Source organism: Lithobates pipiens, unplaced genomic scaffold, assembly GCF_037356315.1.
Source record: "Lithobates pipiens isolate NorthernLeopardFrog02 unplaced genomic scaffold, aLitPip1_a1.2 Scaffold_23, whole genome shotgun sequence".
NCBI lineage: Eukaryota > Metazoa > Chordata > Amphibia > Anura > Ranidae > Lithobates > Lithobates pipiens.
This window is the reverse complement of record NW_027507785.1, coordinates 289390533-289462621: the sequence shown is the minus strand read 5'-3', so window position 1 is coordinate 289462621 and position 72089 is coordinate 289390533. Positions and strand designations below refer to the sequence as shown.

The 72089-nt window shown below is 43.2% G+C and overlaps 1 protein-coding gene across 1 annotated transcript; it reads left to right on the top strand.

Moving 5' to 3' along the window:
* The first annotated feature begins 33902 nt into the window (after nt 1-33902).
* Nucleotides 33903-37553, top strand: LOC143926501 (forkhead box protein E4-like). Its single transcript, XM_077450289.1, has one exon. The coding sequence runs from the start codon at nt 33996-33998 to the stop codon at nt 35220-35222; it is 1227 nt and encodes a 408-aa protein (XP_077306415.1). The 5' UTR covers nt 33903-33995; the 3' UTR covers nt 35223-37553.
* The last annotated feature ends 34536 nt before the right edge of the window (nt 37554-72089 follow it).

The window sequence follows — 72089 nt, the reverse complement described above, 5'->3', positions numbered from 1 at the left end:
AAATAACTCAGAACCCTCAAACATTATATATTGTTTTAGCAGAGACCCTATGGAATAAAATGGTGGTATTTGTAACTTTTTATGTTGGAAAGAAACTGTTTCATTCATAAAAAAAAACACTAAAGTTAGGACGATTTTTTGTTGTGTACTAAGCGATGCTTTACATTTTTTTACAGTTTACATGTTTAGAGTTACAGAGGAGGTCTAGTGCTAGAATTATTGCTCTCGCTCTAATGATCCTGGCGTATGTAACCTGTGTGTATCTGGCTCTGATACTAACCGGTGCCTACCCAGGGACTGACTAGTATCTCTCCCAGCCTGTCCCCACACACCCTCTCACCTGCTGCCCTGTGAATGGGGCAATCACTCCCGCAGTGTTATTCAATCACTCCCGCAGTGTTATTGTGTTCTGCCAGTGAATACAATGATTAGTGTTGCTAACTATAGGTGGCAGCACTGATTATTTTGGGGAAAACCTGACAGGCTGGTTGCACTCAAGTCGGTTAATAGGTTGACTTGTGTAAAACCAGCTAGCCCATACATAGATCGACTATGGCTGGTCTCTGCCTAATTGGTGTAATTTCAATCCATGTCTGGCCCGCTTAACCACTACACAGCCCCTAAACATCCTTCCACAAACCTTTACATTTTTCCTTCCTAGATTACTTCATCCTCCTCTCCTATACATAGTGCCCACTGTCATACTCTCCACACTTCTCTCCTATACATAGTGCCCACTGTCATACCCTCCACACTTCTCTCCTATACATAGTGCCCACTGTCATACTCTCCACACTTCTCTCCTATACATAGTGCCCACTGTCATACTCTCCACACTTCTCTCCTATACATAGTGCCCACTGTCATACTCTCCACACTTCTCTCCTATACATAGTGCCCACTGTCATACTCTCCACACTTCTCTCCTATACATAGTGCCCACTGTCATACTCTCCACACTTCTCTCCTATACATAGTGTCCACTGTCATACTCTCCACACTTCTCTCCTGTACATACTGCTCAGTCACTGTCATACCCTCCACACTTCTCTCTTATACATAACGCCCGCTGTCATATCCTACACTCTCCTCACCTGTACATAGTGCCCACTGTCATACACTTCTCTCCTGTACATAGTGTCCACTGTCGTACCCTTCACACTCCTCTCCTATACAGTGCCCACCGACATACCCTCCATACTCCTCTCCTATACATAGTGCCCACCGCCATACCCTCCATACTCCTCTCTTATACATAGTACCCACCGCTATACCCTCCATACTCCTCTCCTGTACATACTACTCACTGTCATACCCTTCACACTCCTCTCCTATACATAGTGCCCACTGTCATACCTCCAACACCTCTCTCCTATACATAGTGCCCACTGCCATACCTCCAACACTTCTCTCCTATACATAGTGCCCACTGTCATACCCTCCACACTCCTCTCCTGTACATACTACTCACTATCATACCCTCCATACTCCTCTCATATACATAGTGCCCGCTGTCATACACTTCTCTCCTGTACATAGTGTCCACTGTCGTACCCTTCACACTCCTCTCCTATACAGTGCCCACCGACATACCCTCCATACTCCTCTCCTATACATAGTGCCCACCGCCATACCCTCCATACTCCTCTCCTATACATAGTGCCCACCGCTATACCCTCCATACTCCTCTCCTGTACATACTACTCACTGTCATACCCTCCACACTCCTCTCCTATACATAGTGCCCACTGTCATACCTCCAACACTTCTCTCCTATACATAGTGCCCACTGCCATACCTCCAACACTTCTCTCCTATACATAGTGCCCACTATCATACCCTCCACTCCTGTACATACTACTAACTTTCATACCCTCCATACTCCTCTCCTATACATAGTGCCCACCGTCATATCCTCCCTCCACACTCCTCTCCTGTAATTACTGCTTACTGTCCTACTCTCCTGTACATAGTGCCCACTGTCATACCCTCCACACTCTTCTCTTATACATAGTGCCCAATTTCATACCCTCTACACTCCTCTGCTGTGCATACTGTCCACTGTCTTACCCTTCACACTCCTCTCCTGTACATAGTGCCTTCTGCGATACCCTCTGCACTCCTCTCATGTACATAGTGCCCACTGTTAGAACTTCCACATTCCTCTCCCTCACCTGCACATACTTCCCACTTTTATACCATCCACACTCCTCCCTTATGCCTCTTACCCACAAAAAACTGTTCTTTAAAATTATATGTTAAAATTATATGTTCCTCAATGTTACCAGCTCTAGAATGGGCACTTTTGTCAGTTCAACTAAAGGAAATCTCACAGTCCTCATATTTGTTCTGCCCCATTATTAGTACTTATTTTATTTTGTAATGACTATTGTGATGTATAGAGGAACACGGGGGATGTCAGCTACTCTAAATATAGCACTTGTAAAAAAAGCAACCCTAAAATATATTTGAAATGTTGACAACCATGTACTTAGGCACTGCCCAAGGGCCACAGGGTCAGTAGGGCCCCATGAGAGGCTCCGGTGATAGTAAAGCGGTAGTAAACTTTTCTAACATTACTACTTTTTAGAGGCCCTTGGGGAGGTTATGCCATAATGTACAAGTGTGCCCAGCATATTAGCACATTAGGGTACACTTACCTGTCAGACCTCCAGTGCTGTGCTGTGATCAGTCCGGCGGGGCCCGGGCACTTCCATCTTCACCCGGTCTTCGTTCTGGGTTCTGTGCCTTCCGTCATTTGCCTTGGCCAGGCTGCGTTGATGTCATTCCCTCTTTCTCCCATCCCCCCCTTTCTCTCTCATCCTCCCTCCCTTACCCCTCACACCTCTTTCATCCCCTCTCTCTCTTTCATTTAATTTGTTATAACAAAAAATAGTTTGCATTTTTATTTATTTATTGTTTATAAAAGGCCCCATCAAAATCCTCAGCACCAGGCCCACAATGTTCTTAATCTGGCCCTGTCCATACCTACTTCAGGAGGCCTCTTTCTGTAGGTCAACGGGCATGGGCTTCTAGCTACTGTTCACTCACTTTCTTGTTGTTTCAATGCGATGATGAAATGCATGACGTGTATTGCATTGTATTAACCGAATAAAAAGTTATTTGCAAAATAAAAGAAAATGGGTCATGGATGGATCTTCCAGCATGACAATGACCCAAAACACATGGCCAAGGCAACAAAGGAGTGGCTCAAGAAGAAGCATATTAAGGTACTGGAGTGGCCTAGCCAGTTTCCAGGCCTTAATCCCATAGAAAATATGTGGAGGGAACTACAGGTTCAAGTTACCAAACTTCCGCCTAGAAATGTTAATGACGTGGAGAGGATTTGCAAAGAGGAGTGGGACAAAATCCCTCCAGAGATGTGTGCAAACCTAGTGGCCAACTACAAGAAACGTCTGACCACAAGGGTTTTGCCACAAAGTACGAAGTCATGTTTTGTGAAGGGGTCAAATACTTATTTCACTCATTAAAATGGAAATCAATTTATAACTTTTTTTTCCAGAATTTTTATTTTTGTTGTGTTTTGTTGTATTTGTTATTCTCACTGTTAAAATAAACCAACCATTAAAATTATAGACTGATCATTTCTTTCTCAGTGGGCAAACGTACAAAATCAGCAGGGGATCAAATACTTTTTTCCCTCACTGTACAAGGAGGCACTTCTACACCGACCACCAATACAAGGGGCAGCTCAACACTCACCACAAACACAAGGGGGCACCACTACGATGACCACCAACACAAGGGGGCACCTCTACGATGGCCACCAACACAAGAGGGCACCTCTACAATGACCCCCAACACAAGGGGGCACCTCTACGATGACCCCCAACACAAGGGGGCACCTCTACAATGACCACCAACACAAGAGGGCACCTCTACATTGACAACCAACACAAGGGGACACCTCTACAATGACCCCCAACACAAGGGGGCACCTCTACGATGACCCCCAACGCAAGGGGGCACCTCTACAATGACCACCAACACAAGAGGGCACCTCTACATTGACCACCAACACAAGGGGGCACCTCTACGATGACCCCCAACACAAGGGGGCACCTCTACGATGACCACCAACACAAGGGGGCACCTCTACGATGACCCCCAACACAAGGGGGCACCTCTACAATGACCACCAACACAAGAGGGCACCTCTACATTGACCACCAACACAAGGGGGCACCTCTACAATGACCACCAACACAAGGGGGCACCTCTACAATGACCACCAACACAAGGGGGCACCTCTACAATGACCACCAACACAAGGGGGCACCTCTATAATGACCACCAACACAAGGAGGTATTTCTACACTGACTCTACAATGATATTTAAAGTCTTCATTTGTTTTCTGTTATTATCCATTTATTTTCAAGATTATCACTAAAAAATCTTATTACAGAAGAGAGTAAAAAATCTTCTCAGGTTGTCAAATATGCTAGGTATGCCTATTTTTTTCTTATATTTAAGTCATTATAAATTTTAGTGATCATGCTATTGTGCCAAAAACTGTAGGTACAGTATAATAAATTTTTGGCAGGTGTTTCCCCCGAGTCCGGAAAATATTTTACCCTGTGGGGTACAAATGTACCCCCTTCTACCTATCCTTCCTAGCCTGTATAAAAAAGATCTGTGTACTTTTTAATCTTCTCTGGTCTCGCAATTCTGCAGCTATATTTAAGGAAGTACTCAACAATGACTGTGGATTTTGGAAGCCATGACATCACTCATAGGTTCCCATGGCCCAGCCATTGTTGGTGCTCCCTCCTCTCCCCTGCAGCAGCGGCTCACTGACAGGAAAGCCAGAACTGCAGCATCACGTAACCGGACCAGAGTGGATTAAAAATAGGTAAGTAGACAGATCTTTCTTAAACAGTTTAGGCAGGATAGGTAGGAGGAGGGTAGGGAACATTTTTATCAGTTATAGTTAGGCTTTCATTCCACTTTTATAGTAGGTTGCTGAGAATTGATCATCCGAAATCATCCTCTCTAGAGCTTCATAAGGTTTTGGCTAGAAAGACACTACAGTAACTTTAGCATCCCTATTCTCTTTTCCAGAATATTGTAATTATCAGTTGCAGTGACACTGACTCTTCAGTCCAGGTTTTCTCTACTTTACATAAAGATAATCTTTATTTCTGTCTTTGTTGCTGTTGGAGCGTTCCCCTCATCTCTTATCTGGTAACAGGTTGTCAGCCAGACAGGAAGTGAAGGTAAATCTCTGTAAAGTCCTGTACACACGGGCCGAATGTCAGTTTCTATTGAACTGGCCGACATTCGGCCCCTTAGTACTACAGCTTGTTCAACAGAAGCCAGCCAGTTGCATGACCGAAAAAGGTCTGCCGATCAGAGTTCCTAAGTCGCTGTACTAACATCAGTTTGTTAGTACAGCGACACTGACCTGAGCTGTCAGTTTTTTTTTTCCTTTAGCCTGCGGGATTGAATGAAAAACCCAGCAGTAAACATTTGACAGGGGTTCTAATCATAATCTAAAAAAAAAAAAAAAAACAAGAAAAATAACACTAAAAACACTTTAAACCATGTGTATACTGTTGCAGTAAAATTTGAGAAAACCTCATTATATGTTTGTGTTCGCATTCACATAGCATGTCTAAAAAAGATCTTTTGAAAAATATTTCTTACCTTTCAGATGTCTGTCCCAAGTCTGTCCTCATTAAAGCGGAGTTTCACCCGTTTTTATAGTTTATTAAAAGTCAGCAGCTACAAAAAGCATAGCTGCTGACTTTTAATAAACTGACACTTACCTGCCCCATGGTCCGGCGATGTGGCCACCTGGAAGCTAGCTCCTCTCATCTCCTCAGCGCCGTCATGGTAACTGTGGGCACCCGGCCGTGACAGCTTACGGCTTCACAGCTGGGCACACACTGCGCATGCGTGAGTCAGGCTCCTATTGGCCAGCCGATCTTCTGGGACCTGAGTTGTGTCCCAGAAAATTGCTGGCAGAGAGGGGCCAACTAGGGCGAGAGGAGGAGTCACCCAGGCGGCTGAAGATAGGAAGCAGGAAGTGGGACTGGAACTCCCATGAAAAAAAGGGTACACACCCCCCCAAAAAAATTTGACATGTCAGGGGTCAGGAGTGCTTAAAGCGGAACTTCCACTTTTTGGTGGAACTCTGCTTTAACATACAATGAAGCCCAGCCTCTTAACCTTTCTATCTTGGCTTTAAAAGCAGTGGTGGCTAGTGGTATATTATTTTGAGTGGGGCAGTAAACAATCCATCCACCAGAACCCCCCCGTTGGTCACTAGCCCAGCAGCACTTCCTCTGGGCGGTGGGTAGCGGCTTCATCCTGCGCCTCCTTCTCCTTGGCTTCGGTGGCTTCCCCTGCATCTCCTCCCTCTTCCTCCTCAGAGGCCAGTAGGATAACTTATCCTCTTGGCCAATTGGGTGGCAGGTCTCAGGATCCACTTACCGATTGTCCAGGTGGAGAATCAGGAAGACAAAAGCAAATATTAATTCGCCATTGTCACACAACTGGGTGTCACAGCACTGCGCCCCGAGCCCACCCTTTTTTTAAGCCAATTAGAGCCTTAGGCCGCATACACACGGGCGGATTGTCTGTCCAACTTAGTCCGCTGAACCGTGTTTCAGTGGACAATCCGCTCGTGTGTGGGCTTCAGTGGACTTTTTCAGCGGACTGTCTGACGAACAAAGTCTTACGGAATTTCCGAAATTTTGTCCGTTCAAACTTGGTTTTGTCCGTCCAAACTTGGTTTCAGCGGACAGTCCGCTCGTGTGTAGGCAAGTTGGACGAACTCAGTATGGCGCATGCTCAGAAAGGATTTACACGGCCGAAGATTGCATTGCAGTGTATAGGACGTCGTTTTTCTAGTCCCGTCGTACGTGCTGTACACATCATCGCGCACGCTTTCAGCGGACTGTCTGCTCATCGTGTGTGGTCAAGTCCGTTCATGCAAATTTTGAACGGACTGTCTGTCGGATTGTCTGACGAACTTAGTTGGCCAGACAATCCGCCCGTGTGTACGCAGCCTCAGGCTCTAATCATGTGCTTCTAAAAAAAATTTAAAACCCCATTGGAATCCATGTGTCTGGCATCCTGCATGGCAAAAAGGAGGGTTTCACCATGTCAGATCAAAGTGTGGTTGCCACATCCCTGGTATTCAATTGAGAAAAAGAGAAATCCCACTTCATTGGGACTTTATAGGCAACAAACACATGTGTATAACCAAAAAATTTTATTTTATTAAATATACATAAAAACTTACGATCATATAGGGACCAAAGTTAAAAAAGACATGAGAATATTACAAAAATATACAAACATCAAAAACAGAACAATATGCGACAAATTACATAGTAAGTATGACAACAAGATTGTTACTCTTACTAATCCCTGGTAACTGACGCGTTTCTGGTTAAAGCACCTTCGTCAGGGGTATAAAGTAGGAGTATATATGGTCATAATTTTGTCTTTACTATAAAAGATAAAAAGGACATGTCATAATGGTACAGAAAAACAGGGATATCCATATCAACCATATAGAGTGGATGAACAGCAACATTATCTGGAAAGTACCTACCATGTAACGTCCTGCATGGAGATTATGGTCCGGGCGCATGGATTAGGGGAGTGGTGCCCCTGCATCTGTATGGACGGGCAGCCTCTGTTTAAAAGTTTAAGTTTCTGTGGGGAATACATATCAATTGTGACAATTTACAAATATCAGTCTCCTAAATTTCATATGCTGCAGAACATTGCACCAATGCTCTTATGTCTTATACTGTCATTCCAACTTTCAGAATTTAATAATCCCAGCATTGGGGTGAATCTGCAGGTACAATAAAATCCCCTTTAATAGTAAGACTAGACACAGGGGGTTTCCACGTGGAACAATAGAGACCGCAGTCCCATTCCCGCTGGATGATTACTGTCTTTCTCCATTCTAACTTTATTCATAAAGTAACGCTGAAAAAACAGAGTTGGGAAGTGGCCTTGTGTCCTGCATGCTCAGCATGGGAACCGCACTGACTAAGCAGTCCTTACTCCAGTCACCTCCGTCTGGGAAGGCATCAGTAGGTGATGGGTTGGAAGCTGTCAGGCATTCCACAGAGTCAGTCACATGGACTAAACGTGGATCTTGGGAATCCGGACTTACAGAAATTGCCTGCAGCTAGACATAGATAAGAGTTACAGTAGTTTATTATTACCGGCAGGCACTCAGGGTCTGATCCTTTCTCTATTACTTGTCCCGTCCCATCTGTCAGTGGCCACAGTGCTGGGCCTACGCTATCCAATCTTCAGCAGCAACACTTGCCATGAAACTGGATGTTTTTTCTTGTTTAAAGAATTCATTGGGTTTAACTGCTTCAGCCCTGGAAGATTTTACCCCCTTCCTGACCAGAGCACTTTTTGCGATTCAGCACTGCGCCACTTTAACTGACAATTGCGGCATTGCACCTAAACAAAATTTATGTCCTTTTTTTCCCACAAATAGAGCTTTCTTTTGGTGGTATTTGATCACCTCTACAGTTTTTATTGTTTGCGCTATAAACAAAAAATTGCGACAATTTTGAGAAAAACGCAATACTTTTTACTTTTTGCTATAATAAATATCCCCCAAAAATATATAAAAAATAATTTTTTCTCCATTTAGGCTGATATATATTCTTCTACATATTTTTGGTAAAAAAAAATTGCAATAAGCGTATATTGATTGGTTTGCGAAAAAATTATAGTGTCTACAAAATAGGGGATAGTTTTATGGCGATTTTTATTATAAATTATTTTTTTGTAGTAATGATGGCGATCTGCGATTTTTATTGGGACTGCAACATTATGGCGGACAAATTGGACACTTTTGACACTATTTTGGGACCTTTGTCATTTATACAGCGATCAGTGCTATAAAAATGCACTGATTACTGTGTAAATGACACTGGCAGTGAAGGGATTAACCACTAGGGGGCGATCAAGGGGTTAAGTGTGTTCTAGGGAGTGATTCTAACTGTGGGGGGGGTAGTCTTCAACTCACATGATAGCGATCACCACGTCCGATGACAGGGAGCAGTGATCTCTGTTATGTCACAAGGTAGAACGGGGAAATGCCTTGTTTACATAGGCACTTCCCCGTTCTGCGGCTCCGTGACACGATCGCCGGGAGACCAGCGGACATCGAGCCCGTCGGTCCCGCAGGCATGGTCACGCTGTACGCGGCACGTGCGCCTGCTAGATTTTACAGAAACAAACTAAAATGTTGATCTATGAGCAGCAGGATTCTGGGATTCCTGCTTTTCACTTCCAATGATAATACTACAAAGAATTGCAGAGCTAAAGCATAAAAAGAAAAAAAAATATGGGAAATAAATACCGACAAATAAAATAAACTGTATGGTCCCTTTAAGGGACAAACCAATCCAAGTGTAATAAGAATGACTCATGCATTACTAAAATAAACTCAAGACATGTAATTTAAAGTATAGAAAATACAGTGTAGCACTAAAAGCAAAGATTAAAGCTGCGGTATACTAAAACCATAACAAATGTGTGAATTATGCAACAATATTCACTGTGGTAAACTAGTGAAAAAAAGAAAATGTGAAAATCAACATAAATGTCCATGAGATGATTCTCCAATCAAGAGTGACAGTGAACAACATGCGATTAGCAATAAAGCTATGGAAATGAAACAAATGATCCTCTGTCACAGGGAAGTGGATGGATACTCTTACCGGATGTGGTGGACCCACTTACCTGCGGTAGTGGGTCAATCAACCTTATGTGGTCCGGATGCCTCAAGATGTAGATCCAGGTGGAAAAGGGATCACCCCCAGCAGGATACACCCGGGCTTCGGTGATGACAATCCTGGCACTATACCTGGATCCTTGTGATTCTCCGTTAATGACAACGAATCTCCACTCGATGTACTGACCCTCAGAATGTCAGAATGTGTATAAAAGGCTAAATTATGGATTCCCTTATCTTTACAATTTTGACCTCTTGGTCTTCTTGCAATTTGATTGTGGTGTGATGGTGGGAATAGTGCCCAAAGGGCCGGATAATTTCAAGCAATGAGTCATGCAAATCATTCTCTTATGGCCTTGTGGCCAACTGTGATCATTTGTTTTAAAGCACAGATACAGCCAGAGTCACTTTTCCAGTTACTTTTTCAGGCATATTATGTTACCCTTACGTGACATGATGGTTACCCAATCAGGCCAATTTCAGATGGATTAGGCTACTCATGTGTGAGGTTGTTACCCAACTTCATAAGACATTTCTGGCCAAATGATCTCAAGAAGAATAGCGAAAGGTTTTGTGAGATATTTTCAGTCAAGTGCTATTTGTAAGCCTCAATAAACCAGCACTAGAAGTGTCTAGCTTCACTTACCCCTTCATGTCAGTACTGACCTAAACATTCACAGTTGGGAAATCCAACCTGGTCTTCATCTAGTTAAAATATATAATTTGGAGGTTTTATAATGCTGTTTGGCCAAATGATCTCTAATGTTTTTTGCCATGTTTGGTCTTCACCAATACAAGATAATGACACATGGCTTCTAGATAATAGAGCTTTTTTTCACTAATGAGAGCCAAAAAGAGCAGGAAAGCCCTTCAATAAAATACCAGGAACCGGGTACAACCATCTTAAAGACAAAGGGTTACATGTTTGTAGGAATAGACATAGATGGCTGACAGGTCATCAGAGACATGTCAACCATAATGTCTCCATTTCTGAAGGTAATGTCACCTCTTATAGCACAGTTACTCCAATGAATGGCAACCTTTTAATAGAGCATTAGAGGATTAAGATACATTTGTTTACAAAGGAATTCACCTAGCAGACATGTAGATTGTGAATGCATACACTAAGGATTCTCATACACCTGTAGATAATCTACTGAGTAAGCTTTTTCTCCAATACTTGGAGAGTGTAAAGGTCGCTGCAGACTTTCCCGTACTCACATATTTTTGGGCAGGGTGGAATATTTTGAAAGACAAACACCCGTGGCCTTATATTTGGGAAGTAGTAGCAGCCAACAAAGAAAACAGCAAATTGAACTAATCTATCCCTAGCAGACAAATCAGCATGAATGTTTGTGATGTATTTTAAAATTCAGCCCAAACTGTACAAGAATAAGGTAAAGAAACCACTGAAAAAAAATCCCTTTGTCTTGTATTAGCCACATATCCACATTTCTACACCATTGCCTTGGCATTGGATATATGGGCATTGCCTAAGTAGATGATCTTATAAGCGAAGGGTTAGATCTAGGGGGAATTCTATACACACACACAGATGTTCTGCCTAAAGTTTGCTGGAGTCGGAGCTAAACTCCAAATATGGACTCAACCAATGCTGGACTTTTGTTTGAACAGTTTTTCTGTGGCAGCCAAAAACCTGTAGTTAGGGACTAGAGAATTTGAGGGAATGTTTGCACTTTATCTTGGAATGTCGATTGGGTGCACTATCTAACGAGGTGCACTGTAAGTAACCAGTGCATATAGTCTCCACGTTGGGTCACTAAGTGCATTGGGGTAAGAAAATAACAGAACAAAAGTTCATACGGTGTGAAGATGGGTAACAAAGGTCTCTCTAGCAGCCTGTCATAAACATGTACACGTGGCAAGTGTGATAGCTTCTTGCAGCGGGAGATGTTGTTGGTACTCCTTCGGGCCACAATCCAGTCTCTCAACACAACAGGAGCAGAACTACACCACTGGGGCACTCATCCTGTACACAGGTACGGAAGAGAAAGAGTTTAGTGAAGTGCACACATGGATTTAGTGCTGGGTGCACAGCGGTACCCCATACCATTACTGGGAGTGAGGTAGCGGTGATATGCTGGATAGGTGGAGAGAGCGTTGGCTCCGCATGTCCCTCCTAAATGCACAAGTGACCGTAGTGATGGAGAGTACATCAAGAGAATTTACTAGCGTTTGTTCATGTTTAGTCATGACGCTGTTTAGCTGTAACATCGTGTTTCACAATGTTTAGCCATGGCGTGAGCGTGGTACCCCATGTCTATGGTAGTGACCCTGTACAAAGTGCAAAACATAGCCCAGAAGAACCCACCCTAGTGTCGGCCTCCCATGTGACCCTTGCTTGGCACCCAACGAGGAGGGAGACATGGACAATGTGAACGTGCTCAAAAGGAACCACTGGCATGTGTTGTGCAAATTTTATTCAGTTCATCAGGAACTTGTGAAATGGATGGTTCTATTGCTACTCTCCCACCAGATATTCTTCTATTTCTATGTTCTGCTACACATTACATACTCACAGCAAGCCAAAATGGTAAGGGCAAAGGGCGGGACATGCGGTAGGAGGAGTCTTTTTTTGGGCTGTCCTTTGGAGGAATTTGTTTATAGGGCCCTGCTTCTTGGGCCAGTCTGTCCCCTTCACTGAGGTCTCTGTATATGCAAAATAATGTCATTGGTATCAGTATACTGGGTGTTTGATGTCATGGTGCCATGCGGGAGCATGGCCTATTGTCATTACACACACCATGACATCTTGTACGGAATTTAAAAAACGGAAGCCTGCACTGAACTTCCACATGATGACCAATGGTACAGAGGATGACTGATAAGCTTCCTGATTTGCAGGCTATGTTATCATAGTAAGTTGACATTTTTATTTCTGGGGAAGTATATGGCCACTTTAAATTTGGTCCTATTAGAAGAATCTTCAAAGCTATTGTTATTACTTTTATCCATAGACATGACCATCATGAGGAGGGGTCAGTTTTTTATTGTCCCGCGCCTTCATGGTGTTCAGTCTCATCTATATATGGGGTTTTTATACTAAGATTTTATTTGGGTCGTTATAATCCCCTTTGGTTGAACTATACTAGCTTGCATGAATGCTTTATAATATTAATTTACAGATAGAATTGTGAAAAAATAATACATTCCTCCACAATCCTCTTTCCTTTTTCTGTGAAATCTTGGTCACCGCACCTGTGAATGCTGTTTGTAAAATACTGTTTTAGTAAGTTATCCTGCTGGATGAATTATAGTATATTGAAAATTATCTAAATATACCAGTTTTAATGGTGGATTTTTATTGATCTAGATGTTTACCACCAAAGCTTCGCTTGAGGAAGTGAGCCGTTGGTCTAAGAAACGTGTAGACAATTCTGTATTTTCCCATAAGCTCCCCTCAGATCAATACTGTGATAACTGTTATTAATATGAATAACTGTTTGACAAATATAATGAATGGGTATATATGGAGGTAGTATAATAAATATTGCACTATATGAATGGCATGTATATGTTTTTTTTCTTTGCTCTTTTTATGAACATCATGGGAGGTCGGTACATTATGATGGCATTTTAAGACAACACACAAATTGTGGTGCTCTTGTTGACTAAAAAAAAATCATATTTTGCAATTGTTCATTAGGAATGTTGACTGTATTGTCTCTTATACAGAAATTAGAGAATGAATCTACAAGTCTGTTATATATATATATTAAAGCAGATGTAGACCTAACTACCGTATATACTCGAGTATAGGTCGACTCGAATATAAGCCGAGGCCCCTAATTTACCACAAAAAAACTGGGAAAACTTATTGACTTGTGTATAAGCCGAGGGTGAGACATGCAGCAGCTACTGTTACAGCTTAAAAGAGTGGAAAAGAGGGTCAACAATGCCCATCTGCAGCTGTATACCTCCCTGTGTCCATCCCTGTGTCCATCCCTGTGTCCATCACTGTGTCCATCCCTGTGTCCATCACTGTGTCCATCACTGTGTCCATCCCTGTGTCCATCCCTGTGACCATCCCTGTGTCCATTGCAGCCTACCTGTGTCCTGTGCATGCCTCCGTGTCCCAATCTGCAGCCTCTTTGTCCTTCTGCAGCCTCTGTGTCCTTCTGCAGCCTCTGTGTGCCATTTTGCACCGATCTGCATGTATAAAAAACATACGGCGGCCATGCCATTCAAAAGCCGCACCTCTCCTCCTCGTCTGTGACAGACGGCAGCCATTCCACTGTTTAAAAGCCGCGCCTCCGTCTGTGATAGGCGTAACACTCAATTTCCCAGCAGTCAGTGTTCCGCCTATCACGGACATCCTCTCATCCTCATCCGTAGTATGAGGATGAGCGGATGTCCGTGATAGGCGGACCACTGACTGCTGGGAAATTGAGTGTTCCGCCTATCACAGACAGGGAGGCGCGGCTTTTGAATAGTGGAATGGCCGCCGTCTGTCTGCACGACACGCTGATCGGGTAGGCAGACGGCGGTGACTCGAGTATAAGCCGAGGGGGGCACTTTCAGCCTAAAAAAAGGGGCTGAAAATCTCGGCTTATACTCAAGTATATACGGTAGCTAAAATCTCATACAAGCATGAATATCCTCAAGTGACTTTAAAATTGGTTTTCAAAAAATGGAAAAAATGTTTTTAAAAATGTGCCAGTTGCTCATGATACACCATGTTCTCGCAAACTTGGCTTTATATCTACTGAACTGAAAATATGGAATAACATGAATGCAAAACAATGTAAAAGTCACATAAAAAAGAAAATAATAAGGACTTTCTGAAAACATTCTTTTATTTCCTGTTAATAGAGCTTGATGTATGATAAATCCTCATGATAACAAAAAACTTGCCACCACCCTCCTCTATAGCTGGCTATTGCAGTAAAAGGCATTGCAAGGCTAAAACAGGTAACAACAAAGTCTGGGGAATGCCCAGGAAAAAACGAAGCTCTGTGGCTTACGCATGCGTTTGCAAATGTGTGCGGACTAAACCCTTGGTTTTTAACGCATACTGTTAGACAGGTTAATTTGGTTGTATGCGAGCTGGTTGGTAAGTAGGCTTGGGTTTTTTCCTGGGCATTCCCCAGGCTTTGTTGTTACATGATAAATCCTCACCATCTAATGGTAAAGGATCAGATAAATCAGGGGAATTGTTCTCCTAGTCAGCGAGGTCTTTCCATTGTCCAGAGCAGAGGGCAAATGCCAGTAATAACTGTGTTTTTCCCAGTAGAAGAAGGTCATCTGTAAAATTTCAGGAACAATTGCCATGTTCCCGGTTTTTGTAATTGCGTGTCAGACCAAGTGCACTCCAAATGGACGTAGTTGTTTGATACAAGGAGAGTGAAATGAGATAATCCATGTTTTCATCATTGGTAGGCTCCTCTTTCACGGGACATGGGGCGTACTTTAATGGGCTGAGCAGTTCTGGGCCTGTAAGAAAGGCTCAGGCCTTTCTCATCGCTGGGAGAATGGGCCAGTGAATTCTTTCCAAGTGTTTACTCAGCATTTGTCTCCTGCCCATCAGAAGAATGAGGAGGGGTGCCGACAGGTCTTTTGTCCTAGCAAACAGCCTGATGTGTTATGACAATGTTCCATGAATATGCAGAATGGCAGAAAGGATTAGGCCCAGAACATTTCCCCTCAGGCTTCTCTCTCTCTCTTTCTCTCTTTGCCTCTCTCTCCCTTTTTTTTTTTTTATCAGGCTGGGATGTTCAAAGCATTAAGGATGACCTGCTTATAGCTGGGACATCCAGAGTGAGATCTTACTACAGATAGGGATCAGGGATCCCACGCATGTCCAAATTGGTTAATGTTTGACATGAAGACTGCTCATTGGAAGTAAAGATACCCCTACATTTTGGAGGCACCGGGCCAATTGGAATGAAGTACAATAGGAAAATACAAATTTCATATATATATATATATATATATATATATATATATATATATATATATATATATATATATATATATATATATAAAAAAAATATCTATAGCTATAGATATATAGATATATATCTATATCTATAGATATAAATATATATAGATATACACTGTATACAAATTTACACTGTTATACAAGCTGTACACTCACTACTTTACATTGTAGCAAAGTGTAATTTCTTCAGTGTTGTCGCATGAAAAGATATAATAAAATATTTACAAAAATGTGAGGGGTGTACTCACTTTTGTGAGATACTGTATATATATCTATATAAATCTATAGATATATAGCTATATCTACAGATATCTATATAGATATAGATATCTATATATATATATATATATATATATATATATATATATATAGATATATATATATATATATAGATATATATATATATATATAGATAGATAGATATATATACAGTATCTCACAAAAGTGAGTACACCCCTCACATTTTTGTTAATAGTTTATTCTATCTTTTCATGCGACAACACTGAAGAAATTACACTTTGCTACAATGTAAAGTAGTGAGTGTACAGCTTGTATAACAGTGTCAATTTGCTGTCCCCTCAAAATAACTTAACACACAGCCATTAATGTCTAAGCCGCTGGCAACAAAAGTGAGTACACCCCTGAGTGAAAATGTCCAAATTGGGCAAAGTTTCAATACTTTGTGTGGCCACCATTATTTTCCACCACTGCCTTAACTCTCTTGGGCATGGAGTTCACCAGAGCTTCACAGGTTGCCACCGGAGTCCTCTTCCACTCCTCCATGATGTCATCACAGAGTTGGTGGATGTTAGAGACCTTGCGCTCCTCCACTTTCCCTTTGAGGATGCTCCACAGATGCTCAATAGGGTTCAGGTATGGAGACGTGCTTGGCCAGTCCATCACCTTTACCCTCAACTTCTTTAGCAAGGCATTGGTCGTCTTAGAGGTGTGTTTGGGGTTTTTTATCATGTTGGAAAACTGCCCTGTGGCCCAGTCTCTGAAGGGAGGGGATCATGCTCTGCTTCAGTATGTCACAGTACATGTTGGCATTCATGGTTCCCTCAATGATATGTAGCTCCCCAGTTGCCGCCACACACGCTTGACACCATCTGAACCAAATAAGTTTATCTTGGTCTCATCAGACCACAGGACATGGTTCCTCTAATCCACATCCTTAGTCTGCTTGTCTTTCTTGTGAATCATCTTTAGAAGAGGCTTCCTTCTGGGACGACAGCCATGCAGACCAATTTGATGCAGAGTGCGGTGTATGGTCTGAGCACTGACAGGCTGACCCCCCCACCCCTTCAACCTCTGCAGCAATGCTGACAGCACTCATACATCTATTTCCCAAAGACAACCTGTGGATATGACCCTGAGCACGTGTACTCAACCTCTTTGGTCGACCATGATGAGGCCTGTTCTGAGTGGGACCTGTCCTGTTAAACCGATGTATGGTCTTGGCCACCATGCTGCAGCTCGGTTTCAGGGTCTTGGCATTCTAATAGCCTAGGCCATCTTTATGTAGAGCAACAATTATTTTTTTTCAGATCCTCAGAGAGTTATTTGCCATGAGGTGCCATGTTGAACTTCCAGTGACTAGTATGAGAGAGTGAGAGCGATAACACCAAATTTTACACACCTGCTTCTCATTCACACCTGAGACATTGTAACACTAACAAATCACATGACATTGGGGAGGGAATCTGACTAATTGAGCCCAATTTGGACATTTTCACTTAGGGGTGTACTCACTTTTGTTGCCAGTAGTTTAGACATTAATGGCTGTGTGTTGAGTTATTTTGAGTGGACAGCAAACTGAAACTGTTATACAAGCTGTACACTCACTACTTTACGTTGTGGCAAAGTGTCATTTCTTCAGTGTTGTCACATGAAAAGATATTATAAAATGTTTACAAAAATGTGAGGGGTGTACTCACTTTTGTGAGATTCTGTATATTAATTCAATGCTGTTTATAGTTTGGATGATCCTATTTGTCAATTTTGCACTAGAGTACTTTTAATGGGACGTTTCTGCAATATTTAACAACATGATTTTGATGAGTTTATATTGAATGATTTTTTTACATTGAATGATTTATACTTTTGTGACAGCGGACACATGTCTGCTGAGATCCGCCGCTCTATAGAGAACGATGGGTGGTCTGATTGGGTCCACCTGAAAGATGGATAGGCAGACCCGATTGGCCCGCTGGTGTGAAAGGGGCCTAATCTTTCTTTTTATTGATCATTTAATTGCTGACTACAGTATTGGTGTGGCACTTCTTTCCTATCCTGTAGATCTGTCTAGCCTTGGGCAGCTATGAGATATGTGGAGGGTCTGTCCTGCAGCATGATGGAAAGGAGCTGGGCAGGGTTTGGTGAAGGTGTCAGTTGGCTCCTTAATGAGTCCTTCACAGCTCATGACATTGTGTCCAGGGGTGATGTGCTAATAGGGAGAGATTAGTGTCCATCTGATGGCAGGCTGTGGAAATGGACAGAGACAGGGTGCTAAAGCCTTGGGCAACACTTATCCTCTTACAGGTAATTAGCACTAACATGCCAACAACGTGCACATTACCAAAGAAAAGACATCTGAACACAAACAATGGAACACAAACAGAGCTAACAAGTTACAAACTGGAGCACTGATATGGTAAGTGTATGGAGTGTGATAATCACAACAGCAACTGTCTGTTTAAATACTGGCTGATGGATGGCTGTGTCACCCTCAGCAATGAAGGCTCATCTTATATATAATCTTCTCTGCTCTGTGAAAGTAAGAGCTCCTTCACCCCAGTGCATTTTTGGAGCGGCAAAAAAAAAAAATTAACTATGCTTGCAGACAGTATCCTTACAAGCTATTTAGGTCTATATGTGAGCGCAGAGGTGCGTTTTTCTTTAGTGTTAGACAGGTGTGTTGTCATGTGTCAACATGCATTTCCTTTGTGCATTGAAATGCATGCTGATGGGTGCTTTCAATGAATTTTGGAATTTGGAAAGGGGTAACAGCCATTTACATATATATATATATATATATATATATATATATATATATATATATATATATATATATATATATATATATATATATAATTTTTATTATTATTATTATTATTATTTATTTATTTATTTTATTTTTTTTATTCTTTATTTTGAACTTTTTTTCATCTTTACATATAAAATAGCATAAACATACGAGACATTATCAAGTCTGTCAGATTGTACATCAACAACAAAAAAAAAAAAAAAGACTTGACACTTATAGGACCATAGCAGGGACTTTTTATCCATACTCCATAAGTCTTAACTCATCCAATCGTGATCTTGATCTGTCTCTCTGTAGTTTAAATCTTGATTTCTCCACCCTAACCCCCCCCCCCCCCACCACCATTTTTTCTCCCATCATATGCAGCCACTGTGCCCATCAAATGCAGCCACACATTCCCATCAAATGCAGCCACTTGTGTCCATCAAATGCAACCACTTGTGCCCCAGCAAATGCCGCCACTTGTGCCCATCAAATGCAGACACTTGTGCCCATCATATGCAGCCACGGTGACCATCAAATACAGCCACTTGTGTCCATCATATGCAGCCACTTGTGCCCATCAAATGCAGCCACTTGTGCCCATCATATGCAGCCACTTGCCCATCAAATGCAGACACTTGTGCCCATCATATGCAGCCACTGTGACCATCAAATACAGCCACTTGTGCCCATCATATGCAGCCACTTGCCCACCAAATGCAGCCACTTATATCGCAGCTCTGGCACCCCCCCCCCCCCCTGCGTTCGTGGCTCTGACAGAGCCGAAAGGACTTACCGCAGCACTGCAGCAGCTCCCCTCAGAGCGGCGGCGACCTCCGCTTCAGCACGTGTCTCCTCGCTCCTCTTCCTAAGCGCCAGGCATCCAATAGTGTGGCCTGACGCTTTGGCCAAACGTTTTTTTTTTCTGTATTTTAGGACATTTGGAGGTTCATAGAAGTCAATGGAAATGCATCAAAATGCATATTACATGTTCATACCTTCCAACTTTTTGAGTAAAAAATGTTTGGTTACACCCACACGTGCTTTTTTTTTACCACTACTATTCCTTTATACTGGTATTTGAAATTTGATGAAAGGTTTAGCGCTGGGAAACATTTTATGAAAGATAAATAGTGAATTTTATATACAACAATATAGATCAGACCAAAATGAGGAGGACAGAGGGACATTATTCCAAATCAGGGACAGTCCCTCTAAATCAGAGACAGTTGGGAGCTATGGATATATGTTGATCCTTTCTGATGCATTGGCAACAGGTACTAACAAGCCTTGGTATTGGTAATGGGTGTTAACTCTATCCACTCCAAGCTGGTCAATACCCAATCACATGTGAGGCAAATGTAAAAGTCAGCACATGATTGGTTACTTAACTGCTTGCCGACCGCCCCACATACATTTACTGTGGGGCGGTGGCTCCTGTGCACAGCATCACGTACAGGTACGCGCTTCTGTACTTCAGGATCTGAGGAGACCCGCTTCCGCTGTGAGTGGACACAGCAGGAGCCAATCAGTGAGTCCGGCACACCAGATATCTGCTGGGACCCACAGATCATTCCCGATCGAGGAAGAACGGCGAAACAAGGCAGATCAACTTTCTGTGTCAAGGGAAGATAGGGATCCTGTGTTTCTGCTAAGCAGGAACACAGATCTCTGCCTTCTCACAGTAAAAGCACATCCCTCACAGTTAGCAAGCACTCCCTAGGAACACATTAAACCCTTTGATTACCCCTGATGTTAACCCCATCCCTGCCGGTGTTATTAGTACAGTGACAGTGCATATTTTTTAGCACTGATCACTGTATTGGTGTCACTGGCCCCCACAAAAGTGTCAAAAGTGGCTCCTAGTGTCCAGTTTTTCTGGCGCAATGTCGCAGTCCTGCTATAAGTCACTGATCGCCGCCATTTCTAGAAAAAAAAAAAGTCCATAAAAATATCCCATACTTTGTAGATGCTATAACTTTTGTGGAAACCAATCAATATACGCTTGGGATTGGGATTTTTTTCTTACCCAAAAAATATGTAGCAGAATACATATTTGCCTAAATTGATGAAGAAATTACATTTTTTTTTAAAAATTTTATTGGATGTGTTTTATAGCAAAAAGTAAAAAACATATATATTTTTTTCAAAATTGTCGGTCTTTTTTTTTGTTTATAGCGCAAAACCAAAAAAAAAAAAAACTGCAGAGGTGATAAAATACCATCCAAAGAACGCTCTATTTGTAAGAAAAAAAATTACATCAATTTTATTTGGGTATAATGTTGCACGAATGTGCAATTGTCAGTTAAAGTAATGCAGTTCAGTATCGCAAAACAAATGGCCTGGTCAGGAAGTGGGGGGTAATCCTTCCGGAGCCAAAGTGGTTAAAGTGAACACTGGTTCACCTTATTCACTAACATTCATTGCAAAGTAAAACTTACATTCTTCGAGTAAATTCGCCCATAAGCCAGGGCTTCTTTCATAAGGGAAAGTAATACTAGGAGCTTGAACCACAGTCTTACCCCCCTCCCTCTTGAACCTGGGCATGCATCTGCTCTGGGCTGAACACATGCCATGGCCACGATACTGTGCTTTACAGCAGCTGCATAAATTAAACAGAATGAGGCATTCAGTGGGTGTTACTGTTACCAAATCCTACTAATGCAAGTCTATGGGGCCATGCCACAACCACTGGCAACGTACGTAAATGTGGCACGGTAATTGGCATTTACAGGCTTAAATCAGGCAGGTAAGAGAGAGAGGCGCCTCTGAGTGTAGACTATAAAATCCTTATTTAATGCACAGGTGGTTAAAAACACTCACATTAAGTAGTACATTAACAGGCAATGTAAAGATTCCAAACCGGAGGGAGACCCTCGATGTGTCATCTCTATCCCTTGCGCTGGGGGAGTCCTGTTGGCGTGTGTCCGCTCCTGGGGGCTGTATTAGATGTGCAGAGCCGGCCGATGTAGAGCCGTGAGCGTTAGTCCGAGACACATCGAGGGTCTCCCTCCGGTTTGGAATCTTTACATTGCCTGTTAATGTACTACTTAATGTGAGTGTTTTTAACCACCTGTGCATTAAATAAGGATTTTATAGTCTACACTCAGAGGCGCCTCTCTCTCTTATCTTTACAGTACTAATTGGGAACCTGTTTCAGTTTCCACTGGATGGCTGCCGTGTTTGGACCGTACTTTTACCCCCCTGAGAGTTTTTACCCCCCCGAGAGTGATTAACCCCTTCCCTGTCGGATTTTAGAGCTAGTTAAGGAAGGGGTCCTCTCTTTACTTCCGCCCCTTTCATTCCCATCCCTTTCTATTCCCCCTCTTGTGCTGATTGCACCTATAGCATTATTACTTGCAGCATTATCATTATGCCTTTTAAATATGTTTTTTAAATATTGTGTTTATTAAGTGTTTTTCACTTCTTGAAAAATAGTGATAGGGGGGTGGGTGTTTTTATGAGCACCATAATACTTGTATATATTTAAATCAGGCAGGGAATAGGCACCATAATGCCTGTACATTGCTTGTTACATTGCCTCTGAAGTGTGATACAATGCAAATTCCTCTTCAGAGGGCACTGCATGTGTGAATGAGCCTTAAAAGAGCTCTGGATAGAAGTAAAAACTTGACAGGGGTTTTAATCCTTGCCTGATTTATCCAAAACTAGCACAAAAAGTTTAGGCTGGATATGCACTTTAAGTAATTTAATTGCCGGGCCCAACAATAAGTCACAGAAAATTTCAATTTTTGCTGCATGCCTTTTTTAATGGTAGATGACAATCTACTTTACGAGCTTCTTATTATTGTCAGTCATTTATGAAGTCTGTGGCTCATGGTGAATCCTTTCTGCCCCAAGCAGTCTTAGGGGTAATGTAGCCATGACCTGACCCCACATGCTCTTCCTGATTAGCCGGAGGAGAGAAGAGCGCTGTCACCTCTGCTCGCTGCAATGACGGAATTTGTGTTGAGCAATAACTCTGTGACCCAGAACAGGAAATGACTGGGAAACCATTTCAGGGAATATGAAGGGGATTTTGAATCCGCTACCTGCATACAATAGAAAAGGGACTGTCCAACTTACATCATCTTTAGCTGCTCTATATAAACTCACCGGACACTTTATTAGGTAAATCTGTTCAATTGTTTGGTAACACAAATTGCTAATCAGCCAATTACATGGCAGCAGGGGCGGACTGACCATTGGGCCACTCGGGCACTGCCCGAGGGCCCTGAGCTACTAGGGGGCCCCATCAGGGTTGCCATCCTCAATAAAACCAGGGACAGTATGTAAAAATCTGTGTTTTTTTTTTACATCTATCTCTGAAATGTCCCTTACCGACATCCTTTTGGTCTAAAAATCCTGAGATTATAGCTGCCCCACCTCTCCAGTACCTTCTCAACCAATAGAAACATGTCTGTGTATACTGTGTGATTGTATACTGTGTGTGTGTGTGTGCATACTGTGTGCCCCCATAATCTCGGATTGACTGGGGGCCCCATAATCTCCTATTGCCCGGGGGCCCCATGAGTTGTCAGTCCACCCCTGCATGGCAGCAACTCAATGCATTTAGGCATCTAGACATGGTAAAGATGACTTGCTGAAGTTTAAACCCAGAATCAGAATGGGGAAGAAAGGGGATTTAAGTGACTTTGAATGTGGCATAGTTGTTGGTGCCAGACGGGCTGCTCTGAGTATTCCAAAAACTGCTGATCTACTGGGATTTTCACGCACAACCATCTCTTGGGTTTACAGAGAATGGCCTGAAAAAGAGAAAATATCCAGTGAGCAGCAGTTGTATGGAAGAAAATGCCTTGTTGGTATCAGAGTTCAGAGGAGAATGGTTTGAGATGATAGAAAGGTTACAGTAACTCAAATAAGCACTTGTTACAATGAAGGTGCGCAGAAAACTATCTCTGAACTCACAACACATCGAACCTTGATGTAGATGGGCTACAGCATTAGAAGACCACACCGGGTGCCACTCCTGTCAGCTAAGAACAGGAAACTGAGTCTACAATTCGGACAGGATCACCAACATTGGACAATAGAAGATTAAAAGAACGTTGCCTGGTCTGATGAGTTTAGATTTCAGCTACAACATTCAGATGGTGGGGTCAGAATTTGGCGTAAACAACATGAAAGCATGGATCCATCCTGCCTCAAACGGTTCAGGCTGGTGTTGATGGTGTAATGTTGTGCGGGATATTTTCTTGGCACACTTTGGGCCCCCTAGTACCAATTGAGCCGACCTGAGTATTGTTGCTGACCATGTCCATCCCTATGACTACAGTGTCCCCATCTTCTGATGGCTCCTTCCAGCAGGATAATTCACCATATCACAAAGCTCAAATCTTCTCACCACTGGTTTCTTGAACATGACAATGATTTCTCTGTACTCCAATGGCCTCCGCAGTCACCAGATCGAAATTCAATAGAGCACCTTTGGGATGTGGTGAAAGAGGAGATTTGCATCTTGGATGTGAAGTCGAAAAATCTGCAGCAACGGAGTGATACTATCATCTCAATATGGACCAAAATCTCGGAGGAATGTTTCTAGCACCTTGTTGAATCTATGCCATGAAGAATTAAGGCAGTTCTGAAGGCAAAAGGGGGTCCAACCCAGTACTAGCAGGGTGTACCTAATAAAGTGGTTGGTGAGTGTAGATCATACCCCCCCCCCACTCTTTCACAAGCACTGTGTGCCCACCACACTGTGCCTCTCTGAATTATGACCACTGTCCTAACTCGGGCCATAACAATATCTGCATGGAGTTTGCATGATCTCCCTGTGTTGAGTTTCCACCCACACCAAAGACATGTTAATTGACCACATTGGCTCTTGTGAGTGTGTTTGTGGATCTACAAATCCCAACTGCGGCCTTCTATGGCAGACCCATGTAATACTCTCTTGAGTGGATAATGCGGCTCTAGTATGAATTTCAGGCACGGAGCCACAAAAAAATACAATGTGGTAGTAGGGAGTTTTTTCAGAGTTTAAAATTGAATTTTACGTAATAACGACCTACTCTTAAATCAGCTCCCACCCCCCTTCTAACTCCTATTCTGACTACCCTGTAGAAGGAAGATGCTCATACTTATCTATTCTTAGGGTGCCTGGTCTGTTCATGTGATCTCTCCAGCATCTGGCTTCAGGGGAGAGGATAGAACATTGACTACAGCTGGAATGTCTGTCCGGTGACGTCACCCGTAGACTTACTATAGGGCATCTGTTGTCCGCTGTCCTTCTTCTCCTCTGGAGCTGCTGCTGGGAGTTGCTCGCGTGACCGGATGGGAACGCTGTGAGAATAGGGGAGTATAAGCATCTTCCTTCTACAGGGTAGTTATTATAGGAGTTAGAAGGGGTGTTGGAGCAGATTTTAGATTAGATATTTACTGTATATCCTGGAATTCCACTTTCATTTCTGTCTGTGACCAGTGCTGGATTTAGGGTGCAAAAGGAGGATCTGCCTTGGGCCCTCTGACTGAAGGCCCCCACCCCCCATACAAAAGAAAATAATAATTAAAAAAAATAAACAATAATATAATATAAAATATATTGTAATAAACGATTTCTTTCTTTTATTAAAAGTAACTTGGGAAGTAATATTTTGCCGGGTATCATCTGTAAAAGTTCTTACTCTGGACTGGTATATCATTTTTAACCACCTGCCTACTGGAAACTTAAACCCCTTCCTAAGCCCTTGTACACACGGTCGGACATTCCGATGGAAAATGTCCGATCTGATCATGTTGTCGGATAATCCGACCGTGTGTGGGCTTCATCAGACTTTTTCCGTCTGAATGTCCGACCAACAAAGTTTGAGAGCTGGATATAAAATTTTCCGACAACATGATCCGATCGGACTTTGTCCGATCATTTGTAGAGAATTCCGATCAGACAAAGTGCCTCGCATGCTCAGATCAAATTCCTAGACCAAAGCTATTGGCTACTAGCCAGAACGTAGTCCCGTCGTAACTAAATAACGTCATTACGTTCCGAACGTTCGGATTTTCCGACAACTTTGTCCGACCGTGTGTATGCAACACCAGTTTCGGACAAAATCCGTAGGATTTTGTTGTCGGAATGTCCAACCGTGTGTACAAGGGCTTACAAGACCAATTTTCAGCTTTCGGTGCTCTCACATTTTGAATGACAATTACTCAGTCATGCAACATTGTACCCATATGACATTTTTGCCCTTTTTTTTTAACACAAATAGAGCTTTCTTTTGGTGGTATTTAATCACCACTGGGGTTTTTTTTTTTTTGCGCTATAAATAAAAAAAGACAAAACATTTTGTAAAAAACTGCATTTTCCTTTGTTTCTGCTATACAAAATTTTGCAAATTAGTAACTTTTCCTCATAAATTTTGACCAATATTTATACTGATACATATCTTTGGTAAACCAATAATAAACCAAATAAGTGTATATTATTTGGTCTGTGTGAAAGTTATAGCGCCTACAAGCTATGGTGCAAATCATTGAAAATTGATCACACTTGATGTACTGATGGCCTATTTCATTTCTTGAGACAGCAATGGCCCATACACACGATCTGAATATCGTACAACCTTTTTTGCTTAATAGTCGCAAATAGAAATTGAATAGGTAAATAAAGTCACGAAAATTCTCGTACGACAGAAAAAAAAAATTGGAAGTGTTGTAATGTATTTGTATTGTGTTTTGAAACGACAACTATACTGACGATACGAAAATCGTAAGATCTGGTATCGTATGAGGAAAATTTTCATGCTTGTTCGGTCAAATAATATCGGATGGACTGTTGTGATTGGCTCTCGAAAGTAGTGTACACACGATCCAAAAATCATACGATTCTTCCTCTGATGTTTTCGTATGATATTTGGATCGTGTGTATCGGCCATATGGCTGCTTTCACACTGGAGCTGCGGCTGTGCTGGTGGTAAAGCGCCGCTCATTTTAACAGCACTTTACCACCACTTTAGCAACACTTTTCGGCCATTAGTGGGTCGCTTTTAACACCCGCTAGCGGCCGAAGAAGAGCTTAAAACCACCTGTGTTGCACTGCTTCCGAAGCACTTTTCAGGCGCATCGGAAGCGCTGCCCATTCATTTCAATGGGCAGGGGTGGTTTAGGAGCGCTGTATACAGTGCTCCCACACCGCCCCAAAGATGCTGCTTGCAGGACTTTTTTTTTCCCATCCTGCAAGTGCCCCCAGTGTGAAAGCACTCGGGCTACTGGGGAGGCATGAGAGGCAGTTTTCAGGTGCTTTACAGGCACTATTTTTAGCGCTAAACCGCCTGAAAAGCACCTCAGTGTGAAAGGGGTCTAACAAGCCAGGAAAGTACAAATATCCCCAAAATTACCCCTCTTTGGAAAGAAGACATTCCAAGGTATTTAATAAGAGGCATGGTGAGTTTTTTTCACGTTGTCATTTTTTGCCCATAATTCTTTGCAAAATGAAGATTTTCTTTTTTTCACAAAATTGTCATATTAACGGGTTATTTCTTTCACAAAGCATATGCATACTTACAACTACACCCCAAAACACATTCTGTTACTCCCCCTGAGTATGGCGATACCACATGCTTTAGACTTTTTCACAGCCTGGCCACATACAGAGGCCCAACATGCAAGCAGCACCGTCAAGTGTTCTAGGGACATAAATTACACATCTAATTTCCTGACAACCTATCCCACTTTTGAAGGCCCTGGAGCACTAGGACAGTGGAAACACCCACAAAACAAGCCCATTTTGGAAGGAAGGCATAATGAGTCTTTTGAACATGTCATTTTTTTCACGTTTTTGGAAAATGTGGGGGAAAAAATGAAAACACATTTTTTACACATTTTGTATGGCACTGTCAGGCGCTGATGAGGATCCACTGATGGGATGGCACTGATGAACACTTACTGATTTGGCACTAATGGGCACTTAAGTGACATTGTAAAGCACAGATGTGGCACTGATGTAGCACAGATGTGTCACTGTAGGGCACTGATGGGGCACTGTAGAGCAATGCTGAGCACAGATGTGGCACAGATGTGCACTGATGGGGTACTGTAGAGCACTGATGGGGAACAGATGTGCACTGATGTGGCACTGCTGGGGCACAGATGTGCACTGATGGGGCACAAATGTTGCACTTCTGAGCACTGCTGGGGCACAGATGTGGCACTCCTGGGCACAGATGTGGCACTGATGAGGCACAGATATGGCACTCCTGGGCACTGCTGGGGCATAGAAGATGTGGCATTCCTGGACACTGATGGGGCACAGATGTGGCACTGATGGGGCACAGATGTGGCACTCCTAGGCACTTGAAATTACGAAAACAAACCACAAGCGGCCTCACACTGCAACTTCTCCCTCCTCTCCTCACATGATTGGTTTAAGAAAGCGGAAATAACTGGACATGCCGCTGGTTTGTCAGTGATCGCTCTGTCATCGGACGGAGCGATCACGTGGTAAAGGTCTGGTGAGATGGGCCCTATACCCCAATCCGTGATGCGCTGGTTCCCGAGAATTCTGCGGTCACTGACATTTTTGGGTGCATACCCCAGCGGGCGTGCGCGAAGTGCGATTCTGGGAGGACGTCATTGTATGCCCTCCCAGAATGAGCCTGCCGTGCTGTAGCTGTCATTCGGCTATGTCCCGGTCAGCAAGTGGTTAAAATCAAATTTTGGCAGCGCAAGCAAACACACATAGAGTGCTTACACTCTTAGGCTGAGTTCACATATATGCGAATTGGATGGATTTTTACCCGCATTCAATTCGCATAACATGTGAATGTGACCGGCTCTCAATGGAGCCAGTTCACACATGTCTGGGGCTGCTGCGGTGTGGTTTTTCAAAGGGTCCTGCACATTTTTTGGGTCAGAGGTAAGAATTCAGGCAAAAAAAATCACACCTGAACTGGTGAACAGAAATGCACCAGATGCAAACTACAGCCAGTCTTCTGTAAACCCAGCCTAAAGGAAGGTAGCCTATGACTGCATATGTGTGTGTGCACATGTGTGACCTCAGAATGACACTGTGTCATGCATTTTAAAAATGCATGATTGTCATTGAAGATGTAGACCATCTCTGTGTATATAGGGCCCCCAGAACCTGAAGTGCCTCGCCCCCCTCCCCTCAAAGGTCTAAATCTGGCCCTATCTGTGACCCTACTAGGGAGATTTTTCCTTATATCCTGTCTCTGTAACACATGCTTGAAATCAGGGGGTGGTTGTTACAGACACAGAAAGGTATGCAGAGCATTAAACATTATCAGCATTTCTAACCCTTCCCCAATCTACTAAAAGCTGACAAAGGATCTGACTCTTCCCTGTTCTAACAAAAAAAAGGAAAATTTTGGTTGCAGTTGGGCTCAATCACCAAGGTGGAACATAGCGATGTAAATGACAACTCTAGAGATGGTTTACATCTGAATTGTGTAGAGGTGTATTGTATTTCCGGCAATGGAAAATGTTTGAATGGAGGCCTAAAAAATGTCTCTTATATTATTATTATTAATAATAATAATAATAATAATAATAATAATAATAATAATAATAATAATAATATTATTATTATTATTATTATTATTATTATATGGGATTTATATAGCACCAAGAGTTTGCATGAATAAATGTAGAAATCATTAAATAAGACCAACTAGTGGATCAGCTTATATCCTTGTAATAGCAAAGCACTTAAATCCTGGCTGTACATCTCCATCTATCATGTCTGTGGCCTGTTTCTTCCACCATGCTGCAGACTTACCACCCACAGTTATATACCTTTAGGTGCCACTTTTTCTGAACCTCAACAAATTGGCTACCCTTGGGGTTTAATAACATTCATGTTGGCTAAGAGACAGTTAGGGAGGTTGAATTAGATTTAAACCCTAACTGGATGATTCGTAGTTGGCTAAAGCAGTATGTATCGAAAAACCACTGCCAGCCAGAATTCCCCACTGCCTTCTGATATCCATCAGTCACTCTCATAGGCTAGATTTGCATGGGTGCTCAACCTTTGGCCCTCCAGCTGTAAGTCCCATGAGGCAGTGTAAGGCTGACAGCTGTCTAAGATGCTCCACTCTTGCCTCCTTTACATACAATGCAGCATTAGGAGGTCTGCATTGCACACACTCAAGCAGAAGGTCCATCTACAGGCTGAAGCTTAGGGAGCCAGAGTGGGGGTAAGGTACAGTATGTAATACAGCTTCTTCAGCTACCCCTACACTTAATAAGTATTCAACCCTTGCAGTACAGGGTACATATGCAGGGTACTTATTGGCTAATTCTTGGAGATTAGCTTTAAACCAAAAAAATAAAATAAAGCAGACTTTGCTATAATATATATCTTCAGTCCTGAGCTGTTCCCTGCATTACTTCTTATCTACCACAAGATGTCTTCAGCTGGCCATGTTGAATGATTGTCCTCCTTTCCAGCTAGCAATCTAGTTTGGCTTTTGACACTTCCGGAAGTGTCAGATGCTCATTACCTTGGGACACTTTTATAGGAGGGAACTAAGGGGCTTGAATTATTTATAGAACTGACAAAGTCTCATGAAGACTTACTAATACTTGTAGAGCAGTTCTAAGCAAAAAAAAAAAAAAAAAAAAATATATATATATATATATATACTGGTACTCAGGAATGGGGTTCCGGGTGAAAATATCACCATCCAGTACTAGTGTATAGCATACTTAGAAATATCACTGCACTCCAAATTGAGTCTGTGTGGTTAAATGTGTGAGATGGCCTTAGCCTTGCACCACCACTCCACAAGCCATACCTTCTGACATGTTTCGCCCCACCAACCGAGGCTTATTCATGGAGGACCATTATGGCTAAGCCCTGGTGGTTGGGGCAAAACATGTCAGAGGGTATGGCTTGTGGAGTGGTCCAAGTCTGAGGCCATCTCACACATATAACCATACAGACTGGATTGGGAGTGTGGCGATTTTTCTAAGTAAGGTCTCATAAAGGGCCTATTTACATGTGTGGGGCATTAATGCATGTGATAAATGCTCATTATGATGTGCATTCACATGTGTTCCAATATGGCAGCCCATTGAATTACCAATGCTGTAACAGGCTCCCAATAATGGGCATGCCACAGAATTTTTTATGCATTGCACTATGGTGCGTTGCCATGTCTTGCAGTGAGCTGCACCACATATGTGTGTTGCCTTAGTGTGTTGGGGTGCTTTTCAAAATGAATGGCACTGCAACGCATAAACACATTTGTGTTACCAGCGCATCGTGGTAATCCGCTCCCTACAAGCACAGTTCCCACAATTCTTAGATGTAAATCATCAATAAATGATATTGCAACTTGATGCATGGGGCCAGTAAAGCTTATTCTGAGGGCCCTAGCACAGTTATGTGCATATTATTGACATACTATACAACATTTACTGTATTTCTGTGCTGTTTTGTGCATTTTAAACAGGCAGACACGAGTTGTAAAATGTGTATATATATATGTGTGTGTGTGTATATGTATATATATATATATATATATATATATATATATATATATATATATATATATAAAATATAATTTATTTATTTATTTGTTTATTTTTTCAAGCATTGTGTAAGGGAAATAGAAAATTCAGTAAATATTTTCCAATGGTGTGAATGTACTAAAACACAGTAAATTAGATTGCAGTATTATTTTATGTGTGAATAAAGTGTTATTTTATGCTGGCCTTTTCTTGGTTTCAATGTGCCTGCTGAATATTGCCTGAAAATGCACAAAATGTTACATGTCCTTTTTTTTTTTTTTTACTATCTAGTGAAATAAGAATGAATGAGATTTCTTCTTGGAATGAATTTGAATGCAGTAAAATTACATCATTCATCAATATAACCAGAACTGACTAGTCCTTAATTGAAATATTCTATTTCTGTAGTAGTAATATCATTTCTCCTATATAGAGGTGACCTCTCCTGGAATACTCTACAAACTCTTCCAGGAAAATCTTTCATTATTTCCCACGCCGCACAGAGTCCGAATATATAAGCGATTAGGAGAGCAATTACCCCGATATAAATAATACCAATAATACCCTCATTACCTGACAGATCAATTAACATTCCCGGCCGAGGTGCTGAATGGCAATAACAAGCCAGTAATCCGCCTATCAGAAGCTCTGATTGGCCCATAATCCATCAGATCCCTTTCACTGATAACCAAACTCCCTCCATTGTGTGTGAATACTGTGCGAATCACTGCGACTGTAGATAGAGAGTATAGATTGTATAGATATAGTATAGATTATATAGATATGGTATTGATAGATTGCATAGATATAGAATATTGATAGTATAGTATAGATAGGTTCGATTATATAGATATAGTATACATTGTATTTAGTACACAGATTATATAGTATATAAATTGTATAGTATAGATATTAAATATACATAGTAGAGATTGTATAGATAGCACTGTATAAGTATAGTATAGATTGCATAGATAGAGTATATAGATAGTATAAATAGCATTGATCATATATATATATATATATATATCTATATATATATATATATATATATATATATATATATATATATATATTATATAGATTATAAAGTATATAGATTGTAAAATATAGATATAGTATACATAGTAGAGATTGTATAGATTGTACTAATTGTATATATAGAATAGATTTATTGTTTTTATGTACTACAGTAAATATAGTCAACACATAGAATGTGATTACTTTTTTGATAGTTTAATAAACAAGGCGTTACATTGTTACATTTCAGGAAGTAAACGTTTAATATGAATATATATACTATACAAATATGAAGCTCCGATACAAAACTAAGGGTCTCTGCAAGATGAAACACTACAATTATTTATTCTTACAAATTTACATTTACAGACAAGTAATTAGTACGGAATGTAGCTGTCATCATAAGTTTTATTATTAGTAGGAGTAATGACAGTTTTTTACAGTTCTAAAATCCTACTTGCCTATTAATGTGTATATATTCATAACTTTTAGACAATATATATTTCATTTTGTTATAATGGTAATCGTAATTCTAATATTATATTAATTATATAATTACATATTAACATATTACAAAAATATAATTGCATGTCAATAATATAAGAAAATGAAACTGCACAATAATCATAAAATCATAATTATAATGATAATAATAATAGAATTACATATCAAAAGTATAATAAGAAAATTACATTTTATATTAATATTATCATTGTTATATATAAAAAATACTAAAATATTAATAATAAAATATATTTCATATATTAAATATATAATAAGTATAATTATTATTATTATTATTATTAATAGTAAATATATATATATATATATATATATATATATATATATATATATATATACACACACACATACATGTGTGTGTGTGTAATAAAGTGTTATTTATATACATTTAATATTGTTGTAACATGTTGGATTTAACATAATATGTGCTTTTTTTAAGAGGGATTTCAGATCTGAATGCAACGGTAGTTGTTGCTTTATTTTTACTACTTATATTATTATAATAAAATGTTACATTTTCTAATATGATATATGTTATATACACATTGACACTCTCTATGCCTCTGCCCCGGTAAGTTGAATGGACTGATACATTGTTGGTAATCATTGTGCCTATCGATGTGCTTGTTACAAAGTAACAACACCGCACCCTCACTGTAGCCCCATTACCGATAATTTATGGCAATTTATTTGTATAGACGATCCTTCCCGATGACAATTCTATTCAGTATTGAGTCTGCTCGCAGCACATCTTCGGTCTTCAGTCAAGGTGAGAAATGTTTGATATCACTCATCAGACAGCAGTAACATGTTGCATGCCCTTGGTCTGTTGCCACCAAAATTCCCAATTTCACACCTAAAGGTAAAGCTATCTAAGCAGAATGCTAAAGTCTTGTAACCCCCTGTAACTGTGAGATGATTATGCTCTGCAGCCTCTCTGGGACTTGTGGTTCCCCAGCAGAGAGGGGCTCACCTACCACCAATGCTGCTTCCTGATGGCTGCTGTGGGTTGTCTGGGCGATGTGTAAAGCTATCTAGGGCCACCATCAGAAGAACTGAAGGGGGAGGGTGATATTGTAATGAAGGGCTTTGACATATGCTGGGAGGCGCCGGACTTTTTGAACTGTGATATATAAACCAGGTCTAATGAGTAGGAGCAGCACCTGGTCTGTCTGGAAGGATCCCAGATGACATTTGCAGAGGGGAATCTGAGAGGGTTTTGTTTATGAATTTGGCAAACTTCTACTACCCAGGCATGTGCACCATGACTGTAGAGTCGCAGCAATCACCCACTGAAGGCTCCAGTCCTATGGGAAGCTCCCCCAATCTGTCCCTGGACTCCCCTGGGTCTGCCAGGCTCAAGGATGGGGTCTCCATCAAATGTGAACCCAAAGGCAACTGCAGCCCAGTGGAGGAGTTCGAGGCTGGTGGCCATCTTGAAGAACACGTCCAAGCTTCTGGTGGAAGGAGAAGAAAACGACCAGTTCAGAAAGGAAAACCACCCTACAGCTACATTGCCTTGATCGCCATGGCCATTGCCAATTCTCCGGAGAGGAAGTTGACTCTAGGAGGGATCTACAAGTTCATTATGGAAAGGTTTCCCTTTTATAGAGAGAACTCCAAAAAATGGCAGAACTCTATCAGGCATAACCTGACCCTCAATGACTGCTTTGTGAAGATCCCCAGAGAACCCGGTCACCCAGGCAAAGGGAACTACTGGACTTTGGACCCTGCAGCAGAAGACATGTTTGATAATGGAAGCTTCCTTAGGAGGAGGAAGAGGTTCAAGAGAACGGATATTACCACCTATCCAGGATACATGCAGAACAGTAGTGCCTTCACCCCAACTCCAGCTGGAAGACCTTCCTTTCCCAACAGCCTCTACCCCAGTGTGGGATCTGGCTACAACCACCAAATTCACTCCACCACCTCCCACCACCCAGCCATGGTCCATCACTACCAGACCCCTGCTGGATCAGGACAAGGACCTCACAGAATGTTTAGCATAGACAGTCTGATCAACCAGCAGTCCATGATGCAGCCTTCACCTAGCTCTGATCTGAACCACCACTCCATGGGCTTGAATGGGGACCTTGAGAATATGGGGAGTAGTTGTTCAGTAGACTTGTCCTGTTTTCAGACTCAATCTGTCAGCCCCACTGGTGTAGGGTCCTTGATCAACAGGTCAACTAACCCTATTGCCTCTAACTTGTCCTATTCTTACTCTTCCTCACCACCCCACCTTCAGGTGCCTCAAACCAGCTATTCTCCTAATAATTCTCAAATCTATGGCGCCCCCAATAGACTTTCAATGAGGCCTGCCAGTTGCATAGGACACACTGACCAACTACTGACATTAACTGCTCCTCAGATGAATGGGGTCTGTCAATACAACAACAATTCCTACATGAGGCAACCTAACTTTTCCTCTGGACTGGAAAGATATATGTAGCTGAAATATCATTTTCAGTAAGGCAGTATAAAGAGCAGCGGTGAAGTGCTAAGTATGGTTATGCATAATTACTAGATTTTAGTACATTCCTGTGATTAGTCATAATTATGCTTTAATTGGTTGCTATACTTTTGTACAACATAATTGTCCTTTTTACTGCCTTAACAAATAAGCCTATTTATGTCATTATTATGATATTAATGGAAACTTTTTACATTCCGCAACTTTAAACTGTAACAGGCAACTTGTGGTTTTACAGGTATTGAGGGTCCCAGCAAGTATGTTGAGATATGTAATTCCTTAAAACAAAATTGCACATATTGCTTGTCTGCTTATGCTAGCCAGATATGGATAACTTTTTGCCTGTTACAACTAGTGTTATGATCTTTATTTTCTCCAATCGCTTTTTAGGTCTGTAATATGTGACAGATCTTCATCAGAAGCCCCAACAGACCAAATATTTACCTGTTGGGGTTATGATAACCAACCTCACAAGCTCAAGCTACCATTGGCCTATTTTTGCTGAACAGACAATTGCCTGAATATTTCAGTGGCGAATTTTGAGAATGTTGGCCACAAACAAGTTCTGTTGCTTAATTTTAGTTGCAACCATGTTTTCCTGACAATAGCAGGTGGTGGGACATTTCCCAGTCCTCAAACACTACAATATTTCCAGCCATGGTGATGCCAAACATTTATTTTCAGTTTAGAAGATCTCTGTGGGCAATACTGAGCATTTCATGCCCTGCTAGGGTAAGTCAAACATTTTTGCCAGTGTGTCACATAGGGGTTTATTTATTAAAGCGAGAGATGGCAAAATTAGTCACAATTCTGCAAAGAAACCAATCAGTTTCCAGGTTTTAGTGGCAAAGCTTAATTGAACAAGCTGAATTTAAAAGCTGCTTGGTTTCTATGCAGAATTGTGACTGATTTTGCCCTTTCTAGCTTTATTGATTTTAGGCAGCATTTTTCAGTTCAATTAAGTTTATTATAATTATTATTAATATTATTATTATTACTCAAACACAGATTGGCCCTATTTACAAAGCAGGTTAACCTTTAGTAATCTGTAAACACCTGGGTAAAATAAACTTCTATCATACTGAAATCATTATTTTATCAATGCCTGCACTTTTGTGTAATTATACTATTGCACTAAGATTATATTGAGAGGGATTTCATTATTCATTGGGGGTTGATTTACTAAAGCAATATAGAATGTTCACTTAGCAAAGTGAGCTTAATATGTGTTCACTTCCATCAACCAATCATATGCAAGCATAGAAACCATTTGTACATAATTGAATGTGACATTACCTTTAGGGCTCATTCACATTTGCGTAGAGTGACAAAATGCATTATATTTCTGCACCTGTTTAGGAACAGTTTGCACAAATCAATGACAGGCTGACAGACGCTGGGACTGTACACACATTCAAACGGTTACACGTGTACAGAAATGGATAAGTATCTCTGGACACAAAGGGGTTGATTTACTAATGGCAAATAGACTGTGCACTTTTGCAAAGTGCAGTTGCATTCTGCAAGTGCAATTGCTCCAGAGCTTAGTAAATGAGCAGAAGCTCTGGTGACTTTCATCATCCAATCATGTGCAAGCACAAATGCTGTTTTTTTAATATTTCTGACACGTGATTGGGTATTCTTTGCAAAGTGGAGCTTTACATCATTTACTAAATTCTGGAGTAACTGCACTTGCAGAGTGCAATTGCACTTTGCAAAGTGCACAGTCTATTTGACTTTAGTAAATCAATTCCAAACTGCCTGTCCATCTCTAAAATGGCCTTGTTAGAATGTAACCACTGGGATATGTGTACAGCCACAGTGTCTGCCAGCCTGTCATTGGTTTGTAAAAGCTGCTGGCCTAGTATGCACTCAAATACCAGGCACAGCAATACAATGAATTCTGTGTACAGCCCTCTGCACCTGTGTGAATGAGCCCCTGCTAAGCTAAGTGAACATTTAGCTAAATCTCTGATTTACTAAAGAAATTCTATTGTCTCAGGCAAAAGAAAAAAACATGTATCCGTGCCTAGCATTAAGCTTTATTCATTCCATATATGTAAAGAAGTATTTTCTGTTACTCCAATCTGTGAAAAGCATGCACTGACTTTGTCAGATTTTAGTTTCACTCAATCTCTATTATGTCTTCTACTTTTTTGTACAGAAATTGTAGTATTCTCCCCCAAACAGAAAGTTTGTAGCAAATCCATTTACAGAAATAAACTTTGTGTCCTTCGTAAAAATGTCAGACTTCTTTCATAACTGAATGCTCTAAATGTCAGACCCATCATTCAGACAATGTCCTGTGTATGTACCATGGCTAAACGTCCTGGGAATCTTGGCTCGCTGTGGAACTCCATGAAAGCAGGCTGGGATTTACATGAGAATAGTTAAAGCAGTGGTGGTCAGTCTATAAGGGGTGCAGGGGCACCCCCCACCCCCTTAGATTGCATGCAGGGCGCCAGACTAATAGCTTTCTATGAGGTCTGTAATTTTTTTACTAGCATGTGATTAGAGCCTGAGCCTCTAATTGGCTTGTAAAAAGGTTGTCCTCGGTGCACAGAGCACTGCGCCCGAACCCCCCCACACTTGTGATACTAGTAAATCAATATTCGCTATCTGTTTCTGGCGTCTCGTCCCAGCCAATTGGGGCAGGAGTCTTGACCACTGGAGAGCTCTGTTTGTGGGGTGAGTGCAGACCTGGAGGGGTTTGTTTGCTGCCCCCCCCCCAGTGTTTAGCATAAGCCGCCACTGAGTTGAGGTCTTATATAGGTGTACACACATAAAGAATTACAACTCAACAAGGCATTGACTTTTTTGATGTAGTATGTGTTTTTTATTATTATTTTTATTTATTAGTCACAAAAAAATCTCATACCGGTATTTGGTGTTTTTTGGCCATCAAAGTGAGTCTAATGCCCCGTACACATGATCAGATTTTCCGACATCAAATGTTGGATGTGAGCTTGTCGGTGGAAAGTCCGACTGTGTGTATGCTCCATCGAACATTTGCTGTCGGACTTTCCGCTAACAAATGTTGGCTAGCAGGTTCTCAAATTTTCCGCCAACAAATGTTTGTTGTCGGACTTTCCAATCATGTGTACACAAGTCCGTCGACAAAAGTCCACACATGCTCGGAATCAAGTACGAACCGGAGATATACCTAGCATTTATAATGGAGATATCACGTACGTCTTGTACGTCACTACGTTCATAATTGTTGGCCAACATTTGCGTGACCGTGTGTATGCAAGACAAGTTGGAGCCAATATCCTTCAAACAAAAATCCACGGTTTTGTTGTCGGAAAGTCCGATCGTGTGTACGGGGCAACAGACATAAAATAGAGTCTGATTTACAACCAAAACCTGACCAGTGAGTATTTACATTTATTTCAAATACAATTTGAGTAAACATGCATGCTTGGATTGTCCGGACGTGCATGCTCATATAGGCTTTGTGGCGAGACAAGCTGGCTGATTGACTGATCTGCTGAAAAAGATTAGCCTGTCTGTTGGAACCCCCAGGGGGAGGACTACACTTGACTGGTGATCAGATGGCAATCATCTTCATGGCTGATTTAGGATAGGAGCTGAGGATCTTCACTCAATAAAGCTAGCCATAGACAGTTCAAATTTCATCTGGCTCAGCAGGGACCAGCTGAGATTCGAACCATGCATGGGTATTCTGATTGTACCCAAGTTAATCGATCAACTTGGGTTTAACCAGCCCATTGGATTTTACATCTATTTATTGCTATTATAGCCACTAGCAGTAATCACTGTGTTTTCCCAGTGGGGACAGCTGCCCCCACCCTCCCGGGAAGGAGAACACAATGGCTCTGCGGGAGGGGCGAATTGAGCAATTTTCTTTCCTGCAATCCATGGTTGCAGAAAAGAAAATCGCTCCATCTATGGTCGGCCAAAAAAATGTACTAATAGTCAATTATCCAATCTGGTAAAAAGCTAATTCCTGTCTATTTCGACATGATTGGGGATTCAAAGTGAACGCAGCTACAATTTGTTGAGTGAAGCTCCTAAACTCTTTTAATCAACCAATAACCATGGGGAGGATATACTAAAGGCAAATAGTTTGTTCACTTTGCAAGGGAATTCCCCCTAGAGATTAGTGAATGTGATGTAACTGTGCTTACTTCCATCATTTAATCATGTGCAAGCAAAAATTCAGTTTTGTTTTTTAATTGTTATTTTCATGCTTTGTAATTAGGTATTCTTTGCAAAGTGAAACTTCACCGCATTTACTAAGCTTCGGGGACAGTCCCCTGGCAAAGTGTAATTTCCCTGGCAAATGCAAATTCCTTTGCAAAGTGAACAACCTTTTTGCCTTTAGTAAATCCACCCCTATGTGTCTGACAGTACCTGAATTAAAAGAATATCAGTGTTAATAGAAATATGTATGGTGCCATTGCTGACCCCTCCTTCTGAAAATGCTAGGTGCCAGTCCAAGGGCTTTAATACTTTGTGTACGTGGCATTACTTTTTTAACACTTTTTTAACCTTTTGCTTTTATCCTCTGTTACATCAAATACAGCCACTTGTGCCCATCAAATGCAGCCACTTGTGCCCGTCAAATGCAGCCACTTGTGCTCATCATATGTAGCCACTTGTGCCCATCTAATGCAGCCACTTGTGCCCATCATATGCAGCCACTTGTGCACATCAAATGCAGCCACTTGTGCACATCAAATGCAGCCACTTGTGCCCATCATATGCAGCCACTGTGCCCATTATATGCAGTTACTTGTGCCCACCATATGCAACCACCTGTTCCCATCAAATGCAGCCACTTGTGCCCATCATATGTAGCCACTTGTGCCCATCAAATGCAGCCATTTGTGCCCATCAAATGCAGCCAGTTGTGCTCATCATATGCAGCCACTTGTGCCCATTATATGCAGCCACTGTGCCCACTGACCCCCCCCCCACTCGTGGATCTGGCAGCACCCAACCCCCACCCCCCTGCGCATCTCTGGCAGCAGCCCAACCCCCCCCCCCCCCTGTGGCTCTGGCAGCACCCTCACATGAGCACGGCTCTGGCAGCACCAAACTCCCCCACGAGCGTGGCTCTGGCAGCACCGAACCCCCCCCGTGCGTGCCTCTGACAAGGAAGACTTACCACAACAGCTCCTCCAGCGTGTCTTCTACGCTCCTCTTCCTAAGCACCAGGCATCCAATAAGGTGGCCTGGCGGTTTGGCCAATCAGGAAACAGGTCTGCCTCCCTGCCTCCTGATTGGTGGGGAGGAAGGTTAGTGTGAAAATAGAGAAAATTTATTTGATATCGTCACACAATTGGGTGGGATCAGGGTGCACTCTCTGTGCACCGAGCCAACCCTATTTTAAAGCCTATTAGAGCCTCTGGCTCTAATCAAGTGCTTCAAAAAGTACCACCCTCTCCCACCCCCGCCATGGGAATCCATGCATCCGGCGTCCTGAAAGGGGCCAGGCGCATGGATGGGGGGGCGGCGCCCGTGCGCTTACAGTGCATGGGCTTCCACTGGTCACATGATAGCAAGCCACTGACTCAATCAGCTATGGCCAGGGAATTACCAGCAACAAGGACCGTGGATGCGAGTGAAATCATTCACTTAATACGACCACATGGTCATATGATATCTGGAAAATGCCATTGACCAATTATGACCATATTAGGTCAATAATATCATCAGCATTCCTGTCACTTTGTTAGGCTCAGCTTTAGCTGATTGGGTCGGAGGCCTGTTATCTTGTGATAGTTTCCTGTAGGTTTAGGTCAAACTGTGTTAGTTCATTATTAATCATGCCTAAGGATAAGATAATGTTTGACTCAACCCATATGACTCAGAACCCATGGGAAACTATGACATGATAGCCTGCAGTTGGCCCAATCAATGACGCATGAGGAATTGCCTGCCCTGCAGCAACACATAGCAAAGGGTCATGGATGCTGGTGACATCCTTGACCTAATATGGCCACATGCCCATATTTGTACAATCTCATGGACCAAATATGACCATGAACCCATAATAAATGAATGTTACCAGCATCCCTGCCCCTTTGTAACATTCAGCTGCATGGCAGGGAATTCCGTGGCCACAGATGATTGGGCTGGTGCTATTGCTATTATGTGATTTCTTCCCATGTGTTTGAACCAAACCTTAGCTCATCACTAATCCTCACATTCATTCACACCTCCTCCAATCACAGAAAACCTTACATTAGGTGAAAGGCTTTTTCTGAATAGAGGAAGTGTGAATGAGCAGTTTTTAGCGTACTACAACCAGAACTACAAGTCTCAGACAGTGACGGGCCATCCATACGGGGCACAGGGGCGCCGCCCACCTAATCCCTGTGCCCAGCCCCTATTCTACATGCAGGGCACCAGATGCATGGATTTGAAGCCCAAGATAAGAGCCTGAGGCTCTAATTGGCTTGAAAAAAGTCTGTGCTCGGGGCGCAGAACACTGTGCCCTGAGCCCACCTAGTTGTGTGACAATTGCCAATTAATATTTGCTATTGTCTTCCTGATTCTCCTCCTGGCCAATCAGGAAGCAGGTCCTGAGACCAGGGAGACTTAGGGGTCCACGCCTTCCTGTCCGTCTCCTCCTGTGGGGGGAGTGTTGGTTTGCCGCCCCCCAAAATTTTGAGCACCAACCACCACTGGTCTCAGAGCTGAACAGAACACTTCCAAATGATTGAAAGCAACAGTTTTACCAAGTGGGGCAGCAACCATACATGGGACCCCATGAGATTAAAAATAATTTGGTCTGAATCTGTTTTTTTGTTCCCAGGGTACAGCTTTAAAGCTTGTATAACATTTCCTTAGACTGGGTTTATATACACTTTAATTATGCATTTTCTTTAAGAGGACATTTAACACATTTTCTCTTTCATTTGTTGGGCATTTGAGGTAAACATTGTTTAAGATAGGAAGAAAAGCAGCAGTATTAATTTTGCAAATAATGAGACTAATTTTTGTCCTTACCTTTGATAGTTGGGCAGTACAGAACACCTATATAGTAGAATTGGAATGGGCAACACGGGAACACCTTTAGAAGAGAATCTGAATGGGAAGCACTGGGACACCTATAGAAGAGAATCTGAACGGGCAGCACTGGGACACCTATAGAAGAAAATCAGAATAAGCAGCACCAGGACACCTATAGAAAATAATCTGAAAGGGCAGCACAAGGACACTTATAGAAGAGAATCTAAATGTGCAGAACAGGGACACCTATAGAAGATAATCTGAATGCCTATAGAATGGACAGCATAGAGACACCTGTAGAAGAGAATGTGAATGGGCCTCACAGAAACACCTATAGAAGAGAATATGACTGGGCAGCACCGGGACACCTATAGAAGAGAATATGAATGGGCAGCACAGGGACACACATAGAAGAGAATCTGAATGGGCAGCACAGAGACACCTTCAGAAAAGAATCTGAATGGAAAACACAGTGACACCTGTAGAAGAGAATCTGAATGGGCAGCACAGGGACACCTGTAGAAAAAAATCTGAATGAGCAGCACAGGGACACCTTTAGAAGAGAATATGAATGGGCAGTACAGGGACACCTGTAGAAAAGAATCTGAATGAGCAGAACAGGGACACCTATAGAAGAGAATCTGAATGGGCAGCACCGGGACACCTATAGAAGAGAATCTGAATGGCAGCACAAGGACACCCATAGAAGAGAACATGAATGGGCATCACAGAGGCAAATGTAGAAAAGAATCTGAATGGGCAGCACAGGGACACCTGTAGAAGAGAATCTGAATAGGCAGCACAGGGAAACCTGTAGAAAAGAATCCAAATGGGAAACACAGAGACATCTCTAGAAGAGAATCTGAATCGGCAGCACCAGGACACCTATAGAAGAGAATATGAATGGGCAACACAAGGGCACTTATAGAAGAGAATCTGGGCAGCACAGGGAAACCTATAGAAAATAATCTGAATGGGCAGCGCAGAGACACCTATAGGAGAGAATTGAATGGGCAGCACGGGAACACCTATAGAAATCGGAATGGTCAGCACAGAGACACCTATATAAACTATAGAAGAGAGTCTGAATGGGCAGCATAGAGACACCTATAGAAGAGAATCTGAATGGGCAGGACAGGGACACCCATAGAAGAGAATATGAATGGGCAGCACAGGGACACACATAGAAGAGAATCTGAATGGGCAGCACAGAGACACCTTCAGAAAAGAATCTGAATGGAAAACACAGTGACACCTGTAGAAGAGAATCTGAATGGGCAGCACAGGGACACCTATAGAAAAAAATCTGAATGAGCAGCACAGGGACACCTTTAGAAGAGAATATGAATGGTCAGTACAGGGACACCTGTAGAAAAGAATCTGAATGAGCAGAACAGGGACACCTATAGAAGAGAATCTGAATGGGCAGCACCGGGACACCTATAGAAGAGAATCTGAATGGCAGCACAAGGACACCCATAGAAGAGAACATGAATGGGCATCACAGAGGCAAATGTAGAAAAGAATCTGAATGGGCAGCACAGGGACACCTGTAGAAGAGAATCTGAATAGGCAGCACAGGGAAACCTGTAGAAAAGAATCCAAATGGGCAACACAGAGACATCTCTAGAAGAGAATCTGAATCGGCAGCACCAGGACACCTATAGAAGAGAATCTGAATGGGCAGCACCGGGACACCTATATAAGAGAATCTGAATGGCAGCACAAGGACACCCATAGAAGAGAACATGAATGGGCAGCACAGAGGCAAATGTAGAAAAGAATCTGAATGGGCAGCACAGGGACACCTGTAGAAGAGAATCTGAATAGGCAGCACAGGGAAACCTGTAGAAAAGAATCCAAATGGGCAACACAGAGACATCTATAGAAGAGAATCTGAATCGGCAGCACCAGGACACCTATAGAAGAGAATCTGAATGGGCAACACAAGGGCACTTATAGAAGAGAATCTGGGCAGCACAGGGAAACCTATAGAAAAGAATCTGAATGGGCAGTAGGGATGAGCTTCGTGTTCGAGTCGAACATACGTTCGACTCGAACATCGGCTGTTCGCCCGTTCGGCGAATTCCGAACGTTATGGGGCGTTCGCGCCAAATTCGTGTGGCGCTCACGGCCCACAATGCACTGCGTCATCGCAGTGCATTGCTGGCTCATGATTGCCAAGCATGCACTGTGACCCCGCATGCTTGGCCAATCACAGCGCCAGCAGCAAGGAGAGCCATGATTGGCCACAGGCAGGATGCCTGTGGCCAATCATAGCTCAGGCTGTGTAGTACACGCCCCACACTATATAAGGCCGCCAGCGCGGCGGCCTTGTGTAGTGTGTTGGCGTCTGAAGCAGTTAGTGGGTGTTCTGTGTACCTTCAACACAGTATACACCGATCGTTATCGGCCGATTTTCGATTCTTGCTCTTCTGTAGTGGTTGTTGTCTGTGTGCTCTGACCGCAGTATACACCACTATATTCACCTCACCTATATAGCTAGTGATCTATCTTTTATAATAGAGCTTGCAGTCAGTAGTGTTATTAGCTTGTGCTTGCTGTCTGCATGCTCTGTACCCTGTACACACCGCTATATCCACCTACATAGCTCTTCTCTATTTGAGCCCACTTGCCATCTGCAGGAGTTATTGGAAGTTGTGTGTGCCTCCAGCACAGCACAGTATACATCTGTATATACCCCTTTATCTCTGGTGTTCTATAAAAAAAGGCATCTGCAGGAGTTAGTGGGTGTTTTGTGCCTCCAGCACAATATACACCTGTATGTACCCTTTATTGCTGTTCTCTAATAGAGCCATCTGCAGGGCTTAGTGGGTGTTGTGTGACTCCATTACAGTATACCCCTTTATCGCTGGTGTTCTATAATAAAGGCATCTGCAGGGCTTAGTGGGTGTTGTGTGACTCTATTACAGTATACCCCTTTATCTCTGGTGTTCTATAATAAAGGCATCTGCAGGAGTTAGTGGGTGTTGTGTGCCTCCAGCACAATATACACTACCCAACTGCTGTTTTACCCAACTCCCTTCAGGCCATTACCATGTCTGGAAGGCCAGCAAGGAGAGGCAGACAGGCGCGAGCCGATAAAAGAGGGCAAGCAGGCTCTGTGTCTAGAGACAACAATGCTGGTCATGGACGCGGTGCATTGTCATCAGCACGTGGCCATGGGACACGCTTGTCCTTCTTTTCGGCAGCTGGACATGTTGAACCGCAACATGCCAATGACTTGGTAGAGTGGATGACCAAGCCCTCTTCATCCTCCTCATCCTCTCTCACCCAGTCTCAGGGTACTAGCAAAGCAGCTGCCAACGCATCGTCTTCCCTCGTCTCAATGTCATCATCAGTGACTCCTTCCCTAGACCCACCACGTCCTCCTGAGGAGTCTCCTGAACTCTTTGAGCACAGTGTTGGGTACATGCTCCAGGAGGATGCCCAGTGTTTTGTAGGCTCTGATGATGACACTCAGCTAGAGGAAAGCAGTAGCGTGAATGCAGAGAGAGGGGATGCTCAAGAAGGACAGCAATCTGGCAGTCATGTTCCACAAGCTGCAGCATATTGCCAGGTTTGCTACAGCGATGAAGAGGGAGGGGATGATGAGGGCACTGACTCCACCTGGTAGGAGAGAGGAGGAGGAGGAGGAGGTGGAGGAGGCACATGTCCAACGAGGCAGGATGCCCTCCGGGGGCCAGCTTAGGGGCAGCACACCGACTGAATCACACCGCAGAGCTCCGCCTGTGCAGGGCGCTGCCTCTGCGCGTTAGTCTAAAAGTTCTTTGGTGTGGGCCTTTTTTGAGACGAGTGCATCAGATCGCACCGCTGCTATTTGCAACATATGTCTTAAGCGTATCTCGCGTGGCCAAAACATCAGCCGCTTGGGCACCACATGCTTGACCAGACATATGTTGACCTGCCATGCAGCTCGTTGGCAAGCGTACCTCAAAGACCCACACCAAAGAACAAAGCGGACCTCTCCTTGCTCCTCATCAGCTGGCATCTCCAACCCCACTAGACCTTCAGTCCTCTCTGAAACCTGCTCTGAGAGGAATGATGGTGTAGAATTAGGTGTGTCACAGCCAAGTGCTTCCGGGCACTCTGCTAGCAGTACACCCACATCCGATTATAGCAGGCAAATGTCCCTGCCCCAGCTGCTGGACCGGCGAAAGAAGTTCACTCCCAGCCATCCACATGCCCAGCAGTTGAATGCTAGCTTGGCTAAATTGCTAGCACTTCAACTGCTGCCTTTTCAGTTGGTAGACTCGGCCCCCTTCCGTGAGTTTGTACAATGTGCGGTTCCTCAGTGGCAGGTCCCCAAACGCCACTTTTTCTCACGGAAGGCGATTCTGGCTCTACTGGCATGTGGAAGGCAATGTCCTTGCCTCGCTGGACAGGGCGGTCAGTGGTAAGGTGCATATTACCGCTGACTCATGGTCCAGCAGGCATGGACAGGGACGTTACCTGTCTTTCGCGGCCCATTGGGTCACTCTTCTGGCAGCTGGGAAGGATGCAGGACAAGGCGCAGTAGTGTTGGAGGTTGTTCCGCCACCACGCCTCCAAAATGCTACTATTGGTTGTGACACACCTCTCTCCTCCACCCCCCTCCTCTTCTTCTTCCTCCATGGCCTCTTCCAGTGCTCTGTCCTCAGAACCAGCGGTGCTCCGTAGGCGTTCCAGGGGCTACGCAAGTACGCAGGCAAAACGATGCCATGCCATGCTTGCGCTGGTTTGTTTGGGGGACAGGAGCCACACTGGGGCGGATGTTTTGTCAGCTCTGCAGGGGCAGGCCGAGAGGTGGTTGACGCCACGCCAGCTTAAGCCAGGAATGGTGGTTTGCGACAATGGCACCAACCTCCTCTCCTCCCTCTGACAGGGACAACTGACCCATGTGCCCTGTGTAGCTCACGTCCTTAACCTGGTGGTGCAGCGGTTCTTGGGCAGGTACCCCGGCTTACAGGATGTCCTGAAGCAGGCCAGGAAAGTCTGTGTGCATTTCCGCCGATCATTTAATGCCTGTGCTCGGCTGGCTGAGCTCCAAAAGGAGTTGAACCTGCCCAAGAACCGCCTTATATGTGACATGCCCACCAGGTGGAACTCAACGTTGGCCATGCTGCAGCGGCTGCACACGCAGCAGAGGGCCATCAATGAGTACCTGTGCGACTACGGCAACAGGACAGGGTCAGGGGAGCTCGGTTTTTTCTCACCACGCCAGTGGGGCATGATCAGGGATGCATGCACTGTCCTGTCACCGTTTGAGGAGGCCACAAGGATGGTGAGCAGTGACAGTGCATGCATCAGTGACACTGTACCTCTTGTCCACCTCTTGGAGCATACGCTGCGTGGAATAATGGACAGGGCACTTGAGGCAGAACAGAGGCAGGAAGAGGAGGACTTCCTTGCCTCTCAAGGCCCCCTTTATCCAGACAGTGTTCCTGCTGTGCCACCCATCACACAGGAAGAGGATGAGGAGGAGGAAGAGGAGGAGGAGGATGATTGTGTCAGCATGGAGGTGGAGGCAGCACAGGGGCACTTATAGAAGAGGATCTGAATGGCAGCACAGAAACACCCATAGAAGAGAATCTGAATGGGCAGCACAGAGACACATATAGAAAAGAATCTGAATGGGCAGCACAGGGACACACATAGAAGAGAATCTGAATGGGTAGCAAAGAGACACCCGTAGAAAAGAATCTGAATGGGAAACACAGTGACACCTGTAGAAGAGAATTGAATGGGCAGCACAGGGACACCTTTAGAAGAGAATCTGAATGGCCAGCACTGGGACACCTGTAGAAAAGAAACTGAATGAGCAGCACAGGGACACCTATAAAAGAGAATCTGAATGGCAGCACAAGGACACCCATAGAAGAGAACATGAATGGGCAGCACAGAGGCAAATGTAGAAAAGAATCTGAATGGGCAGCACAGGGACACCTGCAGAAGAGAATCTAAATAGGCAGCACAGGGAAACCTGTAGAAAAGAATCCAAATGGGCAACACAGAGACATCTATAGAAGAGAATCTGAATCGGCAGCACCAGGACACCTATAGAAGAGAATCTGAATGGGCATCACAAGGGCACTTATAGAAGAGAATCTGGGCAGCACAGGGAAACCTATAGAAAAGAATCTGAATGGGCAGCACAGAGACACCTATATAAACTATAGAAGATAGTCTGAATGGGCAGCATAGAGACACCTATAGAAGATAATCTGAATGGGCAGGACAGGGACACCCATAGAAGAGAATCTGAATGGGCAGCACAGAGACACCTATAGAAAAGTATCTGAATGGGTAGCACAGGGACACCCGTAGAAGAGAGTCTGAAAGGCCAGCACAGAGACACCCATAGAAGAGAATGTGAATGGGCAGCACAGGCCCACCTATAGAAGATAATCTGAATGGGCAGCACAGAGACACCTATAGAAGAGAATCTGAATGGGCAGCACAGAGACACATATAGAAAATAATCTGAAAGGGCAGCACAGGGACACCTGTAGAAGAGAATCTGAATGGGCAGCACAGAGACACCTATAGAAGAGAATCTGAATGGGCAGCACAGGGACACCTATAGAAGAGAATCTGAATGGCCAGCACAGGGACACCTATAGAAGAGAATCTGAATGGGCAGCACAGGGACACCTATAGAAGAGAATCTGAATGGGCAGCACAGGGACACCTATAGAAGAGAATCTGAATGGGCAGCACAGGGGCACTTATAGAAGAGGATCTGAATGGGCAGCACAGAAACACCCATAGAAGAGAATCTGAATTGGCAACACAGAGACACATATAGAAAAGAATCTGAATGGGCAGCACAGGGACACCCATAGAAGCGAATCTGAATGGGCAGCACAGAGACAACTATAGAAGAAAATTTGAATGGGCAGCAAAGGGACACCTATAGAAGAGAATCTGAATGGGCAGCATAGGTATACCTATAGAAGAGAATCTGAATGGGCAGCACAGGTAAACCTATAGAAAAGAAGCTGAATGGGCAGCACGGAGACACCTATAGAAGAGAATTGAATGGGCAGTACAGGGCCACCTATAGAAATCTGAATGGACAGCACAGAGACACCTATAGAAATGATAGAAGAGAATCTGAATGGGCAGCATAGAGACACCTATAGAAGAGAATCTGAATGGGCAGCACAGAGACACCTGTAGAAAAGTATCTGAATGGGCAGCACAGGGACACCTATAGAAGAGAATCTGAATGGGCAGCACAGGGACACCTATAGAAGAGAATCTGAATGGGCAGCACAGGGACACCCATAGAAGAGAATCTCAATGGGAAGCACAGGGACACCTATAGAAGAGAATCTGAATGGGCAGCACAGGGGCACCTATAGAAGAGGATCTGAATGGGCAGCACAGAAACACACATAGAAGAGAATCTGAATGGGCAGCACAGAGACACATATAGAAAAGAATCTGAATGGGCAGCACAGGGACACCCATAGAAGCGAATCTGAATAGGCAGCACAGAGACACCTATAAAAAGAAAATTTGAATGGGCAGCAAAGGGACAACTATAGAAGAGAATCTGAATGGGCAGCACAGGGACACCTATAGAAGAGAATCTGAATGGGCAGCACAGGGATACCTATATAAGAGAATCTTAATGGGCAGCACAGGGACACCTATAGAAGAGAATCTGAATGGAGCAGCACAGAAACACCCATAGAAGAGAATCTGAATGGGCAACACAGAGACACATATAGAAAATAATCTGAATGGGCAGCACAGGGACACCCATAGAAGAGAATCTGAACGGGCAGCACAGGGACACCTATAGAAGAGAATCTGAATGGACAGCACAGAAACACCAATAGAAGAGAATCTGAATGGGCAACACAGAGACACATATAGAAAATAATCTGAATGGGCAGCACAGGGACACCTATAGAAGAGAATCTGATTGGGCAGCACAGGGACACATATAGAAGAGAATCTGAATGGACAGCACAGGGAACACCTATAGAAGAGAATCTGAATGGGGCAGCACAGAAACACCCATAGAAGCGAATCTGAATGGGCAGCACAGAGACACATATAGAAAAGAATCTGAATGGGCAGCACAGGGACACATATAGAAAAGAATCTGAATGAACAGCACAGGGACACCTATAGAAGAGAATCTGAATGGGCAGCACAGGGGCACCTATAGAAGAGAATCTGAATGGACAGCACAGGGATAACTATAGAAGAGAATCTGAATGGGCAGCACAGGGACACCTATAGAAGAGAATCTGAATGGGGCAGCACAGAAACACCCATAGAAGATAATCTGAATAGGCAGCACAGAGACACATATAGAAAAGAATCTGAATGGGCAGCACAGGGACACCCATAGAAGTGAATCTGAATGGGCAACACAGAGACACATATAGAAAAGAATCTGAATGAACAGCACAGAGACACCTATAGAAGAGATTCTGAATGGGCAACACAGGGACACCTATAGAAGAAAATCTGAATGGACAGCACAGGGATACCTATAGAAGAGAATCTGAATGGGCAGCACAGGGACACCTATAGAAGAGAATCTGAATGGGGCAGCACAGAAACACCCATAGAACAGAATCTGAATGGGCAGCACAGAGACACATATAGAAAAAAATCTGAATGGGCAGCACAGGGACACCCATAGAGGTGAATCTGAATGGGCAGCACAGAGAGACCTACAGAAGGCTATTTGAATGGGCACCTGTTGAAAAGAATTGAAATAGGCAGTGCAGGAACACTTACAGAAGGCACTGTGAATGTAGATAACTGCTGAAAATGCTTGGCTTTTCCAGCACATCAGAGACTCCTTGTTCTCTTTCCTCATAGAAATAGGAGAGATCCTGTGTGTCAGAGCTCATGATGATGACGGGTTATGCTCTTCTCGTCTGATGAGAACTCTGTCTGCTATCGGCAGCCTTGTAACCTTTTAAAACCCTGCCCTGGCTGCACATGTCTCTTCAGTTCTAGAGAACAAATCTTTCACTTGTGAAGCGAGATCAAAGTAATAATGAGCAGACTGAGGCCGGATTCACATCTTTCCAAGTGCTGCAATGGGCGGTAAAATCTTTGTTATTGCAACGCACTCTGTGATGTGATTCATGGCACCTCTACACATACAAAGGGGTTGTTTTACTATGTACATTACAATAAATATAACAAACTTTTGTTGCAGATGCCAAAGAACTCTCCCCATGTTGAGGGCAAGCGGCCTGGTATGGTTAAGGAGGTGGGGGGGGGGGGGGTGTGAGCAATCGCTCCAACACCTTTCCTGGCCTGCCAGGCTGCTTGCTCAGATAAGGGTTTGGTTTTTAACATTTTGGCGTGGAGTTTCCCTTAAAATCTATGTGAGCAGGCCTGGTATGGACTTTTTCCCTTAATTCTGTCATAGGGTTTCCCTTAACCACTTCAATACACTGTATTATATAATGTATACTGACTGCACTGTGTGTATATATACAGTGGGGACTGAAAAAGTATTCAGGCCCCCTTAAATTTTTCCCTCTTTGTTATATTGCGGCCATTTACTAAAATCATTTAAGTTATTTTTTCCCTCATTAATGTACACACAGCACCCCATATTGACAGAAAATCACAGAATTGTTGACATTTTTGCAGATTTATTAAAAAAGAAAAACTGAAATATCACATGGTCCTAAGTATTCAGACTCTTTGCTCAGTATTTAGCAGAAGCACCCTTTTGATCTAATACAGCCATGAGTCTTTTTGGGAAAGATGCAACAAGTTTTTCACACCTGGATTTGGGGATCCTCTGCCATTCCTCCTTCCTAAGCACTCTGGAGAAGGCTTTCGTTATCCCTGTACTTGGCTGCATTCATCTTTCCCTCAATTTCAACCAGTCGTCCTGTCCTTGCAGCTGAAAAACACCCCCACAGCATGGTGCTGCCACCACCATGCTTCACTGTTGGGACTGTATTGGACAGGCGATGAGCAGTGACTGTTTTTCTCCACACATACCGCTTAGAATTAAGGCCAAAAAGTTCTTATCTTATTTCTCACCATCTTGGAGTCCTTCAGGTGTTTTTTTTTTTGCAAACTCCATGCAGGCTTTCATGTGTCTTGCACTGAGGAGAGGCTTCTGTCGGGCCACTTGCCATAAAGCCCCGACTGGTGCAGGGCTGCAGTGATGGTTGACTTTCTACAACTTTCTCCCATCTCCCGACTGCATCTCTGGAGCTCAGCCACAGTGATCTTTGGGTTCATCTTTACCTCTCCCACTAAGGCTCTTCTCCCAGATAGCTCAGTTTGGCCGGACGGCCAGCTCTAGGAAGGGTTCTGGTCATCCCAACGTCTTCCATTTAAGGATTATGGAGACCACTGTGCTCTTAGGAACCTTAAGTGCAGCAGAATTTTTTTGTAACCTTGGCCACATCTGAGCCTTGCCGCAGTTCTGTCTCTGAGCGCTTCGGGAAGTTCCTTTGACCTCATGATTCTCATTTGCTCTGACATGCACTGTGAGCTGTAAGGTGTTATATAGACAGGTGTGTGGCTTTCCTAATCAAGTCCAATCGGTATAATCAAGCACAGCTGGACTGAGATGAAGGTGTAGAACCATCTCAAGGATGATCAGAAGAAATGGACAGCACCTGAGTTAAATATATGAGTGTCACAGCAAAGGGTCTGAATACTTGGGACCAACTGAGATTTCAGTTTTTCTTTTTTAATAAATCTGCAAAAATGTCAACAATTCTGTGTTTTTCTCTCAATATGGGTTGCTGTGTATACATTAATGAGGAAAAAAATGAACTTACGGTAAATGATTTTAGCAAATGGCTTCCCATCCCCACTGTATGTATATATATATATATATATGTATATATATATATATATATATATATATATATATATATATATATATATATATATATGTGTGTGTGTATATATATATATATATATATATATATATATATATATATATACAATATCTCACAAAAGTGAGTACACCCCTTACATTTTTGTAAATATTTTATTATATCTTTTCATGTGTGTTGTGGAAAATTTTATGAAGATGTTTTAGATGTATTTTAATATGTATTGTCATAAGAGTCACCCTGTGTTCGTTCTCCCCCAACCCGCTCTAAAGAGCTGACTGGGGCAGACTGACGTTGGTTGAGATCCGTTAGGTAGTGGATAACTTCCTGGGATTGGAAAGAGGTGTTTGCAGAGTGGGGATATGTCCGCTAGCGAAAGGGCCCCTGTGCATTGCACAGATGATCGTCTGGGGGGATATGCTTACTCTGCAGGGATTGGTTGTGGGTGGATGTGCGCTCGTTGTCTCTGCTGTGTCTGATCAGCACATGTGGGGATTTTGCAGCGTGCATGTGCAGATAACCTTCCATCCACAGGGAGGTGTAGAATAATCTTTAATATACATTGCTCCAGAGAACAATGCATACCTGGATTATTATCAGCAGAATTGTAGTCATCGTTCATTGGTTTTGTATGGTTTGCGTCATTGACTATTTGAATGTATACATGTCTGTGATTGGTTCTTTTGAAGTAAAACAAATGTCTGATTGGCTGTCTGTGAAGATACCTTCTTCTGCATTGTATTGTATTGTATTGTATTGTATTGCTTAACTAACGCTGTTGGAAGGGTTCCTGTGTTGTCAAATCCTTATATGGTCATTCACATCCTGTGTTGCTGCTGTGAGGTCACAAGCTTTGTAGGAATCGTTTAGCTGTTGGAGGCAAACCCTCCAGGGTGTGGTTTCCTGTTGATATGTAAATAAAAGCAGACGCTCGAGTGAGGGGGGTCAGTCATGCTGACTGATTTGAGAACGTAAGAAGGATGGTCATGTCTGTTCATTTGAATGAGTGGGTTGAAAGGTAAGGTAAAGTATTATATCATTAAGACGGAAATTTTATTATTATTAGAAACAGTAGATGTGGCTGTGTCCTCTGTATACAGCCAGATTGCTACTACATGTGACAACACTGAAGAAATGGCACTTTACTACAATGTAAAGTAGTGACTGTATACAGCTTGTATAACAGTGTAAATTTGCTGGCCCCTCAAAATAACTCAACACACAGCCATTAATGTCTAAACCGCTGGCAACAAAAGTGAGTACACCCCTAAGTAAAAATGTCCACATTGGGCCCAATTAGCCATTTTCCCTCCCCGGATTCATGTGACTCGTTTGTGTTACAAGGTCTCAGGTGAGACAGCTTGAGCCGAATTCCGTCGGAATTCCGTCGGGAAAACTATCAGAGCCTTTTCCGACGAGAATTCTGATCTTGTGTACGCGGCATTAGGAACTGTTAAAGACTGTTTCCATAAGAGACAGCATTCCTGCATGTGCAAGTTGTCGGAAAATCCGATCGTACGTAACGTGATGACGTTATTTCGTTACGACGGGACTACGTTCAGGCTAGTAGCCAATAGCTTTGGTCTAGGAATTTGATCTGAGTATGCGTGGCACATTGTCCGATCGGAATTCTCTACACACAATCAGACAAAGTCCGATCGGATCATGTTGTCGGAAAGTTTTATAGCCCAGCTCTAAAACTTAGTCCGTCGGATATTCAGACGGAAACAGTCCGATGGAGCCCACACACAGTCGGATTATCCGACAACACGGTCCGATTGGACATTTTCCGTCAAAATGTCCGACCGTGTGTACAAGGGCTAAGAATTGATGCTGGTTTAAAGCCAAAGGGTAGTCACACCAAATATGCATTTGATTTCGATTTTTCTTCTGGTCGCTCATTTTGGATTTTGTAAATTGATGAAAATAAACAATTAATATATATATTTTTGAAAGTAGTCTTACTTTACAGCATTTCTTCACACTTAAAGCGGAGTTCCGCTCAAAAAAAAAAGAAGAAAAGTCAGCAGCTACAAATACTGCACTATATATATAAAAATACTGCATATTGGACACTTACCTGTCCCAGGGTCCAGCAATGCGGGGGAACGAAGCCCCGCTCATTTCCCCCTCCACACGGCGGCATCGTTATTGTGGCACCTACTGTGCATGCGCAAGCCACGCTGCGCCGTGCGCAGTGACTGGCCGCGCAATCATCTGGGACCTGTGATGTGTCCCAGATGACTGCCTAGAGGGTGGGGGGAGAGGTGATCTTCCTTCCGGCGATGAGGGTGCCGAGTAAAGTGACGTAAGGAGCCGAGGTGAGTAAGGATGCAAATTACGAGGGACCCCCTAGAAACAGGCATTAAGAGGTGAGTAAAAAAATGCTAAAATAATTTATGGAGTGGAACTCCTGATAGCTACCTACCTGTTGGCCATGTAGTGGATATGTAAGCCTTTAGGATTATATGTGATGTGTATTGGGTTTTTAACGATAACATATGTAATAGTTCCTTTATAAAATACGTTCTATTCTTGTAAAATAACATACGGAAGATTGTATATTGTGTCTGTCTATTCTTTTATATAAATTCATTTTTATTGATTGAGTGATACTATTGTGAGGATCTATATGAGAATATATCCCAAATCCTGAAGAAGCAGAACATCCACAACACGCGTAGACTACTCATGACTGCTGTCATTGGGAGATGGTTTTGAATTTTCTCATATATACAATTCTCTAGATCAGGGGTCTCCAAAGTTTTTAAACAAAGGGCCAGTTTACTGTCCTTTGGATTTTAGGGGGGCCAGAATGTAGCTATTGGGAGTAGAAAAGGTCCTGACATCTGTGGGAGGAATAGTGCCCCATTTTTGGTATCAGTGGGAGGAGTTGTTCCCAGGGCCGGGCTGGCCTACCAAGATACCGGGACATTTCCCGGTAGGCTGCCTGCCCTGGGGCTGCTTTTAGCTGAGTTGTGGCTGCAGCACTCCTCCTCCCCTTCTACATGTCACACACACAGTGGGAGATCACTGCATCACGAAGCTCAGTCTGAAATGTTCGGCCGCGATGTGACAAAAATCCCGCCCACCTCCTAGACCAGCTCGTGTGATAGATGCAGTGTTCTGTCTATCACACAAGCTGGTCTAGGAGGAGGAGGGACATTTCAGACTGAGCTCCATGACACAGCGGGAGATGCCCGCTGTGCATAATCCAGGCACTGACTGGTGAGAATGCATGAATGGGCACAGTCAGTGTAGTGAGGCTACATTGATGGGCACAATGAGGCTGCATTGATGGGCACAATAAGGCAACAATGATGGGCACAGTGAGGCTGCAATGATAGGCATGGTGAGGCTGCAATAATGGGCACAGTAAGGCTGCAATGATGGGCATGGTGAGGCTGCAATAATGAGCACGGTGAGGCTGCGATGATGGGGCACAGTAAGGCTGCAATGATGGGCTTGGTGAGGCTGCAATGATGAGCACGGTGAGGTTGCAATGAAGGGCACGGTGAGGCTGCAATAATGGGCAAGGTGAGGATGCAATGATGGGCACAGTAAGGCTACAATGATGGGCTGGTGAGGCTGCAATGATGGGCACAGTGAGGTTGCAATGAAGGGCACAGTAAGACTGCAATGATGGGCACTTTGAGGCAGCAATGATGCGCACAGTGAGGCTGCAATGATCGGCACAGTAAGGCTGCAATGGTGGGCACGGTGAGGCTGCAATTATGGACATGGTAAGGCTGCAATCAGTGGCGTAACTAGAACCTTCAGGGCCCCGATGCAGGAAACCATGGCGCCCCCCCCCCCCCCGACCTCCGGACAGGGCTCTTTTCTCCGAGCCCGATGGTGGAACACCAGGGCCCAGTCCCAAGTGGGTGGCTGCATATAAAGGAACCGATTTAAAAAACATCAATTACAGCCACTGTGCCCATCAAACGCCACCACTGTACCATCTAATGCCACCACTCTACCATCAAATGTCACTACTGTGCCCATCAAACTCTGCCGCTGTGCCCAAATGCCACTGCTGTGCCCATCAAATGCCACCGCTGTGCCCATCAAATGCCGCCACTGTGCCCATCAAATGCTACCACTGTGCCCATCAAATGCTGCTACTGTGCCCATCAAATGCTGCTACTGTGCCCATCATATGCTGCCACTGTGAATCCCCACTGCCCGCTCACTGTCTGCCCGCCACTTACCCTGTCTTGGTGGGGCAGCGGGTAACGGCCATGAGCGGGGTCCTCCATGCAGCTACTGCCATCCTCATCTCCCGTCCTCTCCTCCTGATGGGCGTCCAATAGCTGTGTCTATCGTTTCAGCCAATCAAGTGATGGGTAAAAGGCCCGCACACCTGATTGGTGGAGAGGCGGTTCAGTGTTAGGAAAGTGAATATTAATTCACTTTTCTAACACACCTGGCTGGGTAGACTGTGAGCGTCAAGCATGGCGCTCGCAGTTCACCTATTTTGAAGCCTATTATAGCCCATGGCACTAATCAGGCGCTACAAAAACACCCCCCGCCGCTGTAATTCAGGCACCCGGCACCCCAAAAGGAACCAGACACCTAAATATGGGGGTGGCAGCGGTGGCCATGGATAGATTCATGCTATGCTATGCATGAATCTATCCATTGGTCATAGAGGGGGTGGAACCTGTGCACCCTTTTGGATGCACCGCCACTGATAAACACATGCACACACACATGCATACATACACATACATATATGAACACACACACACATACATACATGCATGCTCTCACACACACATACAAGCATGTTCACACACACATACAAGCATGCTCACACGCACACACACAAGCATGCTCACACACATACATTAATGCTCACACACACACACACATACATGCTCACACACACACACATACATACAAGCATGCTCACGCACACAGATATAAGCATGCACGCACACAGATACAAGCATGCTCACACACACATACATGCATGCTCACACACACACATACATGCATGCTCACACATACATGCATGCTCACACACATACATGCATGCTCACACACATGCATGCTCACACACACACACACACACACACATACATGCTCACACACACATACAAGCATGCTCACACACACACACACACACACACAAGCATGCTCACACACACACACACACACACACACACACACACACACACACATACAATCATGCTCACACACAAGCATGCTCACGCACACACAAGCATGCTCACACACATGCACATACAAGCATGCTTACACACACATACAAGCATGCTCACACACACATACAAGCATGCTCACACACATACATACAAGCATGCTCACACACACATACATAAAAGCATGTTCACACACACACACACACACACACAAGCATGTTCACTCATACAAGCATGCTCACACACACACATAAAAGCATGTTCACTCATACAAGCATGCTTACACACACACAAGCATGTTCACTCATACAAGCATGCTCACACACACACACACACACACACACACACACACACACACACACACACACACACACATAAAAGCATGTTCACTCATACGAGCATGCTCACACACACACACACACACACACACACATACAAGCATGTTCACTCATACAAGCATGCTCACACACACACACACACACACACACACACACACATACAAGCATGTTCACTCATACAAGCATGCTCACACACACACACACATACAAGCATGTTCACTCATACAAGCATGCTCACACACACACATACAAGCATGTTCACTCATACAATCATGCTCACACACACACATACAGAGAAGAGAAGACCCCCAAAGACGGAAAAAGCCCCCCGGAGCTGTGCAATAAATAATTTTAACCCTTGTGTGTTGTGTTTTTTTTTTACATTTTTTTCACAGGTGAATGGGTAGGGGTACATTGTACCCCATACTCATTCACATAGGGTGGGGGGCCGGGATCCGGGCACCCCCTTATTAAAGGGGGCTCCCGGATTCCGATAAGCCCCCCACCCGCAGACCCCAACAACCAATGGCCAGGGTTGTCGGGAAGAGGCCCTTGTCCTCATCAACATGGGGACAAGGTGCTTTGGGGTGGGGGGGCTCGTCCCCACCCCCTTTTCTGGCCGGCCGGGTAGCGTGCCCGGATAAGGGTCTGGTATGGATCTGGGGGGACCCCCGCGCCGTTTTTTCGGCGTAGGGGGTTTACCTTAAAATTCATACCAGACCTAAGGGCCTGTCATGCTCTCGGAGGGGGAACCCACGCCAAATTTTTTTCATAAATTTGGCGTGGAGTTCCCTTTTGAGAGCTGATAATTCTGTGAAAGTTGCCTCCGTATAGACGGAGATCCGACTTGGAGGTGACCTCCATTGAAATCAATGGGTACCAGTCGCCTACAAGTCGGATAGAAGTAGTACAGGAACCTTTTCTGAAGTCGGAGTGACTTCAGTAGTGTGCATTAAGACGGCTCTCATTCACTTACATTGATTTTTACATGTAGCGCGACTTAAGACGACTAGGGGGTGACCTGAAGTCGGATCTGAGTCGCCCCTGTGTGAACTGGCTCTGAGTGAAATAAAAGTTTTTGTGTTATCATTCATATTCTCAGAAAAATGGCAAAGAAATCATAAATTCTGCCAGGGTATGTAAATTTATGAACACAACTATTTATAAATGTATATATATATATATATATATATATATATATATATATATATATATATACATATATATATATATATATATATATACATATATATATATATATATATATATATATATATATATATACATTTATAAATAGTTGGGCCCCATTGTTGGTATCATTGGGAGGAATTGTGCCCCATCATTGGTGTCATTGGGACAAATTGTATCCCTTCATTGGTGTAAGTGGGAGGAATTATGCCCCATCGTTGGTGTCAGTGGATGAAAAAGTGCCCCAAGGACTGGATAAAAGCAAGCAAAGGGCCACACCCAGCCCCCGTTTGAAGACTACTGGCCTAGATCCAATGATTTTAAGATCTATGTATGGCGGATTATAATAGGAATTGTAATAAAAACATTTTTGATTTTATCCATATGTACTCTATATTGACAAGGTGAGGGTAAAGGATCTGTCATGAAAGTCTGGGACATGGCAGTGCTTTAAGTCAGGGGTAGCTGGATCACAAGACTGGCTGAACATAATTACAAATCTTTTGGCAATTAAGGTCCTTTTCAATTCTGAGCAAAGCTGCCGAATCCTGTTTTTGTGGTGCATTTTTGTAACATCACCATTAGTTTTGCAAGGGCCTCCCTTTGCTCCAAAAACTTGCCAAAGAAGCACATGTACCAAATTTTGGAACTGAGCCAGGCACGTTTGGCATTGTGTGTTTTGCCACGATTTTCTAATTTTATCGTATGAAATTCGCAATAAAATCGCAACGTGTTTGAGTGCCATTAAGAAATAATGGCACCACAAGTGCGTTGCACGTTTTGCTGTGATTTTTCAATCACAGGAAAAATCACACAATTCTGCCTGCAAATCCAATATACTAAATGTGAACTGGGCCTTAAGGCAGTTGACATATGTATTTAATTTGTAGCTGCTTGCCATGAGTTCAGCTGTAATTTGTCTCTTGTGTAGAACATCCTAAATTATGATCTTGGGATGGTAATTTGCCAAATCTTTTAACTCCCCGAGTTATTTCCCAACCAGCTGTCCAATCAGCACATAGAACTTTGTCAAATATGACTACATGGGACTATCTGGCTATTCTTTATCATAGCAACTGTCTATATATACTTTTATTTGTACACCTGAGTCCATCATGTGGCCAGATCTCATACCCTGACCGTCATCTATGCAATGAATACTAAAAAGTCATCCAGACAGAGGAGAACCAGGTATTCTTGTTTTCACTGCCCCAGGTTTCTGCATCCTTTGAGAAAAGTAGTGTTAATTCGTGAAATACTGAACCACAAAATTCTGGCATTACATCGCCCCCTACAGGGAGAGTTACTAATTTCTCACAGTGTCTTCTCACTAAGTTGTTAAAACAAATCTTCTACCATATTAAATAACATATGCAATTGTTTTAGTTGAATTTATTTTTATATTCAAATAAAGAATGGAATTTTTTTTTATTGCAGTGTTTTTAAACTAAAGTAAACTTCATAAAATATTAACAAAATTAAATTAAGCTTGACAATCATATGGTATTATGTACTGGTGTCACAAAATGATAGAAAAATTCTAAATGTACCAAAGAATAAGATACTTGTTGTAATACTTGTAATAATTGAAGTATATGAGGGGGGAAAAAATTATGGTAAATAGGCAAAAGGAAGATTGGTGAAAGAAAGGATAGGTTTATAGGGCAAGGAAAGGGAAAGGGTCCTGATCTGGGATGTAATTAAAGCAAAACTACATGGCATCTCAGCACCACAAACCAAAAGCACTATTTAATTAATTTGATTTCATTTCAAAGCAAACTCACCCATCCACCCATGTCTGGATTATTTTTTTAGAGGATTTACAGCAGTTTCGCCCATGGCAGTAAGGGCAAATGATTAATGTAGCATTTACTTCCTTGAATCCATCTGCCCTTAGCTTATGCATGCAGGCAGGAGAGTGTGCTTAGCTGAGAAAACCCCTCCTCCCCTCTTGAAGACTCCTGGCATATATGACATGTAGCGGCCACAACCTTTGCTGTGTGGCCTTGACTTATTGGGCTTACCATTTACCTTCTCTTGGCCTGCTCTTCCACATCTAGGGGTTCCAAGGATTGATACCCAACAACTCGAACGTTGACATAGATGAAGTCCTCTTTCAAAGGTTTTATTTTGCAATATTAACTTCCAAACAACACAGTCTCTTTGGGAACAGAGGGCACGGGGGAAGAACTCAAGAAAAGTCTCTAATTCCACCCAGAGAGTAGCCACTCGCAGCTGGGTACTTCAAGGCTGAACAGATCTCTAGCCAGAGATCATGGCAGTCAGCACATTGACTCAAAACTTGAAACAGTCCTGTGAATGTAGACGAGTTGTAACTAAAGGTGAACAGGAACCTTTTCCTCAGTACCTGGAACATTTGCCATCTACTCAATGGTACTCGAAAAGCGTGAATTCCTCAATGTCCTTCCCAACTCAGTAAGCAGGCACTTCCCAGGATGCCACTTGCCGGCCCTGATTCGAAGGGTCCGCCCCCGGTCACTTCCACGAGCTGTGGTGCCTCTCCAAGCCGAGAGCACAACTGGACACCTTGAATCCTCCCTCAGTTACTGCGCCTCGGACCAGCCTGGACTGAGACTCGGGAACAGACGGATCCCTACCCCAGACCAGACTATCTGTGGCCTATCAGGGGCCTTCCACAGGAACATGTTGCGGGGTGTAGAACACCCCGTGACCCCTCACGGGGCTACTCCAGTCTTGGTACCAGCACAGATCTCACAAACTTCTCTCCCCCAAACATGTGACCCACACCTCTTAAGTACCCCAGTCCCAGACTTCTCAGCGGGCCCCGGCACTCCCACTGATTGGTTCCGAGAAGGCCGATACCTAAACATCCAACCAGACCTGGTTCTGGCCTGTCATGTGCACCTCACCATCTACATGACCAGACAGAACTTCCGAACACAGCCTGGCCAGACTGGTGTTAAGGCCTACCTACACAATTAACCCTCAGAACCCCTACTGTTCTGAGGCAAAAAAGAAATTTACATGCGTGTGACATTTCATCCAAAATGTCATCCGCTACAGACATAATTTGCCCAGGCCTGGAAACCAGGAGACCAGTTTAAAACAAGTAAAAATGATATACATTCCTATATATTTACTAGTACTAGCAGCATAAAGATTGAAAATAGTCAATGTTGATTGAGAGGAGAAAAGTTCCACTTTAACATTTGCACTTTTATGAAAGGTTCAGCATACCTGATATTAATGGCTTTCCGCCATTGAATGTGCCCATAATCACTCATAAATATTACAAGTTGAAAATATGTGAGACTGGGCTGGTCCCCCCCCCCCTTTAAATGAGCAGAGAGACAGAGCGGAGATATGTCACTGTGTGTACACATATACTAAATATACATTCGTGCTAGTGGTATACAAAACAACACAAAAATAAAAGAAGCTGCCATACACAAAGAGCTGATCACTTGAAAAAAATTAAAAATATAAACATGACGCCCGCAATCATAATATAAGTGAAAAAAGAACAAATTGTGTAAATATAATGAACAAAAACAAAGTCCAGATAAAGTGACCAAAAGTGCTCCAATCCAAGGTGAAGGAAATACAGAGATGCTTCAGAAATATTCAGGGTGTGCAACACCCCCTCATGTTTCTCCACTCACCGGATCCAGATGACCCCCAGCTTTGCTGTCTAGGGGTCGCTTCAAACTTGGTAGTAATATCCAGGTGGATTAAACGTTAGGTCATCAGATCAAAAATTCTTTTTTGAAGGTTCTCAGCCGGACAGACAGGTACCCAAAAGTTATAAAGAATGGAACTGATAGTGAAGTACCATTAAAAAGATTTTTATTGCACAGGATACTTACAAAATGTAAGATCAGAACGGGCACAAACATGGAGCTGTGTATATGAAAGAAGGCCGTTCCTGGTGTGCGTTCCACAAAACTGGAAGTGGGTTTCACAAGACCGGAAGTGACGTCAGTAATACCGGAAATTGCATCAACGCGTTTCACCATCCCACAGGGAGTCATAAATTTGTTCTTCTTTCACTTATACTATGATTGCGAGCGGCATATTTATATTTTTACACTGTTCTGCTCACCAGCCATGTTCTGAGATCATGGCTGGTCTTGGTATGATGGAAAACGTACAGATGTCTCACCTCCTGTCTTCTTCAACTAGACATTTACCTGTCTATGTCCATAGCTATAGTTCTAAAGATGGCTAGCAACATAATTTGAAAAATAAATAAAAATAAAATGCACCGCTACGAATATCAGCAGTAAAATGAATAATTTTAGCAACGATCCCAAATGTGCTCACCTAAAACTAATGCTTGGACAGACACCATAAGCTAAATCACAGGTAGTCCCTATTGTATATATCCCATCCCTTTCCTCTGTCACTTCGCCATCACTGTGTTCATTAGTCAGCATGGGAACAAGAGCCTTAACCCCACATTGACAGATGACCCGCTGACACAAATATGATGACCCATGCCACCAAGTTCCTCTCCTTTTGTACTCCTGCCATAAACATTAGCTGCACAGCCTGTTGAGTTATGCCATCAAATCAGCTAGGGATGCTGGCTGACATCATTGACCACATAGGATCATGACCTTATGTGGCCAAGGATGTCACCTGGGACTGCCAGGTCACTCTTTTTACAAACGAAACCAGGCCAAAGATTGCAACTAAGTTTTTTTTATGTTGCTTTTGCTGTAGTACATCCTACAGGTATACCATTTCATCATGGGCATCCACACCCAGGGCCGGTGCTACCACTAGGCAAACTACTAGGCCTAGGGCACCCGGCCATTGGTGTTCATACTCTTCTCTCTGCAGCAAGCAACTAATTCTCAGTATCAGCAGACTACCGCTGCTCCGTTCGCACATAATGTCAGAGGCACAGCAGCAGCGGAGGACTGTATCTGTGTTCCCAACTCCTGAATAAATGGAAGCAAGCAAATATTCATTGATGGGCACTGATAGGCTGCATTAATGGGTGCTGGTGAGACTGCATTGATGGGCTCTGGTGAGGCTGCATTTTATGGGCGCTGGTAGGCTGCATTGATGGGCGCTGGTGAGGCTGCATTTTATGGGCGCTGTAGAGGCTGCATTTGATGGGCGCTGGAGAGGCTGCATTTGATGGGCGCTTCATTCAAAAAGGTGGAGGTTACATGGGCAGGGAAAAGGGGGTGGAGTCAAGGGTGGAGTCAGGGGTGGAGCTAAGGGGAGGTGGCAAAATGAGGTTTCGCCTAGGGTGTCAAAAATCCTTGCACCAGCCCTGTCCACACCATAGGGCAAGGAGGGTCAATAGTCCCCCCCCCCCCGGAATCGCAATGCCCTGTACACACGGTCAGAAATTCTGACGGAAAAGGTCAGATTGGAGTATATTGTCAGAAAACCTGATCGTGTGTGGGCTCTATTGGACTTTTTCTGTTGGAAATTCTGACGGAAAAAATTTGAGAGCAGGATCTAAAATTTTCTAACAGAAAAATACGATCTGACTTTTTGTGATTGTTTATATAGAATTCCGGCGGACAATGTGCCACGCATGCTCAGATCAAATTACGAGACCAAAGCTATTGGCTACTAGCCTCTACGTAGTCCCGTCGTACACAACAAATGTCACCACGTTCCGAACGATTGGATTTTCCGACAACTTTGTCCAACCGTGTGTATGCAACACCAGTTTTGGACAAAATCCATCAGAAAAAATCAGACGGAATTTGTGGTCGGAATGTCCAACCGTGTGTACAAGGCATTAGAGTGTTGAAGACACTTGCCCGCTGTGTTGCAATGGCCGCTGCGACAGCCATGGACTTTTCTTTCAAAATCTGCTGCTGACCTGGGGGCTGGGGCTGCTTTCAGTCATTTCTGACTACACATCCGCCCCTCCGTCCTCACCCCCGGCCCGAGCATCAATTGGCTCTGCCGCTCGGGCCTCTGCTTAACATCACTGTGACCCGGCTGTTCCGTGATTGGCTGCTGCCTCAGCCTGCCTCTGCCTGTGTAAATGTATGTTGTGCCTATGCCGATCCGGTGCCGGCTCCTCACACAGGTCACAGGTGCGTGGCGTGCAGTGGCCGATATGACAGACAATACACTGCCTGGCTGCCAGTGCCCGTCCTGGGCCTATCGCTTAAGAACCACAGGTAACAGCAATGCCTCTGCCACGACATCATGTACATCTTTTTGTATTGCAAATTAAAATGATGCCCCCCCCCTGAAAAAAGTTTAGCGGACACCCATGCACTTCATGTGAAGGTTTAAGGCATCTCCTAAGCATGTTATTTAAGGGAAATATGTATTTTTTCATGTAGCTCTTTAAGCCTAATTTCAAGATCCCCCCACAGCCCTTAAACTGTATTTAAAAAAATATATTTTTGCATTAGGAATGTTCCCCATGGTAGAAACCCAGCCATCCATGGCTTTTTTTTACCAAAAGCAAATCTGCTTTCAAAAAGTCCAGAAAAAAATTACAAGATTTTGCTCCCAATGATGTGTAGGCACTATGTTTAGGGTTTGCACATTTTTTTCAAGCATTTGCTGAACATCCAGTGAACTGAATTTCGCTTGGCTCACTCATTACTATTGAAAATACTTATTTTTAATTTCATTAAATACTATAAACAGGGCTCAAAATGTCAAGTCCTGAGCAACTAACCAGGCCTTAAGGGTTACTCACCACCAGTTGCCCCACCCAACCCCTACCATGCACCGCCCCTAAACACGCCCTCATATATTCTCATGAAATTACAGTTTTATGCATAAATAAGTTAAACAAATAAATATTAACAACTTAATCACCCGTGCCCATCAACGCAGTGTGACCAGTGTCCACTAATGCAGCCTCACCCGAGTCCATCATTGCAACCTCACCCGTGCAGCCTCACCTGTGTCCATCATTGCAGCCTCACCTGTGTCCATCATTTCAGCCTCACCAGTGCAGCGTTACCCGTGTCCATCATGCAGCCTCACCGATTAAGCCTCACCTGTGTCCATCATTGCAGCCTCACCTGTGTCCATCATTTCAGCCTCACCAGTGCAGCGTTACCCGTGTCTATCATGCAGCCTCACCGATTAAGCCTCACCTGTGTCCATCATGCAGCCTCACCCATGCCGTCTCACCTGTGTTCATCATGCAGCCTTGCCCATGCAGTCTCACCTGTGTCCATCATGCAGCCTCGCCCATGCAGTCTCACCCATTACTTGTTCATTCAATGCCTAGAAGACTTGGTGCTGTCCTTACAAATCATGGAGGTCATACAAAATACTAGATGTATTTTTTTTTATTGTGGGGTGTATTCATTTTTGCATAAACTAATTTAAGTAAAACTGAAGATTTTGTAATCTAAGTTATATTATTATAATTATATAATTATGAAAATATTATTATTATTAAGTGTCACTAAACCCAGTAATATGAAAATAGTTCATCTGCCCCCCCCCCCCCCATAGTGCCCACAGCTTATAAATCTTCTTTATACATTAAAATATTGTCACTATATACCTTTTTGGATAATATGTATACCACAGTTACATCATAAACTGCACCGTTTCTTCAGTGCTGAGAGTTCGGGAAGGTGGAGATTTTCACTGTAGCCTGTGGACACGCCCGCATGTGTGATGCCAATATCATGTAACCTGGCTATCTCTGAGATCAAGCAACAGTTCTCTCCAGCATATAAAAAATGACTGAGCATGTGCAGGTCGGCTACCCTTTCTGTGTTAGCTGGCTTTCCCCAGATAGACATTGCAGGAGGGGGAGGATCTGTGCATACAGGATAAAACAGCCTTTTTACACAATGCAGAGAATTAACCCCTTAGTGTTCCACAGTGAGTATAACAAGCCTGCTATGCTGCATATACAGACAGATTTTACTGTGGGTTTCGTAACACTTTAACCTTACTTTCATGTACTGATCTAAACAAATGTTCTATAATTTTGGAAATTGTTCTTGTATTCATTGAGATAGTGATTAAAATGTTACTTTTTGAAAGGAGTGTACTAATTTATGCTGAACATTGTATATAAGATAAACTGGCCAACTAGACGTTTTTTTGTTTTTGTAATTATAGGCAACATTTTAATGATGGTTTCCTATTTTAGCTGTTATTTACATGAATTAAAAAAGGAAACAACAATTGTATAAATGCTGTATGTTTTCCTGTTTTTTCAATGCAGTTATTTCACCATATGATTTTACAAATGACCACAAGGTGGCGAACAGGATCCAACTAAAGTTGCTAATTTATTATTGATGGCTTCTACTGGGTCATCATCACCATCCTGCAGTGCCACATAAAGAAGATGTTACAAGCAAGTAGAAATGATGAGTAAGTATAGTAAAAGTAAGCATAGCGGCAGAACAAATCCTATAAAGCAAGGACAGAGTTCAATAAGAGTGACAAGAGCACTAATGCTTCTGATTCAATGCTCAGTGTCATTGCTAAACTCCGCAGAGCTTTAAAGGGAATGTATCATTTAAAAAAAAAAAATTTGATGATAAATGATTCAAAGATATTTGCTTGATGTAAATAATATTATTGAAATGTGTAAACATTTAGAAAATGTGTTTCCTTGTACAAATTGCAATGACATTTTGGTAGCCATGTTTACTTATTACAGATGCTCATAGGCTGGTGAGTCAGCATAGAAGCCAGAAAGCTAGCATTTTCTAAAGGAGATCACAATAGGCTTTACCATATTACTCTCATACCTCTTATAAATAAAAGCTGAACTCCAGCTAGATATAAAAGACACAAAATGCAGCTCTGTATTCACTAAATGTCATTAAAGTGATCCTAAAGGCAAACTGTTCATTATTTAAAATTACCAAACATGTTGTACTTAACTGCTCTGTGCAGTGGTTTTGATCCTCCTCTTCTTGAGTCTCCGGAGCTCCTTGCCTCTTTCCCCACTGAATACCCCCATAGAAAGCCACTTGCTATGGGGGGAAGAAGAAGAAGAAGAGGAAGAAGAAGAAGAGGAAGAAGAAAGAAGGAAGAAGGAAGAAGTCTTTGGTTAGATTCTCAAACAGCATAAAAGTACACTAAAGTAAAAAGTTCAGCATTGTCAATTCTTTTGACAACTCAATTTCTTATTCTTACCTGCTTAAAGTGGAGGGCCACCCTAAAAATAAAAATAGCATTAATATTCTTTAAAAAAAATAAAAATACAAATTTGAATTTTTTTTTTAACTTACCAGAAAATCCTGTTGCTAGGCAGTCTTCCTAAACTGCCTCTTCCTATTCAATGGCGCTTCCTCCACGTCGGAGAGCTGCCCTGTTGCTTTCGGGGACATGTGTGTGTCCCAGAACACAACAGTGTCATTCACAAAGCGCCGCATGATTCGCGCATGCACAGTAGGAAACGAGCAGTGAAACCGTAAGGCTCCACTGCCTGTTTCCCTTAGTGAGGATGGTGGCGCCTGGACACGATATGAGGGACGTAGCGGCCTTGGGGGGGGGGTGACATCATGGGTGCCCTGGACAGGTAAGTGTTCTTATTAAAAGTCAGCAGCTACAGTATTTGTAGCTGCTGACTTTAAAAAAAATGTAAGGCTGGAACACCCCTTTAACTAAAACAAGTAAAGACTGTTTACCACTGTCGATTGCTTAACCACTTACACATCACTACTTCGAAGAGGGATATATTGTTGTTATGGCAGCAACTAGCTACCATAACCCCGGTATCCTCTTCTTCAGCGGGCGGTCCGCTTTCAGATAAAAGTGGTCTCTATGGTGGATTGGCCATGAGATTACTTTTATCTTCGGAGGGAGAGGGCCTTCCCCCTACCGCCGTGCTCGGGTGCCCTTTCGCCGCTTACCGGGGCTGTCTGTAGCGGCGGAGGCGATCGGGTCCTGTGTCCTGTTAAGTATGGAAACAAGTGAGGGGAAGATGGCATTTTATTCTCTAGGGCAGGGATATAGAGTTCAGCTGTTGCAAAACTACAAGTCCCATCATGTCTCTGTCTCTGGGTGTCATGCTTGGGACTGTCAGTATTGCTATGCTTCATGGGACTTGTAGTTCTGCAACAGCTGGAGGTCCGCTAATTGCATATCCCTGCTCTAGGGTGTTAGAAAAAAACATATATGTTTGGGGGTTCTAAGTAAATTTCTAGCAAAAAAATGTTTTTTAACTTGTAAACACCAAATCTCAGAAAGAGGCTCGGTCCTTAAGTGGTTAAACCGGTATTAAACCTGAAACCAAAAATGTATTTGTGTCAGACTGCCTGCCACCCAGCTTAGGTGCCTACGTCAAGATACAGTCTGGAACCAAGAACCAGGTATTATAGCTGAATATTGCACCCGGGAACTAAACGACACTAGCTTAGGTGCAAACTGGGCCTGGGAGTTTATTGTAAATTCACACAGAATATATACCACACAAAATTTGGAAAGAGCCTTATCACATGATCCTAAACAATGCAAACTGTAAACAGTAATACCATTAGCACAGCTAAGAAGCAGCCAACATAAACATAATCTAATTAAATAGCATGCTAATCAACAAATATTCACCTAGACAAACCTAGGTGACTCGGGTCAGTGCCCACACAGACAGTTTGGCACCAGTATTCAAGAAGACCCAGGGCTGTCCAAATCTCATTAACCAGCTTTCTTTTCACATCCATCTTCTCAATGAGTTTCAAGTTTGCAGAGACCATCAAGACTTCCTTGACTGTTGAATGTGGTAATGTCATCTTGCATTATATAATCTTCCCTACACCATCCTATGCTGCAGTCCTATATACACGCCACCTCAGCCCCCGTGGAGAGGCTACTTGTCTCTGGCTCACCTTGTGCCATTTACCGCATGCTTTACTAGCTGCCAAACTTGGTAAGTGTGTTTGGCCAACTACTCATAGCATAAGTTTACTTATTTTACTCCCCTCCATACTGAGTGTGGTTTACCATATTTATTATATTCTATAGACAATTGTTGCATCTGCTCCTGACGAGTGAAGGTATTCACGAAACGCGTCGATTTACGAGTTAAATCTGATGCCACATTCACATCAGCTATGTATTAATATACTTATACTTCATGTGCTCATGGACACAGTTATTGGGCATGCCACTCTTGGCACCTGCTGGCCATAATATTGCTGTATATGCCATTATTTTTATTACCATGTATCTTATATGATATGCATTTTATGGATATGTACTTCTGTATTTATCATGTCTACATCTTGTGCTAAGGATATATGTGCATGTATATGAAACTGTTTTTCTATCATTACTATGTTATGAATTAAAAACCTTTTACTCCTACCTCTGCATTCCACCTGCTTCATCTAAAGTTCCAATTTCCTTTTGATATATATCTTGCATTATATAACAGCACATTTTCCTAAATGCTTGTAGCCAGGGGCAGACTGACAACTCATGGGGCCCCCGGGCAACAGGAGATTACGGGGCCCCCAGGCAATCAGAGATTATGGGGCCACACAGTATGCAATCACACAGTATACACATACATGTACACACAGTATACACAGACATGTTTCTATTGGCTGAGAAGGTACTGGAGAGGTGGGGCAGCTATAATCCCAGGATTCTTAGACCAAAAGGATGTCGATAAGGGACATTTCAGAGACAGATGTAAAAAAAAACAAAGATTTTTACATAATGTCACTGATTTTATTGAGGCTGGCAACCCTGATGGGGCCCCCTAGTGGCCCGGGGGCCCTTGGGCAGTGCCCAAGTGGCCAAATGGCCAGTCCGCCCCTGCTTGTAACTCCCTCAAATGCCAGGGCCACAGTCAGTAGGCAAGAGGCTACCCTGCAGTCGCCTCCAAACACCCCTGTCCTGGTTGGTTCTGTCACAGTATTATTTGCACCTTGCCAATCATTATTAGATGCGGTGGCTGCATCCGTTTTCTATTAATGTTTTTTTTTTCTCTGCTTTCACCTGGCCAGTAACACACCTCATGTATAAGTCATATGTCACTGTGGATGAAGGAGCAGAGGAGGCACAACAGACAGCAGCATTTTCAGCTGGAAGGGGGGGGGGGGTGGTTGGGGAGTGTTAAATGTATTGGTAGACTTAAAAATAGTAACTAATTGAAGCCAAGCTCCAACTCACGCTTTATAAGCAGTTACACCAAAGTTTTTTTCTTCCCTTTTGGGATAAAGGTTGTGCATAAAAATAAAAATAAAAAGAAGCTGATCGTTGTAAGCACCCCTGCCAGTATTAAATGGGTTGTCTCATCCATAAGCTGCTACATTCTGCTGGAGAGCTTGTGCGTTTGAAAAATAAGACCTGGTGGATGGATCACAAGATTAAAATAGAAGAAAAAAAGCCTAAAAAAGAAAATGAATG

What these genes read in the sequence shown, in the direction of transcription:
- LOC143926501 (XM_077450289.1), top strand. Translation starts at nt 33,996, where the DNA reads ATGAATTTGGCAAACTTCTACTACCCAGGCATGTGCACCATGACTGTA.